The following is a 68,692-nucleotide window of genomic DNA, read 5'->3' as shown; positions in this document are numbered from 1 at the left end:
GGTGAGTGGTCCAGAGGGTTAATCAAGATGTGTGAAAGTGCAGGCCCCCTCAACCCCGGGGGCCCTTTCCAGGGAGGTGAGTGGTCCAGAGGGTTAATCAAGATGTGTGAAAGTGCAGGCCCCCTCAACCCCAGGGCCCTTTCCAGGGAGGTGAGTGGTCCAGAGGGTTAATCAAGATGTGTGAAAGTGCAGGCCCCCTCAACCCCGGGGCCCTTTCCAGGGAGCCACGGCCAGCAGCACAGGTGCAGGTGGGCGGGCGGGGCCGCCCAGGACCCGCAGGAGGACGGGGCCGACGGCCGTCCTGCTGCCTCTGCTTGCTGCCCAGGGCTCCTGAACGGCTCCAGGCTGGAGCAGATGCCGCCTCCCAGGTGGGGACAAGAGCGGAGAGGGGGCTGTGGCCCTGGGGCATCAGTGGAGGGTGACCCTTCCAGACCAGCAGGGTCCGAGGGACTTGGACCCTCTCGGGTGATTCTACCACTCGGTACAGCAGGGCCCATGGCCCCGGGGGTCACTCGCCTCCAGGCAGCTGCTCTAGGATACGGCCGACACCCAGCCTCCTGGATGGGGAGGAGCAGGGGCTTCCTGACCTCTGGGCCCGGGACAGGGCCCTGCACACGCTTGGTAGCTCAGCTGGTAAAGAATCCTCCTGCCTAAAAACCACTACAACATTGTAAAGTAATTAGCCTCCAATTAAAATAAATTAATCAATTGAAAAAAAAAAAAGAATCGGCCTGCAATGTTCAATCCCCTGGTGAAGGGATAGGCTGCCCGCTCCAGTTTTCTTGCCTGGAGAATCCCATGGACAGAGGTGTCTGGCGGGCTACAGTCCATGGAGTTGCAAAGAGTCGGACATGACTGACTGACTGAGCACAGCACATGTGTACACATAGCAACCCCCACATGTGTGCACACGTATGTCAATGCACCAGCACACATGTACATGCATCAGTACACATGTGTGCACACACCCCACACAGGAATGCGTGTACACACGTGCACACCCATCCACATCTGTGTGTGCACACGTATGTCCCTTGTCCTTCAGCTCCTCCCAAAGGGGCACGTCCTGATTTCCCTGTGATGGGCCTGAGTGTCCAGCGTCTGAGCCCTCGGGCACTGCTTGGGAAGGCCCTCCCCACTGTCAGAGCCCTGTGGGTGGCAGCCCTGCTCGCGCGGCTCCCCTGCCATCAGGACCAAGACCTGGGCCTTCTGGCCACCGGGGCCTGTGTTTCAGGGGCACCAGTACCCATGGCTCCAGGGCCTCCGTCTCAGGCCAACCCTGGTGTGCCCACCTCGGTTTACCCACTTGTGCAGCGAGCTGAGGGGCCACCAACCCTGGTAGGGGACGACACAGTGCCACTTGCCCAGATCCTGGCCGGTTTTTCCTGCATCCCTGCGGTTTCCTGACAAAGGGGAGCATGTTAGCATTTCAAGTGTTCTCACCTCTTGCTATTTTTGCAAGAGGCCTGAGCACAATTGTTAAAAATAGAAATAATGAGGGAAAGCAGAAGCTCTGACCTTGAGTCCTGAGGCCGGGACAGGGTTCCCAGTCCCCTCTCTGGCTTGAGATGATAAATGATCATGGTGCTGTGTCTGCCCTTAGCTAATTTATCCTTGGCTTAAAGAGAAAGGTTCTGCCTTTTTTTCTTTGTGGGGGCAGGAGCTGGAACGGTGCTCAGGCCTCACTGCTGAATCTGGTCTTCTGAGGCATCCTCTGCCTGGACCTGCTGTGGGGACCCAATTCCAGGGCCCCCAGGAGCCTCACACCCACTATACTGGCTGAAGACCAGTGTGTCCCTCCCAGACGTCTGAGGATGTGCAGGAAATCAGCCTCCACCTCCTGCCGCCAAGCTGCACGTAAACGCTGCCAAGGGATCAGAAGACGGGCCCTCCTGCACCCACGCCAGTGGGACCAGGGCGTCGTGCCCGCTATTCGCCTCCTGGGCTTGTTTGCAGCAGGTTGGAGATCTGGTATGTGGGGCGCACTGACCCTTCTGGGCTCTCCGGGGGCCCCAGCGGGCTCCTGAGGCCCCAGTGGGCTCCTGAGTCAGGAGGACCTGTGGGAGGACCCGGGTAGAGGCCTGGGACTCTTTTCCAGTTCCCACACCTGCGTACGGCTGTGTGCCAGCCCCCAGCCCAGGACCCGAGTCTCTGAAGTGCACGCACAGCTCTGTACAAGCTCCAGAGCAAGCTCCCCGCCGCTGCGGAGCCAGAGAGCTGATGCCTCTGACCTCACATGGAGCCTGGGCCACCACTCGCCTCCCTCAGCTGGTGGCCACCCCTTAGCACGTGGGGTCCTTTGGGCAGAAGGAGCTGCAGAGGGTGGGTGGGGTGGCCGGCCCATGTGGTCTGATACGTGTGAGCTGGGGGCTGCGTGGTCTCAGGAGCTGCCCCCACCAAGGCTCTGGGATGGTGGCCTGAGGCCCAGAAGTCTAGGAGGGGATCTTCAAATTCTGCAGCAGGAGTGGTCCTCGAGTAACACGGCCGTCTTTAAAAAAATGTGCAGAAACAGAAACTTTATACAATATTCTGGTATATAAAGTTATGCAAACCAAAGTGGCTCTTTAAGAAGAGCCATCTGAGGCCGGGGCAGGATACTGCAGTTCTGGAATCCTGTTCTGCTTCCATCTTCACTTAGCAGCGAACTGAAATGACTTTTGTATATATAAGTGGAGGGAACAGATATAAAGAAGACTCTTTCTCGATGTGCGAATCTTATGAAATTGAAGTTCAGGTGTCCATGGTGAAGTTTCGTTGGGCCCCAGCCTCCCACCAGTGACACCGGCAGAGGCTAAGTCACCCCAGAGCCCTGACCTCCTGCGTTGGGCTTGATGAAGGGCTGGGGAGAGCCGAGGAGGCTGGTGACCCAGGCATCCCGGAGGCCCAGCTCTTCTAGGCAGAGGAGAAATGATGCATCTCAGGAACTGGGAATAACTTGCCCAGAGGCTGATGGATCGTGGCTGAAGCAGCCACTTCTTTGAGCGCTGTCTGGAGGCCAGCCAGGCCCGCCTGCCTGCACCCGCGTAGACACAGAAACGGCAGGTCTGCAGGTGGTGTGGGGCAGAGGGTGATCAGGCCCCAGGGGAGCAGCGGCTGGGTTGGCAGCTGGGCCGGCAGGGGCCCCAGGAAGCCCCTCAGGGCCTCTCTGCTGGAAGAGGAGCTGTCTGGCCTCCCCTTCCCCTTCCAGCGCTCTTCCCGGGCCGCGTGCCATCCACCAGGTGCTGGTCTGAGTTCTGGGCACTTCCCACACTGTTCCGCTGCTCACGCTTCCCAGGTGGCTCAGGGGTAAAGAATCCACCTGCCAATGCAGGAGACACCTGGGTCAGGAAGACCCCCTGCAGGAGGGCATGGCAACCCACCCCAGTATTCTTGCCTGGAAAGCTCCATGGACAGAGAAGCCTGGTCGTCTCCCGTCCGCGGGGTCAAAAGAGTCGCACACAACTGAGCACGCGATACTCACTCCCTACTCACCCTGCTGCTGACGAGGTGGGCGGGCGGGATGGTGGCTGGTCCAAGCAGGGGTCCGTCTCCTTCTGTCTCACCGATGGGGCTCTGGGGAGAGACGAGACCCAGGCGTCTCTGCACCATTTCTACTGCAGACTGAGCATTTGGGTCCCCAACACATTTGGGTATTGAGACCTAACACCCGAAGTGACTGTATCAGGAGATGGCTTTGGCGGGGGCGGGTGAGGTCCATGCGGTGCAAGCCTCGTGAACGGGATCAGTGCCCTTGTGAGAGGAGACCCCAGGAAGCTCTTCTCCCCTTCGGCCAGGAGGACTCAGTGAGAAGGCAGCCAGCTGGTGACCAGGGAGGGAGACCTCACCAGACGCCTAGACCTAGACATCCAGCCTCCAGCAGAGAAATCAGCATTTCTGTTAAAGTCCCCTGACCCCTGAGAGACCCACGGGGACCACGGGAGCTGAAGGGACGTGGACGCGGGCGCCCTGCACCCCGCCGCTGCTGAAGGGACCTGGACGCGGGCGCCCTGCACCCCGCCGCTGCTGAAGGGACGTGGACGCGGGCTCCCTGCACCCCGCCGCTGCTGAAGGGACGTGGACGCGGGCGCCCTGCACCCCGCCGCTGCTGAAGGGACATGGACGCGGGCTCCCTGCACCCCGCCGCTGCTGAAGGGTCGTGGACGCGGGCGCCCTGCACCCCGCCACTGCTGAAGGGACGTGGACGCAGGCGCCCTGCACCCCGCTACTGCAGACATAGGACGGAGGCAGGACTGGAACAGGGGGCGGCGGGGGCGGTGAATATTCTGCTGCTTCCAAGCCCAGTGGTTTCAGAGAATGGTTTTGTTTTTCGATTGGCCTCGTAGGTATTTAAAACATCAGCCACACCCCAAATTCTTTGTTCTTGGTCCAAAGACACTGAATTGGGGTCACAGCTGAGGCTGCACACCCTGGTGGTCTCCTCAGCCTTGTGGGAGCCTGGCGACCTTGTCCAAGGGGCCCTTCCCAGGTATTCAAGATGGAGCAATGCCCCCCAGTCGCGCCTCGGCCCCTGCTGCCCGTCGCTGCTGGCCGTGTGCCCAGAATCCGAGGGAGCTACTCCAGGTTCCTGTGAATTACGCAGGCCACACCCCTGCGGGCAACGCAGGGCCTTGGGAGCCTCTGAGGGAAACCAAACCCTGGGGTCTCCCCTCGCCCATCCTGCAGCACAAAGGGTGTGTGTCCAGCAGGGGACGCCAGCCCGGGGGCAGGAAGCCGCGTGACTACAGGGCGGAGTTTCTGGAGAGTTCCCATTCCTCTGTGTCATGGTGGGTACCAGTGTTTGTCCAGCCTTCAACTCCTGCTTCTTCACTTCTCATTAACCCTATTTTTACTCCAAAGTGCTGAGGCCTCTGAAAACCATTCAGATCTTCACACCTGCCTTCTGAAGTGAGAGGGCAGGCTGAACGTCAGATGTGAAGGGGAAGAAGAGACCTTTGCCAAGGCTGTGTCCCAGGAAGGGTCCTCTCCCCTGCAGGCCCCCAAGGCCTGGGGCAGGGCACTTTTCAAAGAGAACTTGCTGCCCCCGCAGCCTCTCAGAGGCCTCCCCTGGCTCCTCAGAGAAAATCAAGACAGCTCTGGGCGGCCCCAGTGTGGACCACAGTCAGACCCTGTCTGCGGGGCACACCCCAGGGAGGGCTCTGTTCAGAGGGACTGGTGGGGACGGTGGTCCGGGAGGTTCGGGGCACCTGCTGTGTTGACTCAGGTCACAGAAGAGCTTGAGAGAAGTGAGCCCGCTTGGCACCTGGCTCTCCTCCCACCTGGAGCTGGTGACATGGGCTTGGGCCATTGGGACCCCCTCCTGTCTTGGCCAGCCTCAGTCCCTCTGCCCCGACCTGGGATCAGTCCCCACCGAGGGCCCCGCCCTGCTGCTCCTGCCCTGGGTGCCACGCCCAGCCTTTCTCCAACCACTCCTCCTGTGGCTCAGCTGGTTCCCAGGAGCCAGCCCAGCTCTGGCGGGCCCATGTTCATCTTTGGAGAGAGTGCAGACGAGGAGCCGAAGCTTTGGGAAGAGGCTGAAGCCGCAGGCTCTTTTGGCCAAACGCAGTGATTTCCCTGGAGCGCACTCAGCCCTGTCCTGATTCTGCTGCAGCACCAGCAAGGCTGGGGCAGGTCGGGCCTCAGTCACAGGAGCCCCAGCCCGGCGGGGGTCTGTCAACCTTGCATCCGACAGAGCAAGCGGAGGGGGGGGCCTTTGGCTTTCACCCCTCGGTGAGGGCCCGGGCTGGAGAGGCTCAAAGAGGAGGAGCTGCTTTCCTTGGCTTCTCATAAAGAGAACAGGATTTGGCCAAGGAGGTTCCTGCAGGTGTCTGCAGAACAAAGGGGGAGGAGAGAGGCCAGAGGCCTCCGTGGGGCCCGGAGTGAATGCTGTCCCTGTGAGGCTGGTCTGGGCCAGGCCGTGCCCAGAGGCGGGGCGGGAGGGCGTGGGCACTGTCCTTGCTGCAACCGCTCGACGGGCAGGGAAGCTGGAGCGGGGAGCACACCTGGTCAGGCGTCACCTGGGCTGCCGCTCAAGGCTCGGTCCGCAGGCTCTGCCCACGTGTCCCAGGCAGCGCACCGCCTGTCACCACAGCGATGGCACAGAGGTGTGATGAAAGCCATCTGCCGTCGTAAAGCACGACATCGCTTTTCTGCTAAGCCAAGCCTAGGGCTCAGCCAAGAAACGGCCTATAAAATCCCAAATAATGACCTCACGGCATACTTTCCAATGTAAAGACCATTCTGGGCAGCTGTTTCCAGATTCTTTAGGTTAAGCCACTTTACACCCTGGCTTTTACCATGTTCGCCATCTGACCCTACCAAATGCTGCCCCGCAAGCCGTCTCAGGACGCAGGCCCCGTCCTTCTGGGTGACATGTGGCAAGGCTGTGCTCCTGAGCCATTTGCCCTCAGACGCCCCGGCAGGCTGGGCCAGAAACACCCGTGGCCTCCACGGTCTCCAGAGTGCCAGGAAGGAGGTTCCGGGCTCTGTCCTGTATCTGTTTCCATGGTAACAAAGAGAACACAGGTTTTGTCTGGTCTGGACATAAGGCCCTAATTCAGGGGGTTGCCCCTGGAGAGAGCTGTGGGAGGCCCCTCTGGCCAGGTCCCCCCGACTCTAGAGGAGTCATGGGATCTTCACAAGCTGGGTGGGGTCCTCAAACGTGGCTCGTCACTGGAAGCATGGCTGAGGCAGCCGGCAGTGTGTTGGACGGTGCCGTCAGGGTGGACCTGAAGCTGGAGGGGCGTCAGGGGACCCCAGGAGGACCGGCACCCCACCATGTCAGCAGGAGGTGTCTGCTCTAGAGCCAGAAAGTTGACAGCTCTGATTAAGAAGTTTTGCTGTAATTTATTCTCTCACTTGAATCTTGCATTTGCCTTTAAATATCAAATCTTATTTGTCTGATATTTGCATTTTCATTCTAATCAGTAAGCCTGTAAATTACATTCATGCATAAAATAATGATGTTTGTTGAACACCTTTTTACAAAATGCCTGCTTCTAAAATTATTCCCCTACGCCCAGGAAAACACAGAAAAGCGTCACTGGTAACTTGGAGACAAAATTATTTAGTCCGTCTTCTCAGTTTTGGCTTTTGACACTCAGATTAGCAGTGGACAACCAGTAAAGTCCCTCGGCCGTCGCAGGGAAAGGGACGACTCAGTGAATAATGTCTTTAGTTACCGGGCCCTCCTCCTGCCCGGACCTCCCAAACTGGGGGCCACGGCCTGGATGACGCAGGGCCCCAGTACCCGAGTGTGCCTTTCTGCTTGGGTTGAAGGCGCCTCCACTGTGGTGCCTGGTTGTCCCCAGGACGGAGCACTGTGCTGTTGCCGGTGCCGCAGCCGGCCGACCCGGCAAGCAGCGTCCAGCCCCAGACCCACAAACCAGCCCTGGAGCTCCTGGGGGAGCGTCTCTGCCCCGGCGCCCAGACGCTCCGCCAGACCCGAGTCCTCCTCCTGCACCTGCAGGTCTCCACCCTCGGGGCGCGCCCCGGGCCACGGAGATCTCACGCAGTTCTGAGCACCCCGCCTTCCCCCACCCCCGCTATCCCAGAGGCCCGGCTTTCTCCTCTTTTCCGGCAGATTCCACAGCGTTTTCCCTCTCCCACTGGCCTTTTCAGAGAAATACCTCGTCTTACAACATCTGCCGTCCCCACTGTTTGCTTTCTACGGCGTTTGGTCTCGGTTTGTTCTGCCGGAATCATCCCTTCTTTATTTGGGCTTGTTTTATTGTTCTTTTCCTAGTTTCTTTAGCTGAAAGTTCGGTTCACTCAGTCATCGCCGTTTCCCAGCAAACGCAGTTTTCACTCCAGGTTTCCTCTGAGGCCCCTCTGGCAGCCATGCATGGGTTTTCATAGGGACTATTCTCATAGTGCTCACTTTCAAATAGTCTAATTTGCCTTTTCGTTTCCTTCATAAACCCCAAATTATTTATAGCAGTGTTTTCATTCGTGGTATTAATTTCCAGGTAGAAATATTTTTAAAGCTTACCTTTTTTTTTAAATGAAACTGCATTCTGTTCAGTGAACAGACTGTAGATGATACACGCCAAGTGTATCTGTATACACGTATGTGGGTATATGTAAATCCAGACTCCATGAACCAACCGTACATTATACACGTTTATGTATGTGCATGCGCGCACACACACACATGCACACACACACTCAGAGAATAGACTATAAATTTCCTTCCTTTAAAATTTCTTGACAATCTTCCTGATAGTCAGATGGTCAGTTTTTGGTGGCTATACTATATGTGATAGAAAACAATATAAATTATGTATTTGAGCGATATCAAATGTACAAAATAAAGTCCAGCTTTTTTATTGTTTGATTCGCTCTTTCTCTTTTTTCCTGGCTTTTGATGTGTTGTGTTTTAGTTAGCACAAAGGGGCTCTGTTTCCCAGGGGCCCTCAGGCTCTGGCTGCACGCGGGGGAGTGAATGGGCCAGAGTCCCCGCAGGAGGTGCCTGATGGGCCGCCCGCCAGGTCAGGGGGCCGGGTTCATCCACAGGACGCTTCCCCCAACCCAGACGGCTCTGGTCTTCTTGTCCCCCTCCTGCTAGTGGTCAGAGTAAACCCCCTGCGGAGGCCCATCACTCCCACCAGCCCCAGGTCCAGGCAGGCGGGGAGGGCAGGGGTCTCCCCATGCTCTTTCGTCCCCTAGACGAGGGTTAAAGCCCCGAAGCCTGGGACGCCTGGGCAGGCACAAACGGATACCCTGTGCAGACCAGGACCCCGCCCACCACCCGGAGGCCAGCGTTCCCACCAGGCCAGCTGCCCCCACCCCCAGCTCCCGGAATAGCCTGTGGCCAGGGCAGGCCTGTGGTAAACAGCCCAGGAGCCTCCCCGGTGGGTCTCAGATGAGTCATCCTCTGAAAACACAGGACTGTGGGTGCCGGCCCAAGGCGGAGGGCAGGGCCCTGCAGGCCTCCTTCCTGCTCGGCAGGCTGGACACAGGCTGGGCCGGGGGCGGGCAGGCTGAGCGAGCCACAGGGAGGGGCAAGCCAACGGGCAGGCTACGCTGCTCTCCTCTGTGCCTCGGGAAGGATGGTCCTGGCCCCCCGGAATGTCCCCCGGGCACTGAGGCAGGACCACGTTCACCCCGCACCCAGCAGTCCTGCCCACCCGGCACGCAACGCCCACGTCAGGGCACAGGGCTCCTCCCAGCCTGGCCCAGCCGCCTGGGCACCCCTTCCCAGGTGACACTGGATTAGGTTCCAGGGCTGGTCCCACCGCCTCACACGTCATCCACGAGGTGCTCACAACACCTCTTCGGCACAAAGGCCGCCACTTCCCTGCCCTTCCCTGTCCAGGCACCAGCTTTCTTGCTTGAAAAGACTAACTGTGTCCCTGCCAGGCCCGCTGGCCTCTCCCTGCACCCCCGGGAGGTTGGCACACCAAAACGTTCACTTCCCTGAGGATGACGGTCTCACCGAGGCAGGACTCAAGGAGCACCTGGCAAGTGGGGAACCAGGGGTCCTAAACGGGTACGAGGCAGGGGCCTCACCCCTGGATCAATCCCCGGGACCTCGCCTCTCTCCGCCTGAAACACTCCCCCTGGTTGGGACTCCCCTTGTCCTCTGCCCAGCCCCTGCTTCCCGGGGCCCACCCAGCCCTGCAGCCAGCACCTCCTCCAGTCCTTGCAGGGCAGCCACGGGGCCCGGGGCAGATTGCCTTCAAGAAGCCCAGGGAGAGGTTGTCCAACGGAGAAATGGGCTCCAGACCAGGATCCTCAACAGACACAGGACCGGGCTGGGCCTGCCCAGATGCCAGCCCCCAGGCCTCCAAGCTGCTGTTCTCTCCAGGCCAGGTCTCTACACAAATGTCATTTTCTCAGGGGCTGTACCTGCTAAACAGCCATCTCCGCACCAGAACGTGCGCTATTCCCTCTCTGGGGCACCAGCTTGATCTTTCCATGTAATTCCTGGGGCCGCTCGACTTGGCTAACACTGATGCGCTGGAGCGCCAGTCTTGGGAAGAAAGCCGTCCCCAGACCTGCCCCCTGGTCTCGGAGTAAGACATTTAGCCTCCCTGTGCCCTTCGTGAAGCAGCTCGCCTGGCCCAGTCTCTGCCCGGGACAGCACAGCGGAGGCCTGAGGGAGCTTCAGCCCCGCGCGTCTGTGTGCACATGTGCTTTACCGACTGCGCTGCAGCCTTTGACCGTGTGGGTCACAACAAGCTGCGGAACATTCTTAAAGAGAAGGGAATCCCAGACCACCTGACTGCCTCCTGAGAAATCTGTCTGCAGGCAAAGAAGCAACAGTCAGAACTGGACATGGAACAACAGACTGGTTCCAAATTGGGCAAGGAGTACGTCAAGGCTGTATATTGTCACCCTGCTTATTTAACTTCTATGCAGAGTACATCATGAGAAACACTGAGCTGGAGGAAGCACAAGCTGGAATCAAGATTGCTGGGAGAAATATCAATAACCTCAGATATGCAGATGACACCACCTTAATAGTAGAAAGCAAAGAGGAACTAAAGAGTCTCTTGAGGAAGGTGAAAAGGAAAGTGAAAAAGCTGGTTTAAAACTCAACATTCAAAAAACTAAGACCACTGGCATCTGGTCCCATCACTTCATGGCAAATAGATGGGGAAACAATGGAAACAGTGACAGACTTTATTTAATCACTGTGGATGGTGACTGCAGCCATGAAATTAAAAGATACTTGCTCCTTGGAGAAGGAAATGGCAACCCACTCCAGTGTTCTTGCCTGGAGAATCCCAGGGACGGAGAAGCCTGGTGGGCTGCCGTCTATGGGGTCGCACAGAGTCGGACATGACTGAAGCGACTTAGCAGCAGCAGCAGCAGCAGCTCCTTGGAAGGAAAGCTATAAACAATCTAGACAGCATATTAAAAATCAGAGACATCATTTTACCAATAAAAGTCCATATAGTCAAAGTTATAGTTTTCCAGTAGTCATGTGCAGATGTGAAAGTTGGACCATAAAGAAGGCTGAGCACTGAAGAACTGATGTTTTCAAATTGTGTTGTTGGAGAAGACTCTTGAGAGTCCCTTGGACTGCAAGGAGATCATACCAGTCAATCCTAAAGGAAATCAACCCTAAATATTCATTGGAAGGATTGATGCTGAAGCTGAAGCTCCAATACTTTGGCCACCTGATGAGAAGAGTCCACTCACTGAAAGACCCTGATGCTCAGCAAAGTTGAGGGCAGGAGAAGCGGGTGACAGAGGGTGAGATGGTTCGATGACATCACTAACTCAATGGACATGAGTTTGAACAAATTCAGGGAGACAGTGATGGACACGGAGGCCTGGTGTGCTGCGTCCGTGGGGTTGCAGAGTCAGACATGACTGAGTGACTGAATAGCACAGTGCATACCCGTCTGTGTGTCTGCGTGTGTGTCGTCTGTCTGTGCCTGTGCCTCTCTGTGTGTGGGTGTGTATGTGTGTGTCTGTGCATGTCTGTGCATGTATACGTTTCCTTTTTGTGATTTCCGAGGATGAGTCCATTAAACCAAACCAAATTACTTCTCAGAGCAAAATATGAAGGAACCAGGCAGAAAGATTTGGCCAGGAGTTTCCATTCTCTGACCTCCTGCGGTGGTGGTGGTGGTTTAGTCGCTAAGTCATGTCCAACTCTTGCAACCCCAAGGACTGTAGCCCACCATGCTCTTCTGTCCATGGGATTCTCCGGGCAAGAGTACTGGAGTGGGTGGCCAGGGATCGAAACCGGGTCTCCTGCATTGCAGGCGGACTCTTTACCAACTGAGCGACAAAGGAAGTCCCCTGACCTCCTGCGGTGAACACTCTGTTTTGAAAGGCTTCTGTCCTCTTTGCCTGTTGACACTGGACCCCAAGTTGGATAGTGGCTCGTGGTTCCTTCCTTGACACATGCCCTGCACCTGCCCAGGGCAAGGGTGTGAAGAAGGCGCTGATCTCAGTGGAGCATGTGCATTTTGAGGGACAGAAACCATAAAAGAGTACAGAAGGTGGTTTGGTATCATGATGGCGTCAGTGGGAAAATAATTTGAGTGGCAGGTCGAGAAGAAGGTGGGTGGGGCTAGTGAGACAAGGCTTTTGCCAGATGCTAGTTGAAATAGAGCGAGAGCTGTGTGTGGGAGCCGTCGTATCTCCCAAGAGCATGGCGACTGTGCGGAGAGGTCACCGAAGTCACAGAGAGCCCCAGAGAGGCCCCCAGCCCTGACGTCCACGCTTTCTGGGGTCTGCCCACCCCATGGCCACTAAAGGACACTGAGTGTGCGAGGCCTGGGCCGTGGGGCTGGAGCCTACAGAACCCCAGGGCCAAGGGAGACACTCTGATGATCTCAGACCTAAGCGCCTTCCTGCCTGGTTCCCCTCCCCAGATGGGGGGCTGCTTCTCAACCTCCGACGCAGTTTGCGTCACCTCCTTGGTCTCTGAGTAACCCTGTGCAGAGCCTTATCTGCGCGCAAATGGCACTGTCAGTGTGAGAGGGGGGAAGGGATTCCACATCTGGGGGATGAATGCCCCCAAATCCCCATCTCCGGTCAAGCCCACCTCTGCCTTTTTTCCCCACCCACCCTCAGCCCTAGCCGCAACACATCACCCACACCAGCTCCAGGAGGGCTCAGCCTTCACCGGCTTCACATGGCCTCAGAAGCATCTCTTTTACTGACTTGCTGGGCTGGGACTCCCTTTCTTCACCTCAAGTATCTAATGGGCACCTTCTGACTGTCAGGCACTGAGATTCAGTGCCGAGTCTCAGGGAAAGTGGACCCTGAATTCACACTCGAGGAAACATCGGTCCTGAGAGAGCAATACAGTGAGTTGGTGGGACAGTAGGGGTCCCACTCAGGGCCCCCACCAGAGACCGGCCTCCCCTCAGTCCTGCCAGAGAGGCCTCATCTATTTGCTCTGGAAACTTGCAGGGCCTAAGGACAGGGGGCAGGGAGACTGGTGGTGGGTGTGTTTGTGACGTCTCCCTTGGCAAAGTTCACCTCCCGTCCCAACTATGATTTCAGGCAGAAATGCACATTAATATTTCCTACTGGGGGTCCAGAAGCTGCGTGGGCCGAGGGGTACCGCCCCTCTAGCTGTAGGTGGCCGATTCTGCTAATGTGGGGAGGTCAGTGCATACACACACACACACACACACACACACACACACACACACTCTGTCCACACAAACACACACTGTCCCGCCCAAAGCGAGGGAGGTTCGGCACACCCAGGCCCCTCTCTCCGTGCCAGGCGGATTCTAACCCGGGCGCCGGCGGGGCCAGAGTTAAGGAGCAGGCTGGTCCCCTGGAGGTGGAGTGGCCTGCGTAGCCCCGAAGCTGCGCAGGCCTCCCCTCCGGGTTTGGGCCAAACACCCCGCCCCCCTCATCTTCTCCAGGGGCGGCGGCCACAACACCCCCGCCTCCCCGTCCGCCCGGCCAGGGGCGCGGGACCCGCCCGAGGCGGGGGCGTGGGGCACAAGGTCGCCGCCCGGGGGGAGCTCGTTCGGCGGCGCAGACGCCCAGCGGCCTCAGGGAGGGACTTGGCCCGGGTTTCGGCCCTCGGCTCTTCCGGGAGAGCCGGGAGGCTGAAGCGGGCCGAGGTCGGGGCGCAGGGCCCCTCTCGGCGGAGCCTGCTCAGCGCGGTCCCCGCGCCCTCCGCCTGGCTCTCCGCGCTCCCTCGGCACACCGCGGGGAGGAGGCGCCCTCTCCGTAGCGGGCCCAGCGCTGCAGCGCATCGCGGGGCGCGGCCGAGGGGAGGAGAAAGGAGACAGCGGAGTAGGCCCGGGCTCCCGGGACGCCAGCTCCGCCAATCTGCGGGCGCTGACGCGGGGGGCGGCTCCGCGGCGCTCGGATATCTGCCCGCCCGCCGGGGCGCCGGGCGCCGAGAGGTTGGGCCGCGAGGGCGCCGCGCTCGGGGACGGCCGCTGCACCTGCCCGGGACCACGCCGGCCGCTCCGCGCGCCCTGCCCCCGCCGGCCCTGCTCCCGCCCTCTCCTCAGTCCCAGCGGCCCCGCGCCCTGGTTCCCTACCAGGTCCCCACCTGCGGGCCGCGGCGCGCGCGCGCGAGAGAGCGCCGACCCCTGCCCAGGGAGCCACCCCTTCGCCTGGCCGGCCGGGCACCCAGCGCGGCCCACGAAGCCGTGGAGACTGTTCCGAGCCTCGGATCGGATTGCGCCGCACGGTTGCCGCCGCCACCTCCGGGCCGCCGCGCCTGGGCCGGGATGGGCCTAAGTGTCCGGCCCCTGAGCGCCTGATGAGCGCGGCCGCGGCCCCGGAGACCCAAGCGGGCCGCTACGTGTGCGGGGCCTCACCAGGCTGTGCCCCTAGCTCCGCGGACCAGGACCGCTGGGCCGGGCCGGCCGAGGGCGCCGCCGCTCCGGAGAGGAGAGAGGGAACTGCCCGGACATGGCCGGGCGAGCGGGCGCTTTGGCGTCGGGCGCCCTCCGCATGGGACAGCCCCAGGGCTGGTAGCTGGCCGACGCCAGATGGACCTTGACCCGCGCGGCGGCACCGCGTTCGTGCCGAGTCAAGGCTAGAGGGGCACGGGCGGGCGGCGCTCCGGGGGCGCCCGGAGGTCCAGGCCGCGCTCGTCCGGGACCATGAAAATGATTCTGGTGCGCAGATTCCGCGTGCTCATCCTGATGGCCTTCCTGGCGGCTTGCGCGCTGCACCTCGTGCTGGATCTGCTGCCCAAGCTGGAGCGGAGCGCCGCGCGGCCCTCGGGGGAGCCCGGCTGCTCCTGCGCGCAGCCCGCGGCGGAGGCGGCGGCCCCCGGCTGGGCCCAGGCGCGCGGACACCCCGGAGGGGAGCTGGCGGCCGCAGCCTCCGCCGCCGGCGACGCGGGCTGGCCCAACAAGCACACGCTGCGCATCCTGCAGGACTTCAGCTCCGACCCTTCCTCCAATCTCACATCCCACTCGCTTGAGAAACTGCCCCCCGCAGCAGAAGCGGCCGAGGGCGCCCCGCCGGGGCAGGATCCTGGAGTCCGGCGCCCCCCAGATCCGGCTCACCGGCCGCTCCCCCGCGACCCCGGCCCGCGTGGACCTGTGCTGCCCCCTGGCCTGAGCGGGGACGGCTCCCTCCTAACCAGGCTGTTCCAGCATCCACTGTACCAGGTCCCCATTCCACCTCTAACGGAGGGCGATGTCCTCTTCAACGTGAACAGTGACATCAGGTTCAACCCCAAGGCAGCTACGGCGGAGAACCCAGACTGGTGAGTGGGGCGGTGGTCATTGAGGTGGGCGCTGGAAGGCTGGACTCCCGAGGCAGCCAGGAGCCATTTGAGAATAAAGACCCACCCAGGGCTGCTTCCCAGGAGGTGCCCTTGCACATCCGAGGTGCTGTGTACAGAGCGTCAGGGTCAGGGACTCCCCGGGGCGTGGACCCTGCAATAGGAGCCCCAGGAAGGGGAGTTTGGGGGCACGCAGTAGGCAGGCTCCAGGCACTGCCTTTGTCTCCAGAATGACCGCCTCCCTGAGGAGGACTGCTGGGCGGCTGGGAGCTCTTCCCTGTGGCCACTGGCCTGGAAGGCAGGCGGGGCAGGCGGGAGCCGGGAAGAGTCGGTTCTGCACTTCCCGGAAAGCAGTGCTGGCCTGCAGGGCCTGATCTCTGGCTCACAAAGGGACTCGGGCAGGGAGCGAAAGCGCTTCCTTGGGAAGCGACTGGCTGCCGGCTTCCGGGGACTTGGCAGCGCTGCTCTGGTGGACACGTCAGGAGGGTCTGAAGCAGCCTAAGGAGCTTTGTAAACCAGTCCCTGACAACAAAATTAGTGAGGGCATGCTGACCCCCCTGAGGCATTACTGAGGGGTTCTCCCAGCCAGGGTGCCAACCTTGCCAGCTGCAGACAGCAGCGGCTCCCTAAAAGGCAAGTGGCGTCCCCCAGGGGCATCCCTTTAACCGCTTTAAACCCCTGCCCCCAAGGCCCTCGGCCACACAGACCAAAGTAAGCAGATGCTGCAGCCCAGGTGATGAAATATTAACCAGCAGCAAGGCCAACATAAATAACTACCTGCGAAAGGTTACCCAAGCAGCTGAGGGGAAAGGCCAGCTTTCCAAAACATCTCATAAAAGCCTTTCTCCTTTGCATTTGGATCAGGCCCAGGGTTTTCAGTCTAAACACACCAAGCTGTTTGGTAGCCTCTGAGCTTTGTCTGCTGGCCAGGTTCACCGAAATGCTCAGCAATTTGAGAGGCGGAGCCGTGAGCCAGGCCTGAGCCTCTTTGTAGGAGAGAGAGCGAGCCTGGAGCCAGCAGTCAGTGATGGGGCCCCTGGGCAGCTTCTTGTGACCGTCATGTCCGTCTTGGGGCAGCATTTGGCTGAAAAGGCCTCACTTGCAGGTGAATTAGCACTTCGACAAGTTCCGCTGTTCCCTCCGGCAGCAAACAGGCTCTGTCCTCCCTCCGACTGGCCCTTTGACTCCAGAGACAAGGACGGGCCACGTGGGCAGCAGGTCCTCGATTTGCGCCTGGGCTGGAGTGAGCACCACTTTCCTCTCTCCCCACCCAAGGCTGCTTCCTGAAAATCAAATTTAGCCTCTTGCATCATTGCTGCCTTGAAGCAGAATACCCAGCGAAGGCTTCCGCCAGACTGGGCTCATCTGCTCCCAGGAAGGCAGCAGCCCCTCATACCCCAGGCTGGCAACGTGCTTGTCAGGCTGTTTCAGAGACCCCAGGACAGACCCGGCGGGGCCAGGCCCTGACAGTCTGGGTTTGGTCTCCTTTAGTTATAGCTGTCTGCGGCGTCTCTCGAGGGTAAGTGAGAATTATGGGCCCTCAGATATGTTATTAGTCGGTTGAACAACAGCCACAGAAAAAGTGCGGACGTCGCAGGGTCCTGTTTGAGCAGAGGCTCCTCTAAATAAACCCACGTTTGTTTGGATCCACAGTGAAAACTTTGGCATCGGGGCCAACTCCCCCGTCCGTCCTGAGGCCTTGCTGTTTGTCCTTTCCCTGCTGACCTGGGTCACCTTCATTTGTGCAGGCCACACGAAGGTCCTGAGGATGAATTCCTGCCCACCGGGGAGGCGGCCGTGGACTCCTATCCCAACTGGCTCAAGTTCCACATCGGCATCAACCGATATGAGCTGTACTCTAGACACAACCCAGCAGTGGGGGCCCTGCTCCAAGACCTGGGCACCCAGAAGATCACCAGTGTGGGTAGGTGCCCTTGTGCCCGGCCGGCTCCTTGCTGAAGCATCACCTCCTGGGCGAGTTATACCAGCAGCCTTCCTGGAGGAGGCACCCACAGGCCTTCAGTGCTCTCTGAGAGGATGTGGGGGAGAGGGAAGGGCTGCTTTCTGCTCCAAAACAAGCGAGGCAGGACAAGATGCCACCCAGCCCACCCTGTTGTCCTGCCGGGCAGGGGGGTGGGGGCCAACCCTGCAGGTGAGGAAGGGTCAGCCCTGGCAGCCGCAGGGAGACACCGCAGAGAGGCCAGAGGCTCCTGGAGCTCACATCTGCTCCTGGATTCGGGGTGGACGGGGAGTGACCGGGGCTCCACTCTGCCCGGGGCAGAGCGCCATGCACCGAGGTGACATCTCTGAGGACTTTGGGATCTGCAGAAGCAGAGGATTCAGGGCATCCAGTTACTGATTTCAAGAAAATGTGTTGGCGGTGGTCTCTAAGTGTGGAGGTTCTGTGCCATTGTTCTCGGGCCTGTAGGAGATTGTCTGTGAAGGTCCCCGGTTAGTCACCAGTGGCTCCCAGAGCAGAGGGGGCGGGCAGAGGCCCTGGGTGGGAGGAGAAGTCCTGGAAGGCCCAGAGGGTGGAGGAGGACTCAGGAGCATAGTGCTGGGAGCAGGGGGCTCCAGGCAACGTCTTCCTGACGTCGGGACTGTCCTGTGTCTTAAAGGTTCTGCTAACCCGGGTTCTGTCTGTCTCCGGTGCCAGGGAGCTGGGTGTTGCCTGCGAGGCTGGCGGCTGGGGGTTCCCAAAGCTCCTCAGAGGCCGCGCTGGGTGTCTCAGCCCGGCGCTGAGTTATTTCTGGCACCCGCCCTCTTCCTAGCTGTTCACCCTGAGAGCATGATGAACACCCTCCTGGCCGGGGCAAGGTGGTGGTCTCCCCTCCTCGACGCCACCCAGGAGGAATCTAAGCGCCTCCAGCCTACCCGTGTGCTGGAAGGCGGTCTGTGCGGCCGGCGGGGACTGCTGGGGAGAAGCTGCAGCTGCCGCATCCCCTGCCCTCCTGAGCAGACGAGGCTGTTAGAGAAACGCCCAGTGTGGTGACCGCTCATCGTCTGTTCAACAGGCTCTCTTGAGCACCTTCCGCGTCTCAGGGCCCTGTCTGGGCAGGCGGCTGGGGTAAGCCCAACCCCGGCAGGCTTCTGCAACATCCTGACTTGCTTGTTCCTGGGGGCCCGGAAGTGCACACAGGATGGGCAGAGAAAGTCCAGGGCGATAAGGGAGGAGGGGACCGCCAGCCCGCAGGACTGGGTCCTGGATGGGGCAAAGGCTTTCACAGTGGAAGCCAGCAGAGGACACAGGACTTTGGGGAGAAACTACACCAGCGTTTGAAAACTAGGGTTTAGGGGACCGAAGCATTCACGCTTGCAGGCCACTGCCCACCGTGGTCTCCCATCCGTCCAGTAGGCTTGGGCACATTGCGTCTTAGTCTGGGAAGCTGGCCTATGCGCCAGGCGTGTGCTGCACTGACTCGGGCTCTGAGCAGGGCCTTGGGCAGAGGCAGGGCTGGGAGCACCCCACAGGCTGGCCAGGCTCCCCTCAGTCCTCAGGGCACGGCCGGCCGCATCGCTCTCACCAGACGTTGCTCTGGGCCCAGGGGCCTGGGAGCCCTGGAGGAAGAGGGTGGGCCTCGTCCGTGCCCTGGGGACTGACCTTGGGCCACCCCGTCGGGTCTGCCCGTCCCAGGCTTGGTGCCCAGGCTGCCTGACATCCCAGTGGCCCACCCCCAAGCCCCAGCCTGCTCTGTGCCCAGCAGTGGGGCCTGGACTGAGGGCCTGCCCAGCTGTGTCCTGCGGGCTGTTGGAGCTGCCCTCGCTGCTGGACGACCCTGGCCAGCTGGCCCTAATCTGTGGGCCGGTCAGAACCCAGGCTGGCACTCACAGGCGCCCAATGAGCATGGGAAGACTGGTGATGGTCCTGGGCAGCGTTCCCCGCAGTGAACAGCAGGCTCAGTGTGTCCCAGCTCCCCCAGTCATGGGCCGGAGTGGCTCTGGGCAGACAAATCCAGCTCTGTGGGCCTCCTGGAGTCTCTGCGGATCACAGAGGTGGTCATAACCTCGACCCTGTAATCTCCAGCTTGCAAATCCAAAATCATAACCCATTTGACAGTAAAACCCGACCCAACATGAACGGACATGGAGGCAAAACCTAAAATGAGAGGCTGTTTCTGAATCTTCGTTTTTCTCTCTTGGAGTGAACGTTCTCATGTTCCTCTGCGGACATGGCAGTGTGTTTTAAGTCCCGGGCTCTGCCCCTGCCCTGCCCCGCCCCGCCCCGCCCCAGCTGCAGGCCCTCTGGGCTGGATGCCCTAGAGGGTGTGTGTCTGAGGCCTGCCTCGAGGGCTGCTGAGAGGTGGGAACAGAGGCTGGGGCACCTCTGCACAGGGTGGCAGTGCTGGGCAACCCGGAGCCTGGTGAAGGCCTCAGCTGGACGCTCAGCCCCACTCTGCACGGCCTTGGGCCTGGAGGCACTCCTGGGAACTCACACTCAGGAGGAGACCCTCTTCCTGGAGAAGCAGAGCGTCTCACTGGGAGTGCGGCTGGTCTGGCCAGGCACAGGGCTCCCCTGGAGAATGGACGCTTTCCCTGGGGCGGGGGCGGTGGGGTTGGCTCTCCCATCTGGCTGGACGTTTTGATTAAAAACCCCAGTGCTGAGACAGTGGCTTCTGCCTGGGCCCTTGGCCTCACAAAACCACAGGGTGGATTTAGAGACAGGGGTCCCTGGACAAGAGCTGTCTGCCGCTGGGGGCCCTGCCCTGGCACTACTCTGACCTGTGGGTGGGAGCAGCCCTCAGAGGCCCCTGGGAGCCTGGGGTGCAGCACTTTGGGGAGCCTGGAACCGCCCTTGGGGTCAGGGTTCAGCACCGCCGTCCTTTTGAGCTTAGAATGGAAGAAGAGCTAGAAATCCAGCCTGTCTCCCAAGTCCCATCCTGCAAATAAGCGAACAGGCCTCCGAGAGGGCGGGCTTGCCCGTGGTCAGCTCATTCCCGCCCCCAGCTCCCGGCTCGGTCCCGCCCTGAGTGGTCTCTTCAGTCTTGGAACGTGAGAGAAGGTGTGGCAAAGAGAGTGGCTCCTTCCAGACCCCCAGAGACATTTCTTTACCGCTGGCTCCTGGCTGCGTGGTAATGGCCCTTGGCCGCCTTTAAAGAGTTCAGATATTGTCTGCCTCCGTGCACCTTGAAGCCAGGCCTGTGGAGGTCTGGGCTTGCTGGTGACGGTGGTGACGATTAAATCGATATCGTGGACAATTACGCATACAGAGTAAATGACACAATTGACTACTCTGTGCTCTGAGTCATTTAAAAAGAAGTCACGTTGCAGGAGAGGATTCGGGCAGCCTCTGACCTGAAGCGCAGGCCCTGCTGTTGTTTGTCCAGGTCAGGACGGAGCTGTGGGTGGAGGTGAGCAGAGGAGATGGCTCCACTGGATGGACTCTCCGGACACTCACTGGCCTTCTCTGGCAGCTGCCCCAGGGGTCTGGGGGCCGTGAGGCCACCCTGCCTAGTGAGCAGGCCCCTCAGGAGGGCAGCTCCTGTTCCAGGAAGGCCACAGTCCCAGGCCCACCCGGGGACACCACTGCTTCAGGCCCTAGTGCCCGGAGCTCTTCCGACTCAGCGGCGGGGAATCAAGAGTGCCCTGTAAGCCGGATGCCCAGCCTGGGGCCAGAAGGCCTCCGTCATCCCGGAGGGAGGACCCAGGCGCCTCAGGGCTCCAGGGGGAGGCGGCGAGCAGCTGCATCCCTTCCCTGTTCTCTCCGCTGTCGGGCGAAGCGGAACACAGAGTCCCCATGGTGCTGACCCAGCGCCCGCTCCGTCCACGCTGAGCTGACGGTGGCCGCGGCCCTGGGCTCCAGCGGACGGCGCTCTGAGTGGGTTCCCGAGCCCCGGGCGGGAGCTGCTTTCCAGCGGGGGTGCTGTGGTTTCCCTTTCCTGGGAGTGGGTCTCAGCCCTGCCCCAGCCCCATGGGGGTGCTGGGCGAGGGTGCGGAGCCCCCTTCGAGAGAGGCGGCTATGGGAGAGCGGGGAGCCAAGCGCCCCGCTCCTGTCTATGGCCCTCCCATCCCTCCGATCCATCCACTGTCGCCCGTTTCCCAGGCCTGGCCACCCTCCTGCTACGGCTCCTCCAGCCCGGGCAGCCCTTCCTGACCCTGAACACGCTGCCTGTCTCAGGCCTCCGTTCCTGACCCGCCGCGCCCGGGTCTCCGGCTCCCCTCTCCACCAGTGCGTCCGCGCTCACAGGCCTCTGTGGGCAGCAGGTGACCAGGCTCTTTCCCTCCCACTGCAGCCATGAAGTCCGGCGGCACACAGCTCAAGCTCATCATGACCTTCCAGAACTATGGGCAGGCGCTGTTCAAACCCATGAAGTAAGTGCCGGGGCAGGGGGCGAGGGTCGTGAGGTTGCGTCTCAGCCGCTCAGCCCTGGTCTCCTCACCAGAAGGCAGCCAGGCTCTATGTGCATGGGCTCAGCTGTGCCCTTGAAGCTTTATTTCTGAAGCTAGCACGTCAGCTGATTTGACCCCTGATCCCTATTCCAGATAAAATAGAAACTGTGCTCCCAAAATCAAAAGGAAGCACTCAGTGGCATCTGAAAATTGTGGGGACGGTGGACAAGGGACGTTTGGAAGGCAGATAGCCCCGGAGACTCAGCACGTGCATCTGTGGCCTGTGGTGTCCACCCTGGCGGTCCCGGGGCTTCAGTGTCTCCCGTGGGCTGTTCGGTTAGTTTCACATGGGCCATTTCTGTCCTGATGAGAGGGTTCATCGTGTTTAAAGCACAGGTTGCACCCCCAGGGGCCCATGAGGCCACTCTGTCAGTGTGGAAGGGAGTCCACGTCTCCTGTGGACTCGGGGAGACCGCTGGCCGACCGCTGCTCTATGACTGTGATGACCACCTGGGCTCACATGCCCCGTGCTCAGGAAGGGTGATGTGGGCTTCACGTGGGCCCCTCGGGCCCTGGAGGAGACGGAACTCCCTGGCACCGCGGGCACCTGCGTGCCCTCTCAGGCTGGAGCTTGAGTAGAGGGGCCCCTTCAGGCCCTTGATACCTCGGCGATGTGCTGGGGAGGAGGATGCTCTGGGCAGGGGCAGGCTCCTACACTCACTGCTGGCCCAGTGACCAGTGGGCCTGGCCCTCCCTGGCAGTCACAGGAATCCAGGACAAGAACCAAAACCCACCACATCCTTGTCACCCCCTCAGCTGCACTTTGGGGCACAGGCCTCTCATCTCCAAGATGCATCAAACACAGTCCAGCAGATCAACCCCAGGTGTGCGCAGAGCCGCGGGGTGGGGAGGGGGGGCACGCCTGGCCCTGGAGGGCAGGAGTCCAGTGGTGCGGGCAGGGCAGCCTCTGCAGGGGCCCCGGGGCTCGGGGCTTTGTGTTGCTGGGACTCTGGCGGCCCACCAGGGCGGTGGCTCTGGGCTCCGCACCTTGGCTTGGGGTGGGGGTAGGGGCTCTCGGGGGACTGTCCCGGGTCAGTCCTCACCTTGGGCATCCAGCCGTGCTGTGCGTGCAGGTGCCCTGGGGCCACGCCCGTGTTAAGGGCTTGCACACTGTGATTTGGTGCTCAAGCATCTCTGTGGGTTAGAGGACACGCCACTGTTGTCATTGTTCTGCCACGTAAAGATGCGGGAACCAGGGCTTGGCAAGGCGGTGCAGACCACCCAAGGCTGACCCAGACTCTGGAGCCTCCCAAGGCCAGGGCGCCCAGCCTTGAGCCCCTCTCGGCCTCCCCAGCCTCCCCCTACTGCGAGGTGACCGTCACCTCTGTGGTCACAGGAGGTGTGAGTGGCAGCCTCTGTGCCCTGGCAGCCGGGGCAGCCAGGCTCCGGAGGCCGCTTGGAAAGGCTGCAGAGTTCACACCTGCCCTGAACTCTCTGCCCTCAGCCTGTGTGTCCTGGGAAGGATGTCAAAGTTCCTGTCGGAAGGCTGCGCACGGAGGGACAGCCTAGGGCGTGGCCCGTGTCCCATGGGCTGAGGCTGAGGCCGGGCTGAAGCGTGGAAACGGTGGGGAACCCCCAGGGGCTGGGGAGGCTGAGGCCGGAGGACGGGTGTGCGCACGGCCAGCCTCCCTGCACGCTGCACTCCCGGGCAGCTGGCCCTGGCCGCAGGGCAGGCTCTGCTAGGCTCACGCTGCTGACCTCATGCCCTGGCCAGCCCTCCTGCCACTCTGGCTGGCCTGGCCCAAGCCGACCCTGGCTCTGGGCTCTGACCCACCCCAAATCCGGCATCCGCTGAGGTCTGGTCACTGGCAGCCGCCACCCTCCCGATGACCCTGGGGCACACCGTTCCTGCCCCTGCGGCCGTGTTCTGAGCAGGAAAGCAGCTGTGGTTTCTGACCATAGCATTAAGAAAATAAATATATGATTAATAATTCCCTTAAAAAAAAAAAACCAACTTTCTTCGGTGAGCTCGTAATAGCTCTGCAAGCTGAATGTTCTGAATTAATCAGGTGGTAGTTTTTCTCTGAGATCCTGAAGGACGTGTGCTGAGAGGACCCAGACAGGAGTGGTCCTGGGGTGGGAGGGGAGCCTGGCTGGGCTGCAGGCTGCGGTCCCCGTGGTGTGAGGGGGCCACTCATGGTCTAATGGGTATATTTTAATAGACATTGAAAAATGGATAACTAGCACGTTGGTCTGTCAGTTGCGGGATAGTCTTGCTTTTAGTGTTAGAGTAAGATGTTTTAACACCTTTATCCAGATACAATTCGCATAGATCGCAATTCAGCCACTTGGAGTCTGTCACCCAGTAGCTCTCAGCACATTCACAGAACTGTGCGGCCGTCACCACAGTGTTGAACTGCTCCGTTACTCCGGAAAGAAACCTTGTGAAGAGCTGCCCTTCCTCCAGGCCTGGACACCACTAGTCTGCTTCCCGTCTCCGTGGACTTGCCCATCCTGGGATTCCACGTGGACAGCGTCAGTCACTGTTGGCCTGTGCGTCTGCTTCTCTCGCAGAGCGCTGGGTGTTCAGGGTGCCCACGGCGTGGCGCGTACCTGAGCCTCCTTCCTTTCTGTGGCTGAACACTGGACAGTGCTGCCTGGTGTGAGCGGCCGCGTTTTGCTCAACTTAGTTCCTTTCTGTGGCTGAACACTGGACAACGCTGCCTGGTGTGAGCGGCCGCGTTTTGCTCGACTTAGTTGCTTTACTTTACTCTCGCCTGTCAACGGGTATTTGCCTCAGCTCCGCTTCTCGAGTGCATGGGCGGCGGCATGTGAGCATCTGTGTACAGGCCTCCAGCTCTTTGGGTGAAGCTTGGGAGCGGCACTGCCGGGTCCAGAATAACGGTGCGGCTGCTGAGAAGCTGCGCCGCCTCTCCCGGCGGCCGGCCTCCCCAGCGATCTCTGCAGGCTCCGCAGCCCTTGTCTGTATGGTCCCTGTTGATCCTCACCATCCTGGTGGGGGGTGGGCCGTGTCTCTCTGCGGTTCTGACTCACAGTTCTCTCTGGACTGATGACTGCGAGCATCATCTCACGTCCTTGTTGGCCATTTGGATCTTCTTTGGAGAAGCGTCTGTTCAGGTCTTTGCCGCTTTCTGTTCAGTTGGTCGTCTTTCCGTTAGTAAGTTGCGAGAATTCTTATTTGGGTTCAAGGCCCTCATCACACATGGGAGTCTTCTGAGGCACAGGGTTCTCGTTTGGAGGACGTTGGATCCGACTATCGTGTTGCTGCCGCTCGTGCTCTGGTGCGGTATTTAAATTTTAACGTCAGAAGAAGTCCATGCTAGCTCGCAGTGGTGCCGGTGACGTGTGTGCCTAGATGGAAGCCCTGGTGTGTCCGCAGAGACAGGAGGCCTGGCAAGGCCATGCATGTGTGACCTCCAGTAAGTTCCTTCCCTCCCAGGGACTCAGTTTACCCAAATGTCAACGAGGGCATTGTAGGCAAAGGACTGAGGTCTAAACTCTACTGGACTGGCTTTAGGAGACAGGGCACCACGTTTATGAAGGGAAGCCGGGAGGGTTGGTGGTTTGGCGAGGCCGGGCGAGACTGCACAGATAAGCCAGAGTGTACATCAGATTTCACCATGCTTCTTAGAAAGGAAGGTTCCAGGCCTGCTCATGACACTGGCTGTGACCACCTCCTGGCATAAATGTATATTCAGCCACCGCACTCACACCGAGCCCAGCCTGGCCTCCTGCCAGGCTCAGGGGCAGGCTTGACTCAGGCCTGGTGCTCCTGCCTCTGAGGGCCTTGACCATGGGGTGCGGGGCCTGGTGCTCAGGCCTGGTCTGCAGGACGGATGGGGGAAGGAGGGCTGAACACGCGTGTGAACGTCAAGTGGGCATCACCCCAGGCCAGGAGTCCAGCCTGGAGGGGGTGACACATTCTAGGACTGGGTGGCCTCTGCAGGCTGGAGGACCAGGGCCACTGTGTGGAGGACTACCATGTGGCTTTCTAAACTGAGATTAACTTAAACGAGATGAAGTTGCAGCCTAGTCTTTCGCCACACCTGGGCCATCAGGGGTTGCACGTGGCTGGTGGTGCCATGTTGGACATGCCCAGAGTCACAGAAAGTTCCCTGGGACAGAGCTTGTGGGGAGATGAGGCCAGGCAGCTGGAGAGAGGCAGGGGCCAGGCCCTGGCGGGCATCTGGACTGGATATGATCTCTTCCCGCGCTGTGCAGGGACAGAGCTGGGAGGGCGGGAGGGCTCCCCGGGAACAAGAGGTGAGGTGTGGGGTGAGGACGGGGACAAGCCTGGGTCCTAGAGACTCGTCGGGGCAGGGGGAGGCAGATGCCCTGGGCCCGGGGACAGACTTGCTGGGGCCAAGAGAGTGAAGGCTTCCGGCCTGGGGGACAGTGGCCAGGCGGCCCTGTCAGGGGTGTCCAGGCGGGCCAGGAGCATGGGGCAGGGCTGCATCGTGGAGGGCATTCTTTCTGTAAGACCTTGCAGCCCCCATGCCATCTCTGGGCTGCAGTCGCCTTCTGCTGCTTGAGGCTGGACAACAGGAAGCTTTGGGTCCCGGCCCTTCTGGGACTTATCTGTCTTCAGCCAGTGAGGCCGTGGGTTCGTACTGGTGGGGGTCTGGGAACCACTGCAGCCCCCTCCCCAGGTCCATCCTTCCTGACTGTCTGGGTGTCCTGAGGTTTTCAGTTTTGAGTTGTAGGCATTAGAAGGATGACAATGATTGAGTGAGCTGTTTAGGGTGCACAGCTGGACGCAGGCTGCAGACCCAGCTGCAGCTGTGCTTCTGCTCAGGTCGCTGGCCAGCAGAGACTCATCACTCCCCGCAGCCTGGCGAGGCTGCTTTGAAATCCCTGTCTCCACCAAAACAGCCGGGTGACCACCTGAGAGTTTGAAACCCAGAGCTACCACGCCCTCTGTGCTGCATGTGGTTTGGGATCCAAAGCATGTTCAGATGCAGGGAGGGAAGGGAAGCACACGTCCCCCAGGTCACTTTGAGGCAAGAATAACTCCAACAGCAAGGCGACACCCCCGGGACAGACGGGCCTGCTGCTGGAACTCTGCAGACCCAGCCTTGCTCGCAAACCAGAAGAGAAAGAGAAAAGCCCCGTGGGCCAGGCTCAGGGAATCTGAAATGTGTCGTTTCAAGTCTGGCTTAACGAGCACCTGTCATCCAAGGCTCGGGAGCTGGGGGGACAGTGGGAGGTGCCCCCAAGGAAGGCCCCAACCTGGCCTGGAGGCAGGTGGGGCTGAGGTCGTAGGTCCAGGAAAGGGCACCACGCCAGGCCTCATGGGCCAGACAGAGAGGCCACTGTTGCCTGTAGCCGTGGTTGTAGACAGGCAGGCTGAAACTCAGAGTGGCCGGGGACATGCCCGAGGGCACCAGCCAGCAGGAGGTGGAGCTGGAAAGACCACTGAGAGTGAGCGTCACTCAGTCGTGTCCAACTCTTTAGGGCCCCGTGGACTATACAGTCCATGGGATTTTCCAGGCCAGAATACTAGAGTGGGCGGCCATTCCCTTCTCCAGGGGATCTTCCCAACCCAGGGATCGAACCCAGGTCTCCTGCATTGCAGGTGGATTCTTTACCAGCTGAGCCACCAGGAAAGCCAGTGTGATGGAGTGGCCACTGCATGGTCCCTATTCAGATCTCAAAGCAGTGGCCACTGTGATCTTTGACGTCACTAACATGTAGGTTCCTTCCTGGCTCCTTAAGTGTAGTAGAGTTCGATTGTAACCCCACCTGTCCACACCATGTGGGCATCGGGGCTGTCGTGGGGAGCCGTTACCGCCCGGGCCATGTGGGCATCGGGGCTGCCATAGGGAGCCGTTACCGCCCGGGCCGCTCAAGGCATCGGGAAGCTTTTCTCGCTCCAGAGTCGGAGACCACGGTGCCGCCTCCCCAAAAGCTCCAGAGGGTCCCTCCTGCCTTTTCCCTCCTGAGTGTGGCGTCGAGTCTCGGCTCTGTGCCGTGGCCACATCACCCGTGTTTCCACCTCCATTCACGCGGCCTGTCCCGTGCATCCCAGTCCAGACCACCCTCTTCTTATGAGGACGTCGGGCACTGGATTCAGGACCAGCCCGATCCACGGGATCTTTTCCTAGTGAATCCCGTCTGCCACGTCCCTATTTCCGAGCAAGGCCACAGTTACAGGCTGGGTTGGGACTTGAGAAGACGGCGCAGCCCTCTCCCACACACAGGTGAGCCGAGCTCTGTGCTCACACCGCTGCCCGCATTGGTTTCCTCTGTATGTTGGACAGCGGGGTGATTAGATCAAGGGTGAATGTCGTCAGTGCTCATAAAACGCACCACAGCTTTAGCTTTACCAACGCTTCGAGTTCCCCACTGTCCCAACTTCTCAAAATATAGATTTGCATTGACTGGAGCGTTCATACAGAAATGCAGGTGGTAAGCAGATCTTTGCAGCACAGGAAGTAACCAGGTGCCCAGGTGCCCAGATCAGGAACAACAGGCAGCCCCGGCTCCCGTGACTCCTGCAGTTTCCGCCTCCCAGGGTGACCCCTGCCTTCCCGTTCCTGACACGGGAATCCTCACTGCCTTGCCCCGCTCCCTTGCTGCCGGTGGGTCCGTGAAATGCCTCCCCCAGTGCCCAGGCTGGATGCCAGTGCCCGTGATGGCGGTACACGCAGAGCCTGGACTGCTCACAGGCGGTGAACGACTTGCCCGCCTGGACCAGGCCAGGCCTAACCCGAGTCTGGCCCGTGGAGCTCACTCCCTGCGTTTGCGGGCAGCAGCTCCCCTCTGTCCTGCCCTGGGTGCCTTGGTCTGGAAGAAGCCCTGTGGAGCCTGGCAGGGGAGGCATGTTGCTGCAGGCCCTGCAGGGACACACGCCCGCCGCTGCCCGCCGCGCGCTCCTTGTTCATGCTGCAGCTTGGTCTCTGTGAGGCTGCTGCGCTGGGCCAGGGTTTCCCGCTCCAGGGCCCACGCCCTCCCCGTCTCGAGCTCGTCAGGGTTCTACAGCCTCCACTCCGGCCGGCAGAGGCAGGGACCCTGTCACTGATACATCAGGTGGTTTTATTTTTATCACCAGCTCTCCTTCAAGGAGGAGGAAATTGAGGCTCCGAGGTCTAAATGTGAATCGGGAGTGGGCGGCCGGCCAGGCCTTGCTGGGGCCCGAGGGTCTGAGACGTCAGGTCCCTGCCTGTGGGGCACAGCCTGGCGGGGAGCCTGGACCCGGGGTCTCTGCTGGGGGTGGGGGGCGCCCATACCGCCCGCTCCTCAGGCGCCACGCATGAGGAGACTCTAGGTGTGCAGGCTCCTGTTACGAAGGAGAGGGTGTGTGCGCTCGAGAGCATGCGCGTGCGAGCCCCTCCCAGAGAATCCGGCCCTGAGCAGCTGTCAGGAGGCCCGAGGGGCACACACAGGCAGCCGCAGAAGCAGTGCAGGCGGGAGGCCGCCTCTCGTTGGAGCTCAGCCTCCCCGCCCCCAGGCCGCGCTGTGCTCTGCCGGCCTGGCCGCCCTGCCTCAGCAGGCCGCTGGCACCCGGGTCCCCTTCCTGCATTTACCCCGGGGAGGCCCAGCCCCTGCCCTGGATGCCAGGCTGCCCGGAGCCCTGCGGTTTATCCTCAGCCTCAGTTGACCCCCATTGAGCCCTGGGTGCGGTGCTGTGGGGCTGCTATGTGACCTGTCCAGTGTCCCTGGGAAGCTGAGTCCAAGCGGAGGGCCCGCCCCGGGCCGCCCCACGGGTCCTAGTGGCTGGTCCAGCCCTTGTGCTGGGCGCTGCCATCCACGGGCTCGAGGGCCCGGGGCGACATCACTCCAGCTCCACTCACGCCTGCTGGCTCGCTGTGGGCCCAGACTGCGTAACTCAGGTGACGACAGGGGTCCACTGTCTTCTCCTGCTCCCACTAGGAATTTGGAGTGATTATTAAATCTGTAACCGTTGCAGGGAGGTTGGCAGGGAAGTAGCTACACAGAAAAAGCTTACCACAGCCTGCCGAGAGTGTGGTTCTGGCCCAGCCCCGCGTCGCCCCCGTCGAGCAGGTGGGGGCCGTGCTGTCTCCCAGGCCCCCAGCTCCTTCAGGACGCCCGCCCTCATGGGCCATGACACGTTTCCTTGGGAGCTTCTGGAAAAGATTATCCCCTTTGTTCAAATCAAAGCATCAAGTCATTCTTTCCGAAAACACCCTCCTGCACAGCAGGAGAGAGTCTCTTTGTGCTTCTCTCTGGTGTTCGGGTCTCGGCTCTGCTCCCTGGGGGTCGTCGCTGTGCTGTCGTGAAAGGGGCAGAAGATGAAAAGGAGGGAAGAAACTCCGGTCACAGTTCCCTCGTGCTGGGAAAGAGGCCACATTGGGGGTCTCAAGAGTCGTTTGATCAGCTAGTTGTTTTTTATGCCCCAAAAGGAAATATTGCAGACCCGAGCTCTTAAAAAGCCTTAAGAACGAGCCAGAATCTATTCCCTATGCTGGGGAGGAAAAACAACATCATAGCAGTCACCTTGGTGCTAAATACTTACTCCACAGTGTAGTAGATTAGGGGCATCTTTTCTTACCTTGAATAAAAAGATGAGGAACAGGGGCTTAAATACAGAAAGAAAAGAACTGGGGGCCTGTGTGCACGGTTGCCGGGGATAGCACTCATTTCCACTCTAATTCTATCCCTTAGTCACATCCTCAAACCCCAGACGAGCTGGCAGAACAGTATTTAGAGCAGAGTAGAGCTTCCACTTCCAAGCAAACCTACCCCCCATCCCGACCCCTTTGCTTTGGAAAGTGAGTGTCACTACAGCTCCTTTTAATGGAAGCGATGTCAGACACGCTTTACAGTTACAGACCTTTGAACTGTTTTCAGATTGGTTTGCATGAAATCCACCTTAAGACACTTGAGTGTCTTATGAGTTAATTATTTTACCCAACCACGAGTGAGCGTCTTGTCCCGTGTCCCACTTTGAAGAGCTATCTCTTGGAGACCCTGGGAGGGGAGCAGGGATTGGCGGGGGTGAAAGCCCCTTGGGACCCCTGAGGGCGGCCAGTCAGCGCTGGTCCCTGACACTCGGGCCGCGTGGCCTGCGGGGGGCCGGCTGCTCTGTGCCTGACTCCCGTCCTCGGGTTGGTCATCCTGAGGCCCGCGGCCTCCAGGAAAATCCTCCCGACAGGGAGATAGGATGGTAGGAGTGGAGCGCGGATGCCCGAGGTTCTGAGTAAGACAAGTGCCTTCTCCCAAACAGACCCCCACCCCCACAGGGGCCAGAATTAGCAGGAGCTTCTGAGGGAGCGACCTGCCCGCCCGCCCTGAGCATCTGCCACTGAAAACCTGATATTAAACAGCTTAATATATCTCCTTAATGACAAGGTGGCTGCCTTCTGCTGTGTGAGTGGCAGGGAGGCTCGGGACAGGAAGGCTGGTTTCTGCTCCCTCGCCCACCTGGTGCGTCTGGCAAGAAGCAAGGTCTCCCCGTGGGCTTTGCCCCTATCGGGAGGCGGAGCCTCGTCCCCGAGGCGGCCTCTGCCCCAGGGTACCACCTGGTCAGCAGCAGGGTCTTCACGGAAGTGGCGGGGTCAGGGCCCGAGGTCGAGGCGGTCACCTGGACTCCTGAGCAGACTTGCCGTGCAGTTGTGTGTGTCCTTTGGAGACGAGAAACCAGAGGAGGGAGGTGGTGATGGAGGCCGACCTGGGACCCAAGAAAGCCGGGCGGCCCGGAGCGGTTCCACCCCGGAGACACCTAGGTGGGGCCGGGCGGGCCGGGGCGCTCTGCGCCCCTGAGAGAGCCAGGCGGGGCCGGAGTGGTCCGCGTCCCCGAGAAACCTAGATGGGGCCGGGCGGTCCGCACCCCCGAGAGAGCCAGGCGGGGCCGGGGCGCTCCGCACCCCCGAGACAGCCAGACGAGGCCGGAGCGGTCCGCGCCCCCGAGAAACCTAGATGGGGCCGGGCGGTCCGCACCCCCGAGAGAGCCAGGCGGGGCCAGGGTGGTCCGCGCCCCCGAGAAACCTAGATGGGGCCGCGCGGTCCGCACCCCCAAGAGAGCCAGACGGGGCCTGGGCGCTCCGCAACCCCGAGAGAGCCAGGCGGGGCCGGAGCGCTCCGCACCCGCGAGAGAGCCAGGCGGGGCCGGGGCCGTCCGCACCCCCGAGAAAGCTAGAAGTCTTGGACGGGGCAGAGCGGTCCACGCTCCCAAAGTGGAACGGGGCTGGAGTGATCCGCACCTCAGTCCATGGGGGGCTGTGACCTACCCAGGCCCTGGTTTTGGGTCCTGGTCGCCAGAACTGCAGGACACGGACCCCCCTCCCCGTGGCCCCAGCGCCTGAAAGGAAGAGGGGGCCTCCCCAGAGGCGGTGGGGAGACAGGAGCTGCTGGGCTCTGCGGTCTGTGGCCTCCCCCCACCCTGCCACCTCACCCGGAAGGGGATCCAGTCAGACTGCCTGCCCGTGAGCCCTGACCGTGCGAGCCTGTGGGCACAGCCCTGGCAGCAGCGCCGGGCACTGGAGAGTTCTGCGGAGGCGGAGCTGTCGTTTGCTCAACAACCACAGAAGGGACTCGGGGGCCGGGGGAGGCCCGCGGGAGCCCCGTGCTGTCTGTGCCCCGGGCGAGTGGGCCCTGCAGGGGCGGCTCCCTGCCCTGGGATGCCCGTGTCCCCGCCCGACGCGCTGCAGACCCCTCTGCCTGGGCCTCAGCTTCCGGCCTGAGTTCAGGCACTCGGGGCCCTCAGCGCAGACGGGACATAGGAAGGCCATGTGACAGCTGTGTGTCCTGAGCGGTTGCACAGTGCTCTTTTTCCAGAGTTTGACCTGACGATTAGCTGCCTTCTCTCCCGCTCACCGCGTGGGAGTGCGTGGCCCCGTCCCACTCTGCACGGGCTGGCGGGGTGGGGCCGGGGGCCGTGGGGCTTTGCTCCCCCTACAGGCATCCCCCCTGAGCCATCGCACCTGCCACACTTCAGAGGGCATCAGGGGCACATCCGCTCCGTCAGCCTGGTGGGGGCGGCAGCCAGGGTGGGCCTGGGTGGGCAGAGCTTCCCCGCCAGTGTTCCTCCCAGATGTCCAGTGCAGAGGGGCCCCCTCCGCCCAGTGCAGCCCCAGCCTCCGTCTCAGGCCGGGGCCCTGTGGGCTGAAGCAGGGCCTCGGACCCAGTGCTGGGCCCTGCACTGGGCCCCTCTGTTCGCGAGCTGGACCCCCTCACTGTGTCCTTGTCTACAGGGTGGGGGACACTTCACGTCACAACCCAGGGAGTGTGCACACAGAAAGCGCTCAGCAGGGCACTCTGCTCGGAGGAAGAGCCAGTTAGATGTTGGCTTTTGTTCCTTCACAGATTTTGGTCATAAGCTGCCAATTTACTCTATTTTTAACCAAAGCAAAAGTTCTCTGTTTTCCCACAAGTTGAGGAAGGCTGAGATGCTGACGGTAACAGTGGGAATAGTCAGGGGGCTGCTCCTCTGCAGAGGGGACGGTGGTCCGGCAGCAGCTCTGGGGGGGCACCACGGTGAAGCCCTGTGGGGGCTGGGGCAGCACCTCGCAGAGACTAGATGCACCTCCCGGGGGGCACGTCCTCCCCTGGGAGCCAGGACCTTTCTTGGGGACATGGGGACGGTTTTTGCTGCCAACCCTCTGGGGCTGTGGCCCCTTCTCCTCTGTGAGCAGACACCTGACCAAGTGGCTGGAGGCCAGCACCCTTGAGCCTCACTGTGCCGGGAGGTGGTTCTGATCCTGGTAGATTCTGATTTTCAAGCCCCACAACTGGAGCCGTGTCTGACTTTGGGAGCCCAAAAGAAAGCCTCTGACTGGGTCAGACACGCAGTTCCTGACCAGGGCCTGCCATTTCCAGCTGTGTGTTTCTGCAGACGACCTGTGTCATTAAAACAAGGACAGGGGATGTCCCTGGCAGTTGAGTGGTTAGGACTCCATGCTCCCAGGGAAGGGGGTTCGATCCCTGCTTGGGGAACTAAGATCCCATCTGCCTCTCAGCCCCAAATCAAAAACGACCAGAAAACAGGGACAAGGATCAGAGCCTTGCGAGGCTGCCCCAGGATGAATCGTGCAGCCCAAGGAGGGCCCGCGAGGCTTCTGTGGAAACAGAGGCGCCTTCTCTCAGAACCTTCTGTGTCATTTCTTAAAAGTGTGGTGGTTTCAGCATGGCCAGTTCTGGAGGAGACAGACTGGATTGCACAACCTTTCCAAGGTTGCTAAACCCCGGTGCCCTTTGTGCTGCTGTGGTGTTGCCAGAGATTCTGCATTCGCTTCCTGGTGCTGCTGTAGAAAGCGATATAGGGCCAGATTCAGACTGAAATTGAAGAAAGTAGGGAAAACCACTAGACCATTCAGGTATGACCTAAATCAAATCCCTTATGATTATACAGTGGAAGTGAGAAATAGATTTAAGGGCCTAGATCTGATAGATAGAGTGCCTGATGAACTATGGGATGAGGTTCGTGACATTGTACAGGAGACAGGGTTCAAGATCATCCCCATGGAAAAGAAATGCAAAAAAGCAATATGGCTGTCTGGGGAGGCCTTACAAATAGCTGTGAAAAGAAGAGAAGCGAAAAGCAAAGGAGGAAAGGAAAGATATAAACATCTGAATGCAGAGTTCCAAAGAATAGTAAGAAGAGATAAGAAAGCCTTCTTCAGCGATCAATGCAAAGAAATAGAGGAAAAAAACAGAATGGGAAAGACTAGGGATCTCTTCAAGAAAATCAGAGATACCAAAGGAACATTTCATGCAAAGATGGGCTCGATAAGGGACAGAAATGGTATGGACCTAACAGAAGCAGAAGATATTAAGAAGAGATGGCAAGAATACACAGAAGAACTGTACAAAAAAGATCTTCATGACCCAGATAATCACGGTGGTGTGATCACTGACCTAGAGCCATACATCCTGGAATGTGAAGTCAAGTGGGCCTTAGAAAGCATCAATATGAACAAAGCTAGTGGAGGTGATGGAATTCCAGTTGAGCTATTTCAATCCTGAAAGATGATGCTGTGAAAGTGCTGCACTCAATATGCCAGCACATTTGGAAAACTCAGCAGTGGCCACAGGACTGGAAAAGGTCAGTTTTCATTCCAATCCCAAAGAAAGGCAATGCCAAAGAATGCTCAAACTACCCCACAATTGCAGTCATCTCACACGCAAGTAAAGTAATGCTCAAAATTCTCCAAGCCAGGCTTTAGCAATATGTGAACCGTGAACTTCCTGATGTTGAAGCTGGTTTTAGAAAAGGCAGAGGAACCAGAGATCAAATTGCCAACATCCGCTGGATCATGGAAAAAGCAAGAGAGTTCCAGAAAAACATCTATTTCTGCTTTATTGACTATGCCAAAGCCTTTGACTGTGTGGATCACAATCAACTATGGAAAATTCTGAAAGACATGGGAATACCAGACCACCTGATCTACCTCTTGAGAAATTTGTATGCAGGTCAGGAAGCAATAGTTAGAACTGGACATGGACCAACTGACTGGTTCCAAATAGGAAAAGGAGTTTGTCAAGGCTGTATATTGTCACCCTGGTTATTTAACTTCTATGCAGAGTACATCATGAGAAACACTGGACTGGAAGAAACACAAGCTGGAGTCAAGATTGCCGGGAGAAATATCAATAACCTCAGATATGCAGATGACACCACCCTTATGGCAGAAAGTGAAGAGGAACTCAAAAGCCTCTTGATGAAAGTGAAAGTGGAGAGTGAAAAAGTTGGCTTAAAGCTCAACATTCAGAAAACGAAGATCATGGCATCTGGTCCCATCACTTCATGGGAAATAGATGGGGAAACAGTGGAAACAGTGTCAGACTTTATTTTGGGGGGCTCCCAAATCACTGCAGATGGTGACTGCAGCCATGAAATGAAAAGACGCTTACTCCTTGGAAGGAAAGTTATCACCAACCTAGATAGCATATTGAAAAGCAGAGACATTACTTTGCCAACAAAGGTTCGTCTAGTCAAGGCTATGGTTTTTCCTGTGGTCATGTATGGATGTGAGAGTTGGACTGTGAAGAAGGCTGAGCACCGAAGAATTGATGTTTTTGAACTGTGGTGTTGGAGAAGACTCTTGAGAGTCCCTTGGACTGCAAGGAGATCCAACCAGTCCATTCTGAAGGAGATCAGCCCTGGGTGTTCTTTGGAAGGACTGATGCTAAAGCTGAAACTCCAGTACTTTGGCCACCCCATGTGAAGAGTTGACTCGTTGGAAAAGACTGTGATGCTGGGAGGGATTGGGGGCAGGAGGAGAAGGGGACGACAGAGGATGAGATGGCTGGATGGCATTGCTGACTCGATGGACGTGAGTCTGAGTGAACTCCAGGAGTTGGTGATGGACAGGGAGGCCTGGTGTGCTGCGATTCATGGGGTCGCAGGGTCGGACATGACTGAGCGACTGATCTGATCTGAACGCCACACAGCCCTAGTCTCTTATGGTTCTGGAGGTCTGAATGTGAAATGGATCTGTGGGCTTCCAGAGACTCTGGAGGGAGTTGGCTTTCTGCTGAGGGACGCTGGAGAAGGCAACAGATCCCCTCCCAGAGCCTCTGTCTTCAAAGCCGTCGGTGTTGCCTCTCCTGCCTTCAAGTCTCCCTGCACCTCCCTCTTTTAAGGACACTTTTGATGATGTTGGGTCCATGGAGATAATCTAGGATAATCTCTGCATCTCAAGATCCTTAACTAGATCACATATGCAGAGTTCCTCTTTCCATTTAAGGTAGTATATTCATAGGTTCCAGGGATTTCAATCACAGATTTCCTGGGGGAGGTCAGCATAGTAGTCAGTCTCACTTTAGTCTGAACAGCCACAATCGGGTATTATTGTGCTTTCTTCTGAGCTCAGGGAAGTCCCTCTAAAGGAAGGGGCTTGGCTGTGGTCCTCTGGAGAGGCAGGAGAGAGGGGCACGCATGCAGCCCCCAGAACACTGGCTGGGTTTCACAGGCCTGGGGTTTGAAGGTATCGGGGTGCCCTGCAGAGCCTGCTGTCTGGTGGCCTTGGGGCTTCTGAGCCAGGAGGCATGTGACATTCTAAGGCCTCCTCATTTCCACCAGCTTCTGCCTGTCTGCCCCTTCTCACCCCAGTCACCACTGCCAAGGCCCTCTTTCACTCCAGCGGCCACCTAAGCCCATGGTTTGCCTTATTCCCCAGTTGCTGACCAAGAAGTCAGCCTTAAAGCTTTTCATTTCTCTGCTGCGCAGGCCCCAGGCCAGGGTGCCAGGCTGACCTCCGAGGTAGTGTGGGGGCTCCAGGTGCTGACTGCTGTCCGTGGGGGTGGGCCCCGGGAGGCTCCTCTGGCCCCTGGTCCCGGGTCCCTTAGCAGAGGAGGACCGCACACCTGAGCTCCAGGGAACGCTGATCTCCACCCCCCACTCAGGGTGAGGCCCGGGTGCCCAGCCAGCCCCCACTCCGACAGCACGTCCTGTTCACATCTGCATGCCCCCCTTCCGAGGAAAAGGCCTGTGATGGGCCTCGCCCCACGACCCCCCTCCCACACCTGAAGGAAGGAGAGGCTGCCAGGCGACCTGGTTCAGCTGAGTTCACTCTCCCGCCCAGTGCACTGGGCTCAGTACTTTTCCAAAGCACCTGCTGCTCCCCAGCGCAACCCAGGAAGTGGCAGAAGAGTGGGCAGACAGGCGAAGAAAGAAGTCCTATTCTCCCCAGAGGGGCCGGTGCCCTGGGCCCGGCTTCCCACGGACACTCCCAGGTCGTGCCCGGCTCAGCAGCGGGGCCCTGGACACGCCAGCATCCACCACCCGCCCTCCACACACACGCACAGCCCTGAACCCTGCGATGTCCTCTCAGGCTTGGGCTGCTGGAAAGGGCATCCAACAGTGGGTAAGCAGAGCTGCCTTCCTGTGGATGGCCCAGGGACGGAGGTCACCGGAAAACCCCGAGGTGGGAGATGGGAAGGAACAAGGAACTGTTCTGGAAACTGGTCACAGAGCCTCCAGGAAGTGTCTGGTCTTCTCCCAGAGCCGCAGGCTCAGAGCCACCTGCGTTGCAGGTGACCTCACTGGGGTGAACCAAGGTCAAGGAGAGGGGACAAAGGCTAAAGCGGTGGTGGTGGTGGCGACTGAGGTCGGAGGCCCTGCTGAACCGCGCCGGGCTGCGGAGGGCAGTGCAGGCCGCTCTCAGCAGAGTTCGTGACCGCAGCCCTGGAGCGGGCTGGGGAGGGCAGTGCAGGCCGCTCTCAGCAGAGTTGGTGACCGCAGCCCTGGAGCGGGGTGGGGGGCCCCGGGGCGGGGTCTGAGGGCCCACTGCAGCCCATGTTTGTAAAGGGCTCTGTTTGGAGGGCTCTGCGCCACAGGCTGGCAGTGAGTTCTGACGTACTTTCCAACAAAAATAATTCTTAATTCCACAACAGACTGAAAAAATAAAAGGCCAGGGACGTGTGGGGTGGGGTTTGCAGGCGACTGGAAGACGCCGCCTCTCGGAGGGGGCCGTCTTGGGGTCTGCATGCTCCAGGCACACAGAGGGTCTGCAGAAAAGAAACCTGGTATAATCTGCACCACCCCGTTTCCAGTTAAACTCTGGAGAACCAGTGCTGTGTAGACAATGCTCGGCTCAACCAGGGACTTGAGTCAGCCACCACTGTCAGCCTCAGAAATGCCCAGCCCGCCAGCAGCTGCAGACACAGGGCCGTGGGCGGCTTCCAGTAAGGGAGCCGCGCTTATTTGGTTTGAACCACAGCATCTTCTGAAAAAAACTGGCTTGCCAGCATTTAAAATCAGGATATTCCACCAAGAAACGCGGACTCAGTCTCCATGAAGTCTCAGGATCTTCGCTAGTGTGGCCCTCCCTTCCGCTGGGCGCCCTGCAGCCTGCGCCCCGCGTGCCAGCCCCCTCCAGGGTCTGTGACGGAGAAAGCCGCGCCTGGGGACGAGGAGGCCTGTGCCTGGGCCACCAGCAGCTGTCCCGGGGGTGCCCTGTGCGGCTCACAAGGGGCCCGGGGCAAGGCCAGGCCGCCCCAGCCAGAGTCCTGTCCTGGCCAGTGTCCCCCTGCCGGAACTGTGGGCAGTGGTCTGTTGCCAGTCACAGGCTGGTTCCTGGAAAGGCTGATTCAGGTGACATTCAGGGAAGCGAGGAGGAAGGGGTGTGTCCTGCCAGGCGCTCTGAGAGCACAGGGAGCGAGGGGCCACCAGTGGGCTTGCGCCCTGCCGGCCTGAGCCTCACATCCTGAGGGTGGCCGTGTGGTCCCAGCACCTGCGCGCATGTGGCTGGCAGTGCTGTCGGCCGGCACGGGCGTCGGACGCTCCAGGGGCTCTGGCTGAGCCCTGCTGCCTACTGGGGAGGAAGGCCTCGGACAGGGGAGCAGGCTGGGAAGCGTCACCTGGAAAATGCGCTGCGTCTCCTGGGCTGGCGCATTCCAGCCCCACCTCGGCCTCCGCCCTGAGGGGAGGTGTGCTGTGCGCCAGGCCACAGGAGGCCCGAGTTCTCCTGGATCTGTGTTCCCAGCTCGGGGAAAGGTCGCGACCTTTGCAGATTCTTGAGTTTGAGGGCTGCGCTTCCTCCTGGGTGGTGCTTCCTGGAGAGAGGGTCCTGGTGGTGGAAGCGGGCCCGGAGCAGACCTGGATCTCATCCAGGGAGGGTGCGTGCTCCTGCTCGGCCTCAGACATGTGCTCCACATGTGAGGTCAAACACCGGCCATCACTGTGTTTGCAGGATGACTGACGTTCGCAGGGTGACGTCTGCCCTTCAACGCTGTCCTGCATGTGGTCTCCTGCACATGGCTGGGTGGGGGGCTGTCTGCTGCTCACGGGGGTGCCCAGGACATCAGAGCCATGGGCTCCTGGAGCTCCTCAGTCCTCCCGTCTCAGGGGGACGTGGGGCCCAGGCAGGGCCAGGCTCTGCTCCCCTCACCACACGCGCCCATGGAGACTGGGCGGCCGGCCCAGCGGGGCTTCCCAGGGGCCCGGGGGATGGGGGATGTGAGGGATAGGGGTGGCCATGCTCGCTGTGGTTCAGGGGAGGCTTGGGAAAGGAGCCACCTCCGAGGAAGAGGCAACAGATTGCAGTGAGAGCTCAGCCAGCAGGTCTCACACGCGCACGACACGGTGTCCGCTGTGACCCCCATGGGCCGGGCTGCAGGCCTTGTCAGCTCTCAGGGTGCTCATGTGCCCCGTGGGCTGGGCTGCAGGCCTTGTCAGCTCTCAAGGTGCTCACGTGCCCCGTGGGCCGGGCTGCAGGCCTTGTCAGCTCTCAAGGTGCTCACGTGCCCCGTGGGCCGGGCTGCAGGCCTTGTCAGCTCTCAGGGTGCTCACGTGCCCCGTGGGCCGGGCTGCAGGCCTTGTCAGGTCTCAGGGTGCTCACGTGTGCTCTGTAGGACTTTTACCCAAACGCCGAATTCCTTTGACTGAGGACTGAATTTCTGAAGACTCCTTTTATGCTGGGAGCTGCAGGCTGGTGGGGACAGGAGGCTGACTGAGCTTGGGGAGACTCCAGGAAGGTGGGACAGCGGAGCGGACACCTCGGAGCAGGGCCCTCCCCATGACTACGTTTAACACTCACTCCCAGGGTTCCTGAGAGCCTGACAATCAGCTCCTCGGAGCTGGCACGAGCCGTGCACCTTCCACTGGGAGGATTTCTCCCTGAAAACTGCTTCAGTCTTGTCCTGTTCTTTCCAGGCAAACAAGGGAGCAGGAGACGCCTCCCGACTTCTTTTACTTCTCCGACTATGAGAGGCATAATGCGGAGATCGCCGCCTTCCACCTGGACAGGTGAGTCCCCTGCGGGCGCCCCGCATCATCGTCGTCCCCCCGCAGGCGCCCCGTGTCATCGCCACCGCAGGCGTGGGCTGCTGTGAGCTGGCTGTCAGGAATCGGGGCCAGGAGACTTGGGGCATCAGCTTCTCTGACGAGACCCAAGGTCTCGAGTCCCGCAAAACGGCCCTTCCCTTGGTGGCCCTGGGTCTGGTGCAGCTCTGCAGAAGAGGATAGACTGCTTTGGGGCTCTGCGGGGCCCCTGGCTTCTGGGGAGGAGTGGAGGTTGGGGCCTGACAGGGGAGAGCAAGTCCATTCAGATCGGTGGAGCGCCCAGAGGCACGAGTGAGGACGCTGCTCCCTGTCCTTCCACCAGGATCCTGGATTTCCGCCGGGTTCCTCCCGTGGCTGGCAGGCTAGTCAACATGACCAAGGAGATCCGGGACGTCACGAGGGACAAGAAGCTGTGGAGGACCTTCTTCATCTCCCCAGGTGAGCCCTCCCCAGTGAGCCCCCTCCCCGTGTGACCTCTCTCCCAGGTGACTCCCTTCCCTGGTGACCTCCTTCCCCAGGTGACCCCTCCCCGGGTGACTTTCTTCCCCGGAGGACCCCACTCCCCAGGTGACCCTGCTCCCGGGTGACCCCCCTCCCCAGATGACCCCCTTCCTGGGTGACCCCCTCCCCGGGTGACCAGGACTGCCCCTGCGCCATGAGCAGCCTGGCTTCAGCGCTGTGTCTGCGTTGCCATAAGTCTCAGAGCTGCCAGGTGGTCTTCATCATTCCTGACTCTGCCCCTGGGCTGCGGGAGATGTTGCTGCTGCCAAAGGCTGAGGCAAACTCCCACCCTCCTGGGAAGTCTTCTCCAGGTGGTGCAGCCAGAGCGGACGTCTGTTCTCTGGACACCCCGGAAAGACCCTCACGTGGCTCAGGGCCCTGCAGCTGCCCTCTCCTCTGTGCAGTGCTGGACACGGAGAGGGGCTTCCCCTGGCCCCTGGGGGGTGGCACTGCCCCGCCCTCGGGCCCCTGCCCACTCCAGGCGCATTAGGTCCCGACTGCGTGGTGTCACCCTTCAGCGCACGCACGAAGGAGGGCCAGGCTCAGTGGGGTCGTCTGCCCACTTGCGTCAGACCTGATCCTTGGGCTCCCTTCCTCACCACCCGCTTTGGGCCAGGCGACCCCTCCTGAGACTGGACCCCGAGGAACCCCTCCTACATCCTGGGGCTTTTGTTGCTTGTATTTCGTCTTGGAACGTTTTGCGTTGTCCCAGTGATGCTGGCACAGCAGAGTGGAGTGACCCAGCTGGGCCACCAAGACCCCACAGAGCATGGCCCTGGCCCCGACCCTTCAGGGATGCCTCAGCTGTGCCAGGCACCCGCCCAGCCAGTTCACACAGACAGAATCCACTCGCCAAGTCCAAATATCCACTGGCCCAGAAGCTCCTTCCTTGTAGGTCAGCATGCTTCTCAGCCGCGTGATGAACTGGTCAGAACTGAGGCCCATGGCCCTCGTCTCATTAGGGGCCGTCTCTGTCACCCAGTGCTCGTGGCTCCTCCTCTCCGAGCCCACAGAGAGGAGAGCAGGACGGGACCCCCGAGGCGAGAGGGCTCCATCCCCTTTGAACAAGTGTCTGGCCCACGTGACGAAACCAAGGGCCTGAGCGAGAGCCTTGTTGGGAGGGTCTCTGAGGTCCTCCCGGCCACCCTGCCCGAGCCCTGCAGGCCTGTGGGGGCACGTGCCCACCTCAGTCACTTCCAGGGGACACAGGCTCACCCAGCCACCGGGGGCCTCCCGTCCCCACAACCCGGCTTTAAATGGTTTAGTTGCCACTTGGAGTCTGAGCAGTTTCGCTACACCTGGAAGCATCCTCACAGCGAAGGTGACTGGTCCATCCCCAGGGTCCCCTCCCAGCCCTGCGCCGGCCTTCTGTCTGGATGGGGCTGCTTCCGCCAGTCCCTCGCTGGGGGGAGGCGCTGGGCAGCTGTCTCTCCCGCCGCGGCGTTACCCTGAGTCGCCGGTTCTGCGGCCCGTCCTGTGTTGTCCCTTCCATTTCTGAACCGATTGATGAGCCCGAGCAGAAGGGACAAAGTAGCTTGTCTCAAGGAAGCGGAGGGACTGAAGTCCGAAATCTCAGGAAACGGACACGAGTCAAGCAGTCTCTCCACTGGATCTCCCTCCCGCTGGGGCCCAGGGGCCTCCTAGCTGTGCCGCTGCTGTGTTCCTCGAGCTCGGTGGTCTCACGGAGGTTTGTAAAGGAGCAAGGGCTCCTTTCCAGTCAGCAGACAGTCAATTGTTAGTCTAGGCGGGTGATCTGAGAGGCAGGCGTCCCACCCCGCCCTCGTACCCATCCACACCTGGACCGGGTCTCCCTCGTCGTCATCGGCGGGTGCTGACACCCGCCCTCGCGGCCCCAAGCCGCACCGTTGCTCAGCCTGGTCAGTCCCAGAGGCGGGACCCGTGGGGGTCCCGGCTCCTGGCCCCTCTCCTGGTCCTGGGCCCCCAGCTTGGCGTCTGGCCCTGCCTGGATGCGCTCCTGCTCCCTATCCTGGAGCCGCAGGCTCTGGGCTCAGCTCCGCCTGCTGCCGCTGACACCCGCCCTCTCCGCCCAGACTGTTTCTGTTCCCACCGCCTCTGCTCCGTCAGCCAGATTTCTCCCCCACAGCCTTGGGAAGCGTTTGGTTTTCTCCTAAGCAGCAGGCTAGCAGGAAGCAGCTTTGAGCGCACTGTAGAAAATGAGGTCTGTTCAGATTCGTTTGGGGCGCTTCTGCTTTGCTGGCGTTTCTGCGCCGTCGCGGGGGTAGAAGCACCAGGAAGGCTGCAGAGGCCGAACCTTGCTGGAGGTGCCGATCCACGCCGCTGCCTCCCGCTGCCTCCAGCCTCAGGGCCCTGAGTAGCCCTGCTCCGGGGTCCGTCAAAATGGGGGAGACGTGTGCAGCCTGCAGAGGCTGGGGAGCCCGGTGGGCTAAGAGGTGGGGTGGCCAGCCAGCTGGGGGCAGCGTCAGGCGGGGGCAGCTGAGTCCCCATCACCACGGGACTGAGTGGGGGCCAGCGGCCAAGCCCGCGTCTGCCGTGTGACACCTTTCTCCTGCTTTCCTGGTGACTGTCACCGCGTCTCTTATCCCGAGATCAGCCCGCATCCTGTGCAGGTCTCGGCTGCGAGGGGCGGGTGCGCGGCAGATGGGGAGAGGGCGCGTCGTGCACCGCCCCCCCCCCAGCCTCTCCTGCCCCTCCCCGCCACTCAGCCACCTTTACATCAGCTCTTCCCCACACTAGGGGGTGGCCGGGTGGTCCCTGGGCCTCTGTTACTCTGTGGTCAGTGTCCAGACTCCCGCCGGGGGCCATACAGGTTCCCAGAGCAGACAGACCCCTCCCCAGCAGCCCTGCCCCTTGTGACACCCCCCACACACCCTTGGGGAATCTGAGATGGGCAAGGACTCACCCCTCCTGCCAGCAAAGCCCCAAAACATTCAGAGGAACCAGCCTGGATTCTCCAGGACCCTCAGGCTGGCAGGCTGGGACCCCTTGATCCTCACGGAGACCAGGGCCCTCCCCAGGGAGCCTGTCCCGTTGGAGTCCTCGGGTCCTCCCCGCCATCTGGCCCGCTGCCCTGGGCATCACTGTCAAGGGGAACGGGCACTGCATCCCCAAGTCCAGCCTCTCCACACCTGTCCTCTCTGTTCCCTGGGTCAGGAATGGCACAGCCCCATGTTCAGGGACCGAGGCTTGGAGGAGTGAAGGCCCCAGCCCCACATGGGTCTACAGAGCGGAGAAGTGAGAGGCCGCAGGCTGGAGGAGCCCCACCCTGACGCCCCCGTACAGGCCTGGTTTGGGTTCCTGACAAGGAAAAGGCTGCGGGCCCAGGAAATGCCTCTCTCTTCACATGACTCCAACTAAAGCCAGCTTAGGCTTAGAGGTTACAGACAGGAATTCCAGGGCTCGGAGAGGATTTTCCTCCTGAAAACGGGCCGAGATTGAATCATGTCGACACAAGAGACCTCAGGCTGAGCCCGGTCTGCAGCAGTGGCTGCAGGATCCTGAGGTGCAGGGCGAGGGCGGGCAGGCCTTGCTGTTGGCAGGGCGGGGGCCGGTGCGGAGGGGCCACGGGCTTGGGGCTTGTTTACCCCACAAACAAAGGCAGTGATGGGGCGGGAGACCATGGTTCCACAGGTAAACACACGCACAGACACGCCTGCCGCCCAGCCCAGACGCGCTGCTCGACTCTCCTCCTGTGGGGATATGACCCACATGTCTTAAGTCTAGTGTTTGAAGTGTGCAGTTCAGTGGTTTTTAGTGCATTCTCCGTGTTGTGCAACAGTCCCCGCTGATTCCAGGATATTTGCTCACCCCGAAAGAAGCCGTCACTGTTCAGTCACCCCGCTCTCCCCTCCTCTCTGCTCTGAGAGCCGCCAGCTCCCGTCACTGTTCAAAGCCACCCCGCTCTCCCCTCCTCTCTGCTCTGAGAGCCGCCAGCTCCCGTTCAGGTCCGTCTGTTCCCAGGGTTTCATGCACAGTGTCTGGCTTTGTCCATAATGTTCATGGTTCATCCACGCGGTGCTCCACTTCATTCCTTTTGTGGCTAAATGCTGTTCCCTGTTACGGGCAAACCACGCTGACTCTGGGGATGGTCTGCTGGGAACATGTCTGTCAAAGGTCTGCGTGGACGTGTGTCTTCCCTTCTCTCGGGTGTGTGCCTGGGAGTGGGGTAGCCAGATCACCGGTTCTGTGTCCAATGCAGCAGCTGCGCCGTTCGACATTCCCACCACGGCTGCACCAGGGTGCAGCCAACGTCTCCACACCTCAACCACACTGTTTATTATCTGTTCTTGTGGGTGAGAAATCGTGGATTTGATTTGCATTTCCCCGATGACTCACGGTGCCCAGCATCTTTCCCTGAGCTTGTTGGTCATTTCTGTATTTTCTTTGGAGAAGGATGCTTGAACTCCTTTGCCCATTTACAGATTGGGTTATTTATCTTTTTATTACTGAGATGGAAGGGTTCTTGTGCGAGTACTAGGTGCTTATTCGGTCATGATTGCAAGCATGTCCCCCACGCTGCCTCACTTTGGAATGAGGGCCTTTTGCAAACCACTGAACAGAACCTCCGCAGACCCCAGACTTAGTTTGGAGGGTAATGAGGAAGAACCCAGACTCCGATCCGAGCTCTGCGTCCCGAGCTGTGTGGTCCCGTGGTCTGCGACGCAGGGCTCGGGCAGGTGGCTGAAGTCCAGGGTGAGACCGTGGGCAGGCCCCGCCCGGGAAGGGACGAGTCAGACGTGGTGCCAACACGCAGACCCCGCCCGCGGGCCCCTGCTGACCGCCCCCTCCACCCGCAGCCAACAACATCTGCTTCTACGGGGAGTGCTCGTACTACTGCTCCACGGAGCACGCCCTGTGCGGGAAGCCGGACCAGATCGAGGGCTCGCTGGCCGCCTTCCTGCCCGACCTGTCCCTGGCCAAAAGGAAGACCTGGCGGAACCCCTGGCGACGCTCGTACCACAAGCGCAAGAAGGCAGAGTGCGTTGGGGGCGCGCTGGGCCGGGGACTCTGGAATCCTGCCTCCCTGGGGTCTCGGGAGGGCTGGCTCCTGCCTGACCTGCTGCAGAGAACAAGCCCCAGGGTCTCGTCCACAGCAGATGGTGTGAGGAGCAACAGGGCTGTGCCTGAGGCCGAGACGATCAGAAAGGGCCCCTCACACGGGCTGGGCGCCGACTGCCCCCCGGGCCTCTCCACGACTGGACGAGGCTTCAGGCCCCCTCCCCCCTTGAGAGAGACGCTGAGCCTCCAGCCGTGGAGATGTCCTTGCGAGAGTGCCGTCCCGGGCTGTCCACACACGTGGCCTCCGGGTGGCGTAGTCCAGTCACCTCCTGGCCCCGCAGTCCTGCTGCTGCTGCAGCCTCGGCCCACGCAGGCCGCTATCACCTGCAGGCACACCCTGTGCTCTGCGGTGACACCTGCTCTCACTCGGTCCCCCCGGCTGCCCCGTGGGTCCGCTGTCCCGAGCCGGGCAGCCCCAGGGGTGGTTTGGGCCTCCTTGTCTTAGAGGAGCCGCCATTCTGATGCCGGGCCCCCTGCAGGTGGGAAGTGGACCCTGACTACTGCGAGGAGGTGAGGCAGACACCCCCCTACGACAGCAGCCACCGCCTCCTGGACGTCATGGACATGACCATCTTCGACTTCCTCATGGGTACGTCCAGGGCCCCCGGCCCACCCCGCGAGTGCCCCGCGCAGGCCCAGCGCCGCACTCACACTCCATGCTCCCTGCGCGGACGCCAGACGGGCAGGGAGGGCTCGCCTCCGAGCCGCACGCAGGCTCCCAGCAGGCTTGTCCCCACAGGAAACATGGACCGGCACCACTATGAGACCTTCGAGAAGTTTGGGAACGAGACGTTTATCATCCACTTGGACAACGGGAGAGGGTGAGTCCTTCCAGCCACCGCGAGGGGTCAGCTGTCCCTTGGCCCAGACACACCCGGGGGGCAGGCGCTTTGTGGGAGGGATGGCCCGGCCCCCAAAGGCCTCTTGGGGTGACGCAGGGCCCTGGCCTGGGCTCCTGTGAGCTGGGGGACGGGGCCCCAGTGCGGGCATGTATGCAGGGCTCAGGCCCCTCTGGCTGTCAGGGCTGCAAGTGCCTGGACGCCTCGGAGGATCAGCTCTGGGCACCTGGGCAGCGTGTGGGGCCCTCACTCTCAGCTGTAAAAGACACCCCTGCAGCTGCATCCGAGGCCCCTTGCCCTCGGGCCTTGTCCACCCAGCCCGGCCAGGGCCTCTCAATGGCGAGCTTCTCCTCAGTCCAGCGGCCGAGGGTCTGACGGGTTGTGCTCACCTGCCTCATCCCAGGCCCTGCGTCTGGGCTGGGGATGGCAGGAAGCAGGCCCCCGCCCAGCCCCAGGGGCGGCCTGGCAGCTCTGCCCATGTGCCCCGCCCACCCCCCAGCTCTGCCCTTCTTCCCTCAGGTTTGGGAAGCACTCTCACGACGAGCTGTCCATCCTGGTGCCTCTACAGCAGTGCTGCAGGTACGGCCCTGCCCCGCAGACGCCCCGGCCCAGCCCTCCCGCAGCCACAGGCCAGACAGCCTTCCCACCCCACCGGGGGGAGTGCCTCCCGGGACCCGGCTCCCCGTCCCCACAGCAGCCCGCCCACCATGCAAAGGAAGACGCCGAGGCCCCCGGCCCCCACGCTCCCCACATGTGACTCCCGAACCCAGCCCCTCTCTTTAACAACCGGGGAGACAGGCCGTAGGGCCCAGCCTCCTGCTCCGCATGCCCCTGGCCCAGAGACGGAGCCAAGCCACGGCTGCCTCCCGCCCCACTCCCGCCAGAAAGGACGGGGCCTGCTGGACCCCCCTGCAGGTGGGACCCTCCCCGGCACACCCGAAGCCGGCCAGCGCAGGGAGGAGGCTCAGGCAGGCTCCTCCCTGGGCGCCAGCCTGACCTCCATCTCCGGCAGGATCCGGCGCTCCACGTACCTGCGGCTGCAGCTCCTGGCGCAGGAGGAGCACCGGCTGAGCCTGCTGATGGCCGAGGCCCTGCGCGCGGACCGCGTGGCCCCCGTGCTCTTCCAGCCACACCTGGAGGCGCTGGACCGGCGGCTGCGCATCGTGCTGCGGGCGGTCGGGGACTGCGTGGAGAAGGACGGGCTGCACAGTGTCGTGGAGGACGACCTGGGCCCCGAGCACAGAGCCGCGGCTGGGAGGTAGTGAACGCGGGCCGCGGCCAGGCCAGCCGCCCGGGACCCAGGCCCACACGGGGCAGACAGGCTGCCGGGGCAGGCGCCTCGCTTCAGACCCGGGCAGCCGGGGGCGCGCGCTGTGCCCACGGACAGAGGCGGCCTGGTGGCAGGCCAGCACCCTTTTGTACGGAAAAGAAGCCTTTACTTACGATTTTGTATTTATACATGATGTAAATGTACATGCACAGAGACGTTATCTGTACAGACCCCGACCACCCGCAGGCCACACTGGGGGCCACCCGGCCGGTCCAGACGGTCCTGAGAAGGGCTCCCACTCTGGACCGAGCTTGCAGTAGAAACTCTCCTCCCTTCCCGGGGCCACAGGAGGCTCCCGAGGCCCTCACGGACTCGCGTCGAGGGATGAACACCGCATGGGTTTCAGGCAAAGTCAAGGGCCAGCCGCCCCCCAGGCACCGCGCAGTCCTCACACCGTCTGGAGCCAGTGCACACGCGACCAATCTTGCAGCTGGCTACCTTCGAGGCATTTTCATGGAATAGTTTGCAATGTGGTAAAAGTGCAATAAAGATGAAGCAAGTATGTGCTCGGGCCTCACTGGCATCTGGGTCCCTCACTTCCTGCTGCCCAGCAGCCTGTCCACCCTTGGGCATGGCCAGTGTCTGGCCTGGAAGGAGGGCGTGCCTGTCCCATGCCTGGTGTGGTTGCTTCCAGGGAACTGAGTGCAGCTCCCCGAGTCTCTCCAGGGCTGGCATCACATGGGCTCCGTGTTCACCTGCAGGAACTGGCACGCACTGGGGCTGAGCCAGGGGTGGCCGGAGAGACCCAGCCCCCCAGGGCCCCACTGACGGACGCAGGGGGTCAGAGCGCCTCCTGCAGGCAGGCCGGGCCCTGGAGGAGCCTGCTGGCCGAGGGCTCACCTGAACCTCCTGTTCGAGCAGAGAAATCAGAGCCCCTGTTCCTTTACTAGGCTTCCCTCACCTGTCCCTGCAAGTGTCCCGGGCACACAGATGGGGGCCACGTGGGGACTAGCGGAGGAGACGGCCGTCTGCAAGGTGGGAGAGAGGACCCGCCAGAAACTTGGCCTGGGCTTCCAGCTCCCAGAACACAGAGAAGAGCCTGCGTCTCAGCCGCCCCGTCTGTGGTGTTCCAGTACAGCAGCCTTTGAGCCCCGACCCAGAGCTTCCCCGTCCGTCAGAACTCCCTGAGCTGAAGACAGAAGGAGAAGGGAGCAGGGGAAGCCTGCTCTGGCCATGACCAGGGGGAGCAGGGCCAAGGCTGTGGTGGTTACATGCGTTTAAGTTCGTGCTCTCCCCAGTAAGAGTCTCTCTGGATCCAGAGTCACTCCCGCTTTGGGCGGAGAGGGACACTTGCAGAGAAAGATTCCCTCAGCCATGGAACATCCCTCCCCAAAGGGCAACGTCTCCTCCGTTCTTCAAAGTGATGGCCACGCCAAAGGGGCACACCTGGGGGACATCGCCTACCCCCCAGAGGGCACGCAGCCTCACCAAGGAGGCCCTGAGCTCCTCGGAGCTGCCCAGGGGCCCAGAGCTGGGCAGCAGGTGAGCCCTGGAGACAGCTTTGCTCGGCCTCAGTGCAGTGGGGACAAAGGGCCTTAGTCCAGGACTAGCTGGGAGCCCAGCGCGGCCGCAGGTGGGGCCGGCCAAGGGGTGGGTGGAGTTCCCGGTGATGGCTGGCTGGGGGTCTCCGGTCCACCTGAGTTAACAGGATTCTTGTGAAGACTGGGTGATGCACAGTCAGACCGCAGAGAAGCCTCGCTGCAAGAGGCTCCTGAAGAGTCTGACGGACACCCATCCGGTAGCACGGTCTCATCCCCTCACCGCAGGAGGCAGCGCTCAGAGGCTCAGAGCTGGGGCAGGCCCCTGAGGCCTCCCGGAAGCCGGGAGGTGAGGCCGGACAGATGGACATGCAGCAACCTGACTGCACACACACCGAGGGCCCGCAGACGCTGCTTGGTGGGCTGGGGACGGGCAGGAAGTCAGGGCAATGGGCAACGGCAGGCGGCCAGGCCCCAGTGTGACGGCGAAAGGCACAGAGCGGGCTCAGACCCAGGAAGACCAGGACAGAGGAGCCCTCGTCACGGTGAGGACAGGCCTAGGGACAGGTGACGTCTGGGTGACAGTCCGCTTGGCCGTGCTGAGCTTCCCAGCCACGGCCACAGCAGCACTCAGCGCTGTTTCCCTCCAAAGGAGAATGTGATACAGCTGAACTGAAAGGCAGTGGGGAGACCCAAGGCCTCTCTCAGGAAGATGGGAGGTTAAAAAAAGAAAAAAAAAGGGGGGGGGGTAGTTATAAAACTTACAAAATAAAATGTTTGCCATTTAGAAACATGGAGAGAGCATGCAAACAAAGCAGGAGAGCCCAGCCTAACCCTGACCCTGACCCTGACCCTAACCCAACCCTAACCCTAACCCAGGAAGGCGGACACAGAGCGACCTCTCTGGGCCTTGGTTTCAGGAACAGGGGTGAGGTGGGCAGGGGTCCGCTCTCCTCCCTGATCTGATCGGTAATGTTGTTTGACTTTTGAAACCGGGTCCGTCTATTCAGTCAGTCAGTTTGGTCCTTCAGTCGTGTCCGACTCTTCGCGACCCCTTGGATGCAGCACGCCAGGCCTCCCTGTCCATCACCAACTCCCGGAGCTCACTCAAACTCATGTCCATTGACTTGGTGATGCCATCCAGCCATCTCATCCTCTGTCACCCCCTTCTCCTCCCACCTTCAATCTTTCCCAGCTTCGGGGGCTTTTGTAATGAGTCAGTTGTTCACATCAGGTGGCCAAAGTGTTGAAATTTCAGCTTCAGCATCAGTCTTCCAATGAATATTCCAATGATTTCCTTTAGGATGGACTGGTTTGATCTCCTTGCAGTCCAAGGGACTCTCAAGAGTCTTCTCCAACACCACAGTTCAAAAGCATCAGTTCTTCGGCGCTCAGCTTTCTTTATGATCCAACTCTCACATCCACACATGACTACTGGAAAAACCATAGCTTTCACTAGATGGACGTTTGTTGGCAAAGTAACGTCTCTGCTTTTTAATATGCTGTCTAGGTTGGTCATAGCTTTCCTTCCAGGAGCAAGTGTCTTTTAATTTCAGCTACAGTCACCATCTGCAGTGATCTTGGAGCTCAAAAAAAATAAAGTCTCACTGTTTCCGTTCTTTCCCCATCTATTTGCCATGAAGTGATGATGCCATGATCTTAGTTTTTGAATGTTGAGTTTTAAGCCAGCTCTTTCACTCTCCTTTTTCACTTTCATCAAGAGGCTCTTTAGTTTCTCTTCGCTTTCTGCCATAAGGGTGATGTCATCTCTGTATCTGAGGTTATGATACTCCTGCCAGCAATCTTGATTCCAGCTTGTGCTTCATCCAGCCTGGCATTTCACAGGATGTACTGTGCATATAAGTTAAATAAGCAGGGTGACAATATATAGCCTTGACCAATATACTCCTTTCCCAATTTGGAACCAGTCCATTGTTCCATGTCTGGTTCTAACTGTTGCTTCTTGACTTGCATACAGATTTCTCAAGAGGCAGGTAAGGTGGTCTGGTATTCCCATCTCTTTAAAAACTTTCCACAGATTGTGATCCACACAGTCAAAGATTTTAGCATAGTAAATGAAGCAGTAGTAGATGTTTTTCTGAAATTCTCTTGCTTTTTCTATGATTCAGGGGATGTTGGTAATTTGATCTCTGGTTCCTCTGCCTTTTCTAAAACCAGCTTGAACATCTGGAAGTTCACAGTTCATGTACTGTTGAAGCCTGGCTTGGAGAATGTTGAGCATTACTTTGCCAGCGTGTGAGGTGAGTGCAATTGTGCAGTAGTTTGGACATTCCTTGGCATTGCCTTTCTTTGGAATTGGAATAAAAACTGATCTTTTCCAGTCCTGTGGCCACTGCTGAGTTTTCCAAATTTGTTGGCATATTGAGTGCAGCACTTTCACAGCATCATCTTTCAGGATTTGAAATAGCTCAACTGGAATTCCATCACCTCCAATAGCTTTGTTCGTAGTGATGCCTAAGGCCCACCTGACTGCATTCCAGGATGTCTGGCTCTAGGTGAGTGATCATACCATCATGGTTATCCAGGTCATTAAGATTTTTTTGTACAATTCTTATGAGTATTCTTGCTACCACTTCTTAATATCATCTGCTTCTGTTGGGTCCATACCATTTCTGTCCTTTATTGGGCCCATCTTTGTTTTCCTCTATTTCTTTGCACTGATCACTGAGGAAGGCTTTCTTATCTCTTCTTGCTATTCTTTGGAACTCTGCATTCAAATGGATATATTTTTAGTTTTCTCCTTTGCCTTTCACTTCTCTTCTTTTCTCAGCTATTTTTAAGGCCTCCTCAGACAATCATTTTGCCTTTTTGCATTTCTTTTTCTTGGGGATGGTCTTGATCACCACTTCCTGTACAATGTTATGAACCTCTGTCCATAGTTCATCAGGCACTCTGTCTATCAGATCTAATCCCTCAAATCTATTTGTCACTTCCACTGTATAATTGTAAGGGATTAGATTTAGGTCATACCTGAATGGCCTAGTGATTTTCCCTACTTTCTTCAATTTAAGTCTGAATTTGGCAATAAGGAGTTCATGATCTAAGCCACAGTCCATCTATTACTTTGATACAGGTTCAAACAGCAGATAAAGCTGCTGGACGGGAGGAAGGTGGGGGGCAGGGCTGAGCCGTGAGCTGGGCGAGGGCCCCCTGCCCGGTCCTGTGCGCGTCTCAGAGCAGCTGTGCAGGAAATCTGAATTCCGATGTGCCAGTTCACCATCTGAACCAATGCCCAGCCGGGTGAAGGGACTTTCCCACATTATCGTGGGAGTGCCTGGTCCCTGGGACTCAGACTGCTGCAGTGGGGGATTGGGGGGGGGGGTTGCCGAGGGGGTCAGGGAGGCAGAGGACATTGTGAACAGGCCCGGAGAGGCTTTCAGTTAAATCCCTCTCTGGGAGCCGGTTTCCCCATGAGATTTGGGTGGCGTGCTGGGTCCACAAGCGTTATAGGACAGCACCTGCCACAGGGCCATGGAGAAAGTGGCAAGAATTCAAGCATGATTGAAAAAACAAATGGGGGAAATCCAAACAAAAGCCCTCCTCAGGCAGCCTGAGAGCTGGTGTAGGATCAGGGGGCAGGAGGCGGCGGCCGTCTGAGGGCAGAGAGCACTTCTTGAACTAAGTTCGTTGAGTGGACAAGTCAGCCAGTATCTGGGTGGGGAGGCATGTGCGGCCCCTGCCCCCTGGGTCTGAGGGCTGCAGTGTGTCCGGGAGGCTGCAGAGATGCAGGTTGGGGGCTCAGCGTCTCTCCTGGCCCCGCCCGAAAGCCTGAGACAGAGGACAGGGAGGCCCCGGCCCTGCCTCCCCACGGGGGAGCAAGTCAAGTGTTCAATTCTTGGGACCAGCCCCCCAAAGGCCATGCCCAGAGGTGTAGGTTCCTGGATTCAGGGGCCCCAGGCTACCCTCCCAGGGTCCTGCCCAGTTCCCCCAGAAACTCTCCCTCAACCCACTGCCCCAGCCCTCACCCAGATGGAACAGAAGCAGAGGCGCCCAGAAGCCTGGGGCAGGAGGGGCTTGGACGCAGCCCGCCTTGGTCAGGAGAGCCCGTGTTGGGGGCCCACGTGCACAGGGGGCTCTTTCTTACCTTCTTTAAATTGGGTTAGTCGCTTTGTAACGCGTTAGTTTCTGCCGTACGACAGCATCAGCTACGTGAGTGTGCTCACAGATGTCCAGCTGCGACTCCATGGACCAAAGCCCGCTCCTCTGTCGGTGGGATTTTCCAGGCAAGGATCCCCTCCTGCACCGCCCCCCACCCACACCGCACGGAGCGCCGCGGAGCACCGAGCTGGGCCCCCGCGTACGGCAGCCTCCCCCAGCTGTCTGCTTCACATGGGGTCGTCCTGTGTGTCGATCCGTCTCCTGACTCTTCCCACCCCACCTTCCCCTCCTGTCTCTCCCTCCCCCCTCCCTCTCCAGCCCGGGGTCCACATGTTGTTCTGGACACCTGGGTCTTTCTTACTCTGCTTGGAGCTGGCGTTCAGGAGCAGGCGTTTGCGGGCCGGGCAGGGGCTGGGAACCATGTTCACCCTCCGGGGGGTGGCTCCCAGCCTGCAGCTTAAATGGGATCAGAGGGTGCCTACGGCAGCAGGGGGCCTGTGGGGCCACAGTGGGCCGCCCAGGTCCAGAGCAGCCCCGCTGGGCTGCGGGGGCTCGGATTGGCTGCCCCCCCACCCCGCCTGAGGCCTGAGCTCTGTCCCGTCCCTGCTCCAGGTTGCAACCCCCCAGCTACACTCAGTCAGACGTGCCCTGTGGTCACTGTCGTCCTGGGGGAGCCTGGGAGGCCGTGGCGGACACGCTGTGCCTGGCTCCCTTGCACCATCTAGAGGAGACCCTGAGAAAAGCAAGAGCAGCCTCCTAGGGCAGAGGCGACCAGTCCGGCCTGGGAAGCACCCGCCCCGACGACTCCTGCATTCACGATCAGAATCCAAGGCCTCAGAAGCAGCGACCTGCAGTTCTGGCCCGATGGGCCCGTCGGCCTGGTGAGCTGTCAGCAAGCCCTGCCCCCCACGGGGCCCGGAGCCGGCCGGCTGCCCGTTCAGTGACCAGGGCCCGGGGCCCCGCCAGCCCCCAGGGCAGGCCCGGAGCCGGGGGAGGTGGCCTTGCCACCCTTTTGTCCAGGAGCCAGTGCAGCGCCCAGGCCCAAAAACACCCGTGGGGTCAACGGGTCATTCTTCAGCGAGTGCTGAACAGGAGTTCTGTGCACTGGTAAATATTTCAGCACCGAAGAAGGAGAGGACGGAATTTACATTGAGGGTTGAAGGGCCCTGGCCTTCCTGGAGCTTCTAGAAGTACCGTCTTGGGCAGCCCTGGGCTGTAGCCCCGCCTTCCACCCCACCCTTATTTCGTTCTGACCTCAGGTGCTGCCCAAATGCCTCATCCTGGAAGGTCTCCTGGCCTCCAGCCTGGGTGACTTCAGCATGCTCTCCCACGCCCCCTCCGACCACAGATCTGAGGTCGGGTCCACTTCCCACCAGACGGGGCCGTGTGAGGACTAGGGGGTGCGGCCCAGCACTCCAGCAGCTCCGCCTGCTCAGCCCCCACTCAGCGGCCCAGCCACCCCCGACCCTGAACTCCCGCTTCCGCGGGGCGCCTGCCCCCCAGCCCCGAGCCCAGGCCTTTCCGACCCGAGCCTGAGCCCACGCATACCCCATGGCCGGGCTCAAGGGTTCCCACTCCCCTGTTCATGGCCCCCAGTGGTCTCGCTTCCTGGGATTCAGGCCTGGCGAGCCCCCTCCCGAGAGGAGTCCAGATTGGTGAGGCTGAGAGGACCCTGGAGGGGCAGACGGTCACCGCCACAGCGGAGCGACAGGGCACGGCGGGTCCTCTCTCCACCTTTGCAGAGGGGGACGGCTTCTGTCTCTGAGATTTTCTATTTCAACCTTTTTGTCCTTTATGAACCTTCTGTAACACAACTTTTAATTACAAAATACAAAAGTGTGTAAGGGCAGAGGTCACACGAAGTCCCATCTTCGTCCTGTTCTCTGGGGTCGTCTGTGCCACGTCTGTGTCAGACGTGCTGGTTGAGGGCTGCTGGGGCTCAGGGCTGCCCTCCCGCCCAGCTGGTGCCCTGTCTTCACACAGGCCCCCTGTGCCCAGGCATGTGAGCGCCCACAGGCCGCCCCTGACTCTGGAACTGCAGCCGCATCCTCCCCTGAAGGGCCTAGGTCCCACACGGGTGACCTGACTCAGGTGAGCTGGTCATCCTTCCGGCCCGTGGAGGGGACTGCACAGTCGGCCTGGCTCATGGGGTTGTTGTTCTCAGCGGTGTCTTGAGGACGTTTCCGGCTGACAGAGCGGAGAAGCCGTTCTTCCCACTGCCAGGCCCCAAATAATGACCCAAATAATATGTCATTTTCAGAAGGAAGCCAAGCAAGGCTCAGACACCTAAGGAACCAAAACACGTTGGGAAGGTTTTCTAACCAATCAGCCTTCATGTTTGATTCAATCAAACAAGTGACCAGGTTGAAGTGCCTCTCCCACCGTCCACTCTCTTATGCAGCAGAAGCTCATCCCGAGACCTGTCTCTGGACTGGCCACAGCCCGGGGACGAGGCCCTGGCTGGCTGGCCCTCCCCGGGCCGACGCTGAGGGGCCCCGGGGGGCACTGGGCATGTCCGCGCCCCTAGACTGGCCCCTGCATCCTCTCCTCCCCTCCCAGGTGCAGCGAGGCCCACGGGGAGCCGGCCGCGCTCCTGCGGCTTCAGCAACGCCCCGCCCGGCCCGCCTACAGCAGGCGCGGGCTTTCAGGACTGCTCTCCTCTGACGGACCTGCTCCCCTGGGTTACAGTTGTTGCCCTGAAGCCTTAGCTCTCTGACAGATTCAAGAAAAGTCATGACTGTGCAGATCGCTGGTTTTCTCGCAGTGAGGGGGAGGGTTCTGCTCATTTCACTCTGTCGGGGGGCTTCTGGACCAGCCACCGGACCTCGGCGCCGTGGTGGTGCCTGGCGTGTGGCTGGACCACAGCTTGCCCCATGCCTCCCTGCTGACGGACATCCAGGCTGATTCCAATTTGGGGAAAAGAGGAATGAAATCATTCTGAACACGTCACAAGTGCTTGCATAAAGTTCTGTCTTCACTTGGGATAAACACCCATGAGTGCAGCTGCTGGGTCACGTGGTAGCTGCACGTTTAGTTTTTAAAGAAACAACCAAAATGTTTTCCTGAGGGGCTGCAGCGTCTGATGTTCCCATATCCCAGCATTTCTCATTTTGACACCTGGTAGAGAGGATGCTGCGGAGCCCCTGACTGTGTCTGAGACTGAGTGCACCTCAGATCCCACTGCAGGAGTTGGAGCCAGGAGGGAGCTGGCACGGCGCCCCTGGGTCCTGGGCGCCCACATCAGCAGGCCGGCCACCATCCCCTGCTGGGGCAACAGGCTGGATGGAGCACAGATCATTTCAGAGCTGTAGGTGCAGCTTCAAAAGTAGAATCTTCTGGAAGAAGACTATTCAGGTGTCCTGGCCTTGGGCAGACGCACTGACAGGTCTCATGGCCAGAATTTTGCAGACTGTTCGTGGACATGCCTTTTGCTGGTACGGCCACCTTGAAACAAAGGGCCCTCCTTAAGATCCCACCTGACTTCTTGCTAAAACGTCCTCCCCCTGTCTTTTCTTCCCCAGGTACCCACCGGTGACCCCCAGAAGGACCAGTGAAGCAGAGGCTTGGCTAATGAGGAAGTTACAGAGCAGGGGGCCACTGGGCTCAGAGCTCCACAAAGGGCCCCCCAAGGAGGATACGAGGGAGACAGCACAGCAGGGACAGAGCGTGCCAGGGTGGGTTGGACCCTGTGTCCAGCTCTGATCCAGGGTCCCGGCGGCACACACCCTGGCCACCATTGCACCGGGGCTGAAGGTAGAGGGGCAGAGCCTGGTGGGGAAGGGGCTACGCCCCCGCCCTCTCTGTGGTCGGGCTCCTGGCAGCTCCGAAGTGCGCTCTGAGGAGCCAGAAGCCAGGGAAGGACCTCTGAGTCTTGGGGTGCTCGCAGGCTTGGGGGACCCAGGGAGCTCCGCCCTTAAGTCTGGGACAGCGCAAAGAGCACGAGGCACAGTCGGCGGGAGCGGGAGGGGGTGGCCCCCCCCCCCCACCCCACCCCCGCCACCCGTCGGACCACCCAGCGCGTGGCTCCCTCCTCCCCCGCGCCGGTCAGGGGGTCACCGCGAGCCTGCTCTCCGCTCCCCTCGGCCGCTTTACCGGCAACAGGGGCCTCCCCCGCTCCGGGATTGGATGCGAGAGGACGGGTGGGGGCGGGCGGGGGGACCCGGGGAGCCCAGGTTCCCCGCTCAGGCGGAGAGCAGCCGGCAGCGCAGACGCCGCTGGTCCGCACAGGGGAGAACCTCCGCGCAGTCCTGGAGCGCGCCGGCGGGCGGCGCGGAGGAGGCGGCAGCGTTGGCGACCCGCAGGCGGCAGGCGCACCGCGATGTTTGACAGCTCGCACTATCCCTACAATTGTTTCAATTACGACGCCGACGACTACCCGGCGGGCAGCTCGGACGAGGAGAAGCGGCTCACGCGGCCAGCGTACAGGTGACCGCAGGGCCGTGCCGGGGCCGCAGGGGTCGCGGGGGCCCTCCTCCGAGAGGAGGCCAAGACCAGCTCGGGCGCGGGAGGGCTCACTTCTCATCCGCACGTTGGGAGGTAGCCGAGAAGGTTCTCCAGCCTCCCCGGGGAAGCCCCAAGTGTGAAGGTGAGCTTCCCTGGTCTGCGCAGAGTTGCGCTGGGAGCTCCAGGGGGCCCCGACTCCAACAACCACCCCCGCCCCCAGCTCCCCGGTGCCCCGGGGAAGGGAGAGCCGAGTGGTCCCCGGGCGGCCCGTAGACTCCAGACGCAGGCGCGCTCCGGGGTCCCTCCCCTGCCCCGGCCTGGCCTGAGCGCCGCTGTTTGCAGCTACATCGCACTGATCGCCATGGCCATTCAGCAGAGCCCGACGGGCAGGGTGACCCTGTCCGGCATCTACGACTTCATCATGCGCCGGTTCCCGTACTACCGCGCCAACCAGCGCGCCTGGCAGAACTCCATCCGCCACAACCTGTCCCTCAACAGCTGCTTCGTCAAGGTGAGGCCCCCACCCCCGTGCGGCCCCTGAGTGTCCCAGGCCTGTGGACCCCTGGACCAAGGCACCCCTGATTGGGCTGTGGGGGTGCATTTTGCAGCGGCATGCGCTGCAAAGTTCACGCGTAGCCCTCGCCAGCTCCCCAGCGACGCGCCCACCCCCAGGGCGGGGCATCCTTCCGGGGCCGCCAGGGGCTCCCCAAGAGAGCGCGGTGGGCGGGGCGCCCCGGGAGCCCGCCGCGCGCTGAGCCCCTCGTCCGCACAGGTGCCGCGGACCGACGGCCACGAGAAGGGCAAGGGCAACTACTGGACCTTCGCCGGCGGCTGCGAGTCGCTGCTGGACCTTTTCGAGAACGGCAACTTCCGCCGGCGGCGGCGCCGGCGTGGCCCCAAGGGCGAGGAGGCGAGGGGGGCGCGCGGGAGAGATGCGGGGGCGCCCCCGGGGCCCCCTGAGCCCCCAGTCCCCCGCAGCGAGCCCCCGACCCCGGCCAGCCCTGCCGTCCTGAGGAGGGACGCGCACAGGGACATCAAGTTCAGCATTGACTACATCCTCTCCGCCCCTGACCCCTTTCCCCGGGGCAGGTCACCCCACGTGCACCCCTCGCTGCAGGCCCGCCAGGTGAACCTCCAGCTTTGGACCGTGTGAGAGGGGCTGAGGTGCTCCGCGTCCAGGGCTGGCACCGGTCTGTCTGGAGTGTTCTCGGTGATTTCAGTCCACCTGAAGCAAAGAAGTGCGGTTCTGCCATGCTCCACAAAGTTCACAGACTCAGGCTCAAGGCTGAAACCAGCCTGGGTTGGAGGGAAAGACGTGATGGGCTGAAAGGCGCTCATTTCCCTGTTGCCCCATTACCCCTTCAGAGCCTGAGAACTTAAGGGTTTGCTCTTGACTCACCCTGGGATCCTGCCTGAGGGCTAAGCGCTCACGGTCAGGGTCACGTTCACTTAGAGTCAAGGTCACTTCCTAGACTGCTGCGGGGCGAGCTGAGTGCTGTGTGGAGCTGGTGGGCGTTTTCTCTCACTGAAAACAATAAAAGCAAAGTGCAGAAGGCCGAGTCAGCTATTGATTGATCCCGTGGACGTGTCCCTGTCACGGATGATGTGACTGGAAGTGACAAGCGCGTCTCGTGTTGTGGGCTGAATATTTGACGGTGTTTAAAAATTTCTGTGCGCTCTTTTTATACAGGAAAGAAGGAAGGGAGGGAGGAAGGAGAGAGGGGGAAAGAGGGGAGGCCCAGATTTGGGACAGCGTTGGGGCAAAATGCACTTTTCCTGATTCTCCTGAGCAGCGAGGAAGCCCTACTCTGGCACGTTCCATCCAGCTGCTTTCCCGAGAAAGCAGACATTCCGGAGCAGACGGCTGACAAATTTCTGCTACACTGTGAGGTATACGGTTAGGAAGTGCACAATTACAAGCATTGGAGGTGGGTGCATCCATTTGAAATGTAAATGATATAATTACTGGGTAGAGACGGGCATTTAAAAAACACAATTATGCACAGTGAAACTATTTGACCAACCTTACCATTTTTCACCAGCCCATTTTTCGCAGAGTTAATTGCTTTCCGTGACTTAATTTGAACATTAGTATGGATTACACCTAATCTGATTCACTAGGTGACGATGATTGGCTAATTTTGTAAACGGCAAAAACACACCCAAGGAGGCTCGCTGTCTGGACTCAGAATTACCATCTTGCTTTATCGGACTTGGAGAAACTGGGGCTGGGGTAGATGAAGGAGGCAGGCACACGAGACTGAATTGGTCAGGAGACACGGTTGCACTCTGGTTCAGAAGGTTCGGAGTTTCATTAAATCACAGTATCCCGATTTTATCCGCCCTGTGAATAGAAACCCCGTGGAGTCCTTTCATGGTTTTGAGAAGACGTGTCTGGCCCTGACTCCAGAGATGAGCACTGGAAGTGATGCCCACTCACGTTTCCCATGCCCTCTCGGCCAGCCCAGGCCACCAACAGGTCAACCAGAGAGAACTGAGGTGTGTAACACGGAGGTCACTGCGCCCTCGCAAACACCCACAGACAGAACTCTCTCCTGGGGAAGCAGCCAGTATTGCTGGGCTCTCGGGTCGGCCGGGCACGGTGCTGAGCCTCCCCGAGGGCCAGCACCCCAGCCCTGTTCCCCTCGCTCCATACAGGTCAGAGACCCGCGGCACAGGGGGCCCAGGACTGGGACACAGGCTGTGACTCTGGGGTCAGGTTTCCTCCATGCCGTGGTCACACGCGAGTGTGTGCATGTGTTGTGTCTGTCTCATCCCTGTTACTTACACGCCGTCATCAGTCGTGCTGACATCATTTTAAATTATACCAGATATAATTCAGATGGTCACCGGACACAGCTGGTTCCACACACAAGTATACGACACATAGACTATCTGAGGGTATATTTTTCTGCTTCCAACTGAGCAAATAAAGTTTCGTTTCATCTTTCAACTTCTCTTTCTGAGTTTCATTCCAGTGATCAAGCGGCCAGAGCCGAGGGGCGGCAGCAGGCTTCACGATCTGGGTATGGCAGCATTTGCTTTGCAAAGGATATCAATCATGTTTTTCGAAGCAATGGGACATTTTCAATTTGCAAGCATGTGACACCCTTCGACTTCAGAAAGGCTCCCAGCCCTCACAGTGAATGGCATTTAATCCCCAACAACAGAGCAGGGCGAGGGCTGGTCTGACCTATTCAAATGTCGCCTCCACCACGCACACCTGCCCAACGCAATTATAATTAAATACTTTATGCCTCCCTTGCAAATCCACTGATTGATCACCGATACATACATCACCAGCACATTACCCCGAGCAGATGTCTGCCACACGTGCCACGGATCACCGAGTTTCCATTAGCCGGAGCCGGGGCTGTGCATGGGAGCCGTGAATGAGCCACCGTCATGCGGAGCGCGCTCCTGGGTTGCGGCACCAGCTCGCAGGCCATGGGTGTTGCTGCTCAGAGCAGCTGCCAGGTGGGGGGCCTCCACCAGCACTGGCGCTACAGGGCGAGGCCCGACAGGGCACGACACCCGAGGGGAGGGAGGGCGCCCCTGAGACGACAGCGGGCGCTGGACGGCAGCCCCCTTCTCTCCAGGGCCCCAGTGGCCAAGCCCACACGCGCACACGAATGGCCTCGTCCTGCGGCTCCAGCAGCCCAGTGAACAGACAAACAGACACCCGGCTCCGTGAAGCAGGAACAGATGAGGAAAAAGGCTCAGCAAGGCAGGGCCCAGTCCCACCCTCCCCACTGCGGGGGCCCAGGCTGCCCGTCCGGGGGGATGGCGCCCTCTGGCCGGGAGGATGGAGGCGTCACACTCCCGGCCCCTTGCCCGCTCCGGGCATACACTAGCATGCGAGCCCTCGGGGCAGGACCTGACCTCTCCGCACCCACCCCAACCCCCGGCAGCCCGGCCTCCTGCCCCCAAATCAGGAGGGTCAGCACTGCCTCCCCGGGGCTCAGCCTGGGGTGCGGTCCCCAGCATCACTTCAAGAGGAGCTCAGGAAGGACACAGTCCGTTACCAGTAATTGTATTCGGCCAAATTAATAACAATCCATAAACATAGGCAAAATTGCTCATTTTCATCCCGTTAAAAACCCCAAGTTTGTCTGATGTAAGTGGACCTCGCTGTTCTGGAGAAACCGGTTCCCCGGAACCCAAGGCACAGCTGTCAGGCTGACGCTGAGGACAAATTAACTGTCCTCGTGCGTAAATTACGCGTCCCCAGCTTTAGGCAACTTCAGGCCTAGAGTCCAAACAAGATGTAAGCTCACTCAGCTGAAACTCACAGGATTAGATTTATAATAGGCTGAGGGAGGTCGCACGGCTGTGCCTTTTTTAACAAGCAGAAACCAGGTGGGAGCACTGGGCACCCACATGGCTTTGCTCTGGTCCGTGCTGGGCTCGGGGGCAGGGACGGGAGGTCCCTCCTGGGGGTCCTGCTGGGCCCACACACTCACCCATCGGGGGGCGGTTCCAGTCCACACCGCCTGCCCAGGAGCCTGGTGTCTCTGGGGCAACCAGCAGGTCCCCACTGCCCGCCAAGCCCAGCGACCACGCTGCTCAGCCCTGAAGAGGATCCAGAACCGCCCTCTCTGCAGACGCTCACGGGGTCTCCAGCTGCTGAGGGGCTCCATGTGCACTGGTGCCCTCCATCACCTCATACTGGTCCCCGTCCATCCACACGGAGGTGGGGAGCCACGGACCACGCGTCCTGGGGCCTCGCGGTGTGGGAGACGCGGCGGGAGCAGCGAGCCCCAGCGCCCAAAAGGCCGGCCCGAGGCTGACGTGCCTGCTCTCACCGCTCTGTGTGCGGGCACCCTGGACAGCCGTGCCTCACTCGGGTGACCAGGACAGGAGGGCCCGCTCCCCCCGAGAGGGCACCCCACTGGCTCTGGGGCGCAGGGCCCGCACTCCACCCATACGCCTCTCAGCCAGAGGAGCGACTCAGGAGGGAGACCTGGTGCGCCTGGGGGGCTGCGGCGAGGCCTGTCACCCCCCTCGACACAGGTCCAGGCAGAGGGCACTGCCGCTGGGGCTGCTGCGCCCACCGGGCGCCATGGGAAGTCCTGTCTGCCCTGGGCCCTGAGCATCAGGAGCAGAGAGGGTTCCCCAGGCGGGGGTGCTCTGCATGTGTCTGAATGCTGGGCATGCACCGGCCAGGGGTGCCTGTCTGCCTGGTGCGCATCTGTGAGCCCTGCTGAGTGTGCATGCACGGTGTGAATGAGTGTACACTGCGTGTGCACGAGGGTAAGCCAAGCATACACCTGTGAGTATGTGTGCTCGGAAAGGTGTGCACCACGAGAGGGTGTGCACACACCAGTGTACACGTGTGAGAGTGCGTCACGAAGCAACACATCGTTTCCAATCCTTTTTGTGCCAAGAAATCTGTGTAAAAGCAAAGGTGCCTGGGAGCCCCCAGGTCCGCTGAACAGCTCATCTGCGGAGTGGCTGGTGGGCGTCCCGCGGGGTCTCTGGTGAGACACACCTCCAGGAGCTGCTCAGCAGGACACGGTGACTGCAGCTGATGAATGGGACCAGAGCCGCTGGATGTGAGGTTAGGACATAAATCAAAGGCAAATGTCAAATGCCTTCTAACACCGATCGAGAGGTAACTTGGGGTGGGGCCGCGTGTCGGGCACTTGCTCATGGAGGCCCAGAGAAATTATATCCATAATCACCTCCAGATTGCTGGTGCCTCGCTGCAGATCCAAGCCTCTGTGGCCTCCCAGGTGGGAATGTGTGTCCAGCACTCAGGCCCCGCATCCACGGATGCTGAGGATGCCCAGGACGTGGCGCAGGCACAGGGTCAGGCCATGGGAATGTTCCAAACGGGCCCTAGAGCACACGCACCCTGGAGCACCTCTGAGGAGCCAGACAGAACGCTCAGCAAGCGCCGTCCTCCCCAAGACCTCCAGGCACCTCTTCCTGCCCTGCCCCGCCCAGGCCTCGGTGCCTCCTGTCCGCCTGTGGCTGCCAGCCTCAAGCAGGGCACTCCAGTCAGGGCGAAGAGCCTCCCCCGGGCCACCGGGCAGCCTCTAAGAGCCAGGATCGGGCCCAGGCCCCGAGCGCTGGGCTGCTGGGCCTCCAGCCCTCACACCTGCAGAGGATGGCAGGCAGGCACACCATCTACCTCATCTCCGAAAGAGACGAGGCTCTCAGTCTGTGTCAAACATTGTTAAACGTAAGCATTAAAACTACTCTTAGAAATCACAGCCCTGTTTGGCCAGATATTCTTCATTTCTTAGCATATCTACAACTGCAGGAAAAAAGGGCCTCTTCCCTGTCTCTCCCTCCAGAGACCCTGACCACGTCCTGCTCCCCACCCAGACTGGGGGTCACCAGCTTTCGGAGCTGAGCATGCCTGCCTGCCTGGCTTTCTGCTGTCTGTACAGAACCAAACAGCAGGGCCCCACTTGGGCACCTTCCCCTCTTGGCCCTGCTACCTCATGCTTGTACTCTGAGACGCAGTGCTCAGGCTGCCTCCTCCAGGAAGCCTTCTCCGACTGCCTTTCCTGTAACCCCTGGGTTACAAACGTCTTATGTTACACTTTGGTCTGGAAGCTCACAGTTTTACACTTTGCATTGAGTTATAGGCTCCACCTTGAATGAAGCTCTGGGCACAGCACCAGGAACGTGTTGTCGTTTGTTTTCTCCATACGGTTGTCTTGGCACCACTAACTCCCTCTCCCCATGGGACTGTGCTGATGTCTTTGTCCAGAACCTGTTGTGAGTGTGTAGGTGTGTTTCTAAGCTCTCATTGTGTCCACTGATTTACTCGTCTATTTGGCACAAACAGCCAACTCATTGGAAAAAGACCCTGATGCTGGGAAAGAGTGAGGATGAAAGGAGAAGGAGGCAGCAGAGGATGAGACGGTTAGAGAGCATTGCTGACTCAATGGACACGAATCTGAGCAAACTCCAGGAGCTACTGGAGGCCAGTGGAGCCTAGCGTGTTTCAGTCTCAAAGACTCAGACGTGACTTTGCAACTGAACAACTGCACCGTATCTACAGCGTTAGCTTCACAATATGTGGGAAGTGGGGAGTGTTAGCCACATAAATTTGCTTTTCTTTTTCAAAGTTGGGTGGGATATTCTAGAGCCTTTGAAATGCCAAATAAATGTTAGAATTGGCTTGTGAATTTCCATGAGAAACCTGTTGGGATGGGTTGGGAGTGTGTTGAAGCATAGATCAGTTGGGGGAAAACTGATATCTTCACGTGTAGCTCATGTTTCTGATACCCCTATGAACTGTATTTTTTAATTTTATATCATTGTTTGTGGGAAGTTTACACAATTAATTTTGTATGTGGGTCTTGTATTCCAAAACCTTACTCACTTATTCACGTTTTGTAGTTTCCGTCAGATTTTCTACATAGACGACTGTGTCCTCAGTGAATAAATTCTGAGTTTTATCTTCTAATTCCCAACCCTTTATTTATTTTCTTGCTTTTTTGCACTGGCTAGAAGCTCTATGCAACATTGAATAGAAATGGCAAGAGTGGGCGTCCGTGCCTTGTTCTGATCCTGAGGGGAAAGAATTCCATCTTCCACTGTGATGTGTAAACCCAGTGTGTGCGTGCGACGTTGCGTCAGTCGTGTCTGACTCTGCGTGACCCCGTGGACTGCAGCCCGCCAGGCTTCTCTGTCCATGGGATTCTCCACGCAAGAATACTGGGATGGGTTGCCGAGTCCTCCTCCAGGGATCTTCCCGACCCAGGGATGGAGACCACGCCTCTTAGTCTCCTGCATCGGCAGGTGGGTTGTTTACCTCTGGCGCCACCTAGGAAGCCCTTAATATCCCGCTTGCTGCTGCTGCTGCTGCTAAGTCGCTTCAGTCGTGTCTGACTCTGTGCGACCCCATAGACGGCAGCCCACCAGGATGCCCCGTCCCTGGGATTCTCCAGGCAAGAACACTGGAGTGGGGTGCCATTTCCTTCTCCAATGCATGAAAGTGAAAAGTGAAAGTGAAGTCGCTCAGTCGTGTCCGACTCTTAGCGACCCCATGGACTGCAGCCCACCAGGCTCCTCTGTCCATGGGCTTTTCTAGGCAAAAGTACTGGAGTGGGGTGCCATTGCCTTCTCCGAATATCCCCCTTAGTATCCTCTTAATAATCATAGACTCTGCAGTGACGCCAACTCTCTCATTCCTGACATCATTCCATTTTCCCGATCCATCTACTTAGAGACAGCAGACAGGTGCCAGCACTCTGTTTCCAGGTGTGACTTCTCACCTGGAGGCAGCAGGCACCCCACCTGGAGGTGGGACATCCTTCAGCTCTCAGCACTGAGGAGAAGCCCAAAGCAACCCCAGTCACTTCCCACTATAACTGATTAAGGCCAAGGATTATATGCCAAAACGACCTGTTTCTGCTGTTTCTGCGCTCAGACCCCCCGGCCGGAAGCTCCTTCTGTGATGTGAAGGCCACCAGGGTACACGAGGGCAGGCCGACCACCAGTCCTCTGCAGGCACCAGGTCTACAGACAACCCGCGTCCACAGCAAGTCACAGGGCTGAGCCCCAAGACAGGGCCAGGAAGGGCCCGCCCCATGGAAGAGGCGGGCAGGCGTTCCTGGACAACTGACTCACCTCTGTCTCTTCCGGCAATCCCAAATTCCCAAGGTCGCTGCCCTGAGCCACATCCTGGACCCGCCACGCACTCGTTTCTCTGTAGACCCAGGTGGGTAATTCTACCCCACCTTTGCTGGGCTTCCCCGGTGGCTCAGAGTGATGCGTCTGCCTGCAATGCTGGAGACCTGGGTTCAATCCCTGGGTCAGGAAGATTCCCTGAGAAGGGAATGGCAACCCACTCCAGTACTCTTGCCTGGAGAATCCCATGGACAGAGGAGCCTGGTGGGCTATACTCCATGGGGTCTCAAAGAGTTGGACACGACTGAGCGACTTAACTTTTGCTGAACAAATTGGGTCCTGCCGTGAGCACTCCAGGGAGCCATGGTCAGTGTCAGCCAAGCTCAGGGCACCCACATTCGCCGGGCAGTGTGGCACGGCCTCCTGCAGAGTCCGAGGGCTTTGTGACCGCAGGCCCCTCCGTCCGGGTTCTCACTCTGTCCCAGTCCTGCTCCGTGCCTGCTCTTGGGGAGCCCTGCCCCTGGGAGGGCGCACAGGCCAGGAGGCGTGTGAAGGTCACAGGGCCTGGGGCAACGCCCTCTCCTGCCTGCATTACGTGCCAGGGGCTGACGCCCTCCTGCCTCCAGGACATCTGAGCAGGGAGCCCTTCGGGGAGAAGGCTGATGCCTCAGGGGCCCAAGTGACAAAGGTCGGGGAGCCCTGGGAGACGACGCAGGTGCGGTAGGTGGGCAGCCGGCCCGCACTGAGAGCTGCGGGAGGGGGAGCCCCTGCCCCCACGGCTGCCCCTCAGGGACTCCAGCAGCCTCACCGGCCAGACTGCTGCTCTCTGCTGGAGACCACTGTGTGCCCAGCACCCCGTAATTGGATGAGCCCAGCTAAGTTCAGCCAGACAGCAGAGGCAGTGGGATTTAAAATCTGACCTGAGATTTTACAATAAAAACACAAATAACTCAATTAAAAACCAGACCAATGATCTGGACATTTTTCCAAAGGAGATCTATGAATGGCCAAGAAGCTAATGAAAGCATGCTCAACTCCTGGGAACAAACCCAGAGGGTAGAAAACAAGGTCTCAGACAGATACCCGTGCACAGACAGCCACCGCAGCTCGACTCACGCCACCCAGAGTGGAAAGCAGCCGCACCGCCACAGTGCACGAGCTGGACGAGCACACTGCTTCATCCATACAATGGAACGTTATTCGGTCACGGAAAGCGATGCCCAACACGCGTGAATACACACCAGGAGAAAGAAGCCACAGGCCGTGTCTCGTATGATTCCAGAACAGGCAGATCCACAGCCAGAGAGAGCAAACTGGTGGTTGCCGCGGAAGGAAGGAGGGGAGTGTGGGGGTGACGCTTTCTTTTCAAGGTGATGAAAATGTTCTGGAGTCAGATCGTGCTGATGTTTGTTCAATATTGGGAATGTGCTAAAAACCACTGAACTGTACCCTTTAAAACACTGATTCTTTTTTGTCATGTGGATTATATCTTAATTTTAGAATTGCACACACACACCCTGAGCTGGATGAGATCTCCACTCAGCACCCCAGGCCACAGAAACCGCGAGCGTGTCCCTGGCTGAGCACTAGCTTCCTTGTACCTGAGACCGGGGTCATAATCCTGACTCACAGGGTTGTTGTGCCAACCCAGTGTGATAAGGCATGGAGCGCCTGGTCCTTGTGTAAACGGATGAGATAATGCATGAGAGCTGACGTGAGCCCCGGCCCGCGGGGCGTGCAGAACGCGCCACCTGGCCCCGTGCCCGGCACACCTGCAGCGACTCGGGCCTCACACCTGGGAGGCGGCCTTGAGCCGACCTGCCACGGCCCGCAGCAGCGCCGCCAGCCTTTGAGCCCACCCTGGCTCCTCCAGGCGGCCTTCCCTGGCGCTCTCCTTCTGCCCGCCCTGCTCCCGCAGAGGTGCCAAGCGCACCCCAGCCGCCTGCCCAATCCAGCCACCATCCAGCCCGCAGCCAGAGTGAGATCCCGAAATCACACCAGGCCCCCCTTTCCCAGCCTCCCCCCCCCCCCCGGCCCCGCCCGGCTCTCCTGAGCCCGGAGCAAAGCTCAGGCCCGGCCCTCAGCTCCTTGGGGCCAGGCCAGCCCCTCTCCCCGCCCCGACCCTCCGCGCTCTGGCCACAGGCCTCTCAGCCGCTCCTGCCC

The 68,692-nt window shown here is 60.0% G+C and overlaps 2 protein-coding genes across 2 annotated transcripts; both read left to right on the top strand.

Moving 5' to 3' along the window:
- Nucleotides 1-14,519: 14,519 nt before the first annotated feature.
- FAM20C (FAM20C golgi associated secretory pathway kinase) lies at nucleotides 14,520-48,399 on the top strand. Its single transcript, XM_061402449.1, has 10 exons — nucleotides 14,520-15,139; nucleotides 16,906-17,081; nucleotides 21,388-21,466; nucleotides 40,062-40,154; nucleotides 40,513-40,628; nucleotides 45,467-45,647; nucleotides 46,208-46,317; nucleotides 46,468-46,549; nucleotides 47,087-47,146; nucleotides 47,580-48,399. The coding sequence occupies exons 1-10, from the start codon at nucleotides 14,526-14,528 to the stop codon at nucleotides 47,827-47,829; spliced, it is 1,761 nt and encodes a 586-aa protein (XP_061258433.1). The 5' UTR covers nucleotides 14,520-14,525; the 3' UTR covers nucleotides 47,830-48,399.
- Nucleotides 48,400-48,493: 94 nt separating this feature from the next.
- Nucleotides 48,494-59,490, top strand: FOXL3 (forkhead box L3). Its single transcript, XM_061402450.1, has 4 exons — nucleotides 48,494-49,920; nucleotides 53,536-57,919; nucleotides 58,280-58,448; nucleotides 58,710-59,490. Exons 2-4 carry the CDS (start codon nucleotides 57,813-57,815, stop codon nucleotides 59,088-59,090), a joined length of 657 nt encoding a protein of 218 aa, XP_061258434.1. The 5' UTR covers nucleotides 48,494-49,920; nucleotides 53,536-57,812; the 3' UTR covers nucleotides 59,091-59,490.
- Nucleotides 59,491-68,692: the final 9,202 nt, after the last annotated feature.

Source organism: Bos javanicus, chromosome 25, assembly GCF_032452875.1.
Source record: "Bos javanicus breed banteng chromosome 25, ARS-OSU_banteng_1.0, whole genome shotgun sequence".
Lineage (NCBI taxonomy): Eukaryota > Metazoa > Chordata > Mammalia > Artiodactyla > Bovidae > Bos > Bos javanicus.
The sequence above is the reverse complement of the archived record's forward strand: the minus strand, read 5'-3'. Positions and strand labels throughout refer to the sequence as shown.

Bases quoted from the DNA above. Each gene is read 5' to 3' on its own strand.
- FAM20C (XM_061402449.1), top strand. From the start codon at position 14,526: ATGAAAATGATTCTGGTGCGCAGATTCCGCGTGCTCATCCTGATGGCC. The intron at 17,082-21,387 runs GTAGGTGCCCTT...CTCCCACTGCAG, and splicing joins CCAGAAGATCACCAGTGTGG to CCATGAAGTCCGGCGGCACA. The intron at 46,318-46,467 runs GTACGTCCAGGG...TTGTCCCCACAG, and splicing joins CATCTTCGACTTCCTCATGG to GAAACATGGACCGGCACCAC.
- FOXL3 (XM_061402450.1), top strand. From the start codon at position 57,813: ATGTTTGACAGCTCGCACTATCCCTACAATTGTTTCAATTACGACGCC. The intron at 57,920-58,279 runs GTGACCGCAGGG...CGCTGTTTGCAG, and splicing joins CTCACGCGGCCAGCGTACAG to CTACATCGCACTGATCGCCA. The intron at 58,449-58,709 runs GTGAGGCCCCCA...TCGTCCGCACAG, and splicing joins TCAACAGCTGCTTCGTCAAG to GTGCCGCGGACCGACGGCCA.